Source organism: Eumetopias jubatus, unplaced genomic scaffold (assembly GCF_037043125.1).
Source record: "Eumetopias jubatus isolate StellerSeaLion01/CBP00866 unplaced genomic scaffold, mEumJub1_p1.0 scaffold_3, whole genome shotgun sequence".
NCBI lineage: Eukaryota > Metazoa > Chordata > Mammalia > Carnivora > Otariidae > Eumetopias > Eumetopias jubatus.
The window spans coordinates 194,460,739-194,521,686 of NW_028274809.1; the positions used below are offsets into that span (position 1 = coordinate 194,460,739).

At 44.0% G+C, this 60,948-nt stretch overlaps 1 protein-coding gene across 1 annotated transcript; it reads left to right on the forward strand.

Moving 5' to 3' along the window:
• Positions 1–6,997: 6,997 nt before the first annotated feature.
• Positions 6,998–46,531, forward strand: CFAP97D2 (CFAP97 domain containing 2). Its single transcript, XM_088021986.1, has 7 exons — positions 6,998–7,370; positions 7,851–8,032; positions 11,890–12,061; positions 23,418–23,498; positions 24,439–24,557; positions 46,255–46,317; positions 46,459–46,531. Exons 3-7 carry the CDS (start codon positions 11,972–11,974, stop codon positions 46,529–46,531), a joined length of 426 nt encoding a protein of 141 aa, XP_087878112.1. The 5' UTR covers positions 6,998–7,370; positions 7,851–8,032; positions 11,890–11,971.
• The last annotated feature ends 14,417 nt before the right edge of the window (positions 46,532–60,948 follow it).

The following is a 60,948-nucleotide window of genomic DNA, read 5'->3' on the forward strand; positions in this document are numbered from 1 at the left end:
CTGAAATCAAAAGTCGGACGCTTTACTGACTGAGCCACCCAGGCGCCAGCAAACCAAGATTTAGATACGGTGCCAACCTCTCCCTGGAAAGTGACCTTGAACCCACCCATCTGGAATTTCCACCCGTGAGGCTGCCTGAAGACCCCTACCATTCCCCAAAGGAAGGTGACCTTGCTCAAAACTATCCTTTCTTTTCTTTCTCTAATAACTTCTCTGTCCCATTTGTTTCTGCCTGTAACAGACTTCCATATCATATGGTCCCCCGGATTTCCTTTCCATCTGCTGGACAGTAGCTGCCCGATTCATGAGTCACTGAATAAAGCCAATTAGATCTTCAAATTCATTAAGTTGAATTTTGTTTTTTAACACTTCTAACTTTTATGTCCTTGAAACCAGTCATTTATGGTGATGTCGATAAAGGAAAGTGAATTCTCATCGTGGAAACACCTTGGGTGCGTCACCAACATATTACAAACACAAAGGTCAGGGGCGCCTGGGTGGCTCAGTCGTTAAGCGTCTGCCTTCAGCTCAGGTCATGATCCCAGGGTCCTGGGGTCGAGTCCCACATCGGGCTCCCTGCTCAGCGGGAAGCCTGCTTCTCCCTCTCCCACTCCCCCTGCTTGTGTTCCTGCTCTCGCTATCTCTCTCTCTGTCAAAAAAATAAATAAAATATTTAAAACAAAACAAAACAAAACAAAAAAACCACAAAGGTCAAAGCAGAGGGGAACATCCCTGGACCAAGAATCTGAACACCTGGGAGCCAGCTCTGTCTACACACCATCTGGGCCTTCCTTGTAAGGTTGGAATGGTTAGTATTATTACATACTGGATCTGGGCACCATCTTGACAACAACCACTTCTATTTTTAAAAAAGTAAGCAACCCAAGAGTGTTGCTGGCCCAAGGATAAGATGGCTACAGAACACTCTTCTCACTTAAAACTCAGGTTTGTCCTGGGAGAAGCTTAAGAGTCCCCGAAGTGACAACCGGCAGGTCCAAGGAGGGAGACTAGGGTCCCAGTTTTAATCAAATCATTTAAACCAATATAACTGGGTTTCTATGGGAGGGACTCAACATGATTTCAAGATTTTAATGACTCAGTGATTGTCCAGTCATCCAGGGCAAGCAGAACACTTTCATGTTAGGGAGTTCAAAGCAGTTTAAAAATTATTTGTGGCAACATGAACCTAAAGATCTTGCAAATAGTTCTTGATGACGGAGCAGAAGGCTGGCTGAGGAAAAAGCGCAAGCTGACACCCTGCAACCCCCCCTCCCCCGCCCCCCCCACACTCCTGGGTGGGACATGTGTGAGATTCTTCCAGGAAGCTCTCAACTGTCTTCATGGTAATGCCTTGCTAGAGGGAAAACAACCTTAACTTGACAATGGCAAGGCCTCCTGATATCCTGTGAGTCTTCTTTAACATACAAAAATCCTTTGGAAACCTTCCTTTTCCTTACCTCCCCCAACCCCATAGTATATAATCAGCCACCCCTCACAACCCCGGTGCAGTAGCTCTTTCTGCCCACAGGTCCCATCCCCTTGCTTTAATAAACCACCATTGTGCACCAAAGACGTCTCAAGAATTCTTTCTTGGCCGTCAGCTCCGGACCTCACTCTACTGAACCTCACCTATATTCCAAAACCACATCGGTTCTTGGTTTTTCTGGGGGTAAAATAACGTAAAGAAACCAGTCAACCAGGGGCGCCTGGGTGGCTCAGTCAGTGAAGTGTCTGCCTTTGGCTCAGGTCATGATCCCAGGGTCCTGGGATGGAGTCCCGCATCAGGCTCTGCTCAGCGGAGAGTCTGCTTCTCCCTCTGCCTGCCGCTCCCCCTGCTTGTGCTCTCTCTCTCTCTCCCTCTCTCTGACAAATAAATAAATAAAATCTTAAAAAGAAAAGAAACCAGTCAATTAGAAACCTGCAGGTTTTTCTATTGAAGAATATAGTCACCTCCATATTTTCCTGGGAGAACAAATACCAACAAGAAGTAAAGCAGTAAGTAAAGGAATTGCTTTATCTTACAGTCTAGATTCTCCAGGCTGGCCTCTGTCCACTGCAGATGGCTCAAGACTGAAGAGGAATTTATCAGATGATCCTGGTTTCTTGCGGGTCTAAACCAGTGCCCTGGTGGCCGCTTCCTCTGCTCTTCACATCTCGATCTTCATTACAAGTTGTTTCTCCTGGCTTCTGAGTCCATGCGATGGAAGACAGACCCCTTGACTCCCAAGGTTTTGTGGGTGTCTTGATGCCGGCACATGCTGAGACAGACTACTTGAACCTAAATACCAATTTAAGTTTCTAAAAGGATCATTTTATCGATCCACTCAACTGGGGCCCAGGCCAGCGGCAGGGTTGGGGGCATTGTATGGTAAGAACATGGCAGCCAGGGGGAGGTCTAGGGGGTCGTGGGAGCTGGGCAGACACCTCAGAAGGTGTCTGTAACACCCATTTGTAATAAGAATGTAATGGAAAGAGAGCAGAGATGATGAGATCTCTCCACAGATTTGGGGAAAGCATAAGAACAGAAGTTAAGAAACTGGGCTTGGACTAACACTCTAACCCTGTCCATGCTTACGGACTACTTTTCCCCTGTTTCCACATCATTCTGACCACCAACCACTCCCACTGGCTGAACCGCTCCCTCCACACTGGCAGAGGTGAACTCCAGTTGTCTGTGTTGGGGAAGGGGGTGGGGGACACTTGACTAAGCAGGTCCATGATCATCCTCGGGGGAGGGGTGGGTGTGCCGTCTGAACTCCACCCACCAGATTCTGATCCACATGGGTCCCCTCTCCTTCCTGTCCCCACTGCCCCTTGTCAGTTATTGTTCCAAGTGATGCTCATTTATGGTATAAAGAACAATTAAAGAAGGTGAAGAGGGCGCCTGGGTGCCTCAGCCGGTGAAGGGTCTGCTTTCAGCTCAGGTCATGATCCCAGGGTCATAGGGTTGAGTCCTGCATCCGGCTCCCTGATCAGCAGGTTGCCTGCTTCTCCCTCTGCCCCTCCCCCCTGCTCATGCTCTTGCTTGCTCTCTCTCTCTCTCTCAAATGAATAAATAAAAAATCTTAAAAAAAAAAAAAGAAGGTGAAGAGGTGGAGCCTAAGGAAGGGGTGAAGGGGGAGGGGAGCAGCCTATAGCTGTCATGTGCAAAAGGATGTCAGTTTCCTCAGCATGACTTAAACTGGCAGAATTCGAATCAAATGGTAAAGATCATGAAAAGGTAAATTTCAGGGCGCCTGGGTGGCTCAGTTGGTTAAGCGACTGCCTTCGGCTCAGGTCATGATCCTGGAGTCCCGGGATCGAGTCCCGCATCGGGCTCCCCGCTCAGCGGGGAGTCTGCTTCCCCCTCTGACCCTTTTCCCTCTCGTGCTCTCTGTCTCTCATTCTCTCTCTCTCTCAAATAAATTAAATCTTAAAAAAAAAGAAAGAAAAGGTAAATTTCAGATCATATCAGTTAGTTTCTCAATGAATTCAAGTTGCCCTAAGTTAAATATGCATCCACTGGAAATCCGGATGCCCCATCCCTGAGTTATTCATGTATGGAAATCTGTGAATCGAGGAGGGTCAGGACAGACAGCACCCAGTTCCTCCATTCTCCAATCCCAAGACTCGGGGGCATCTTTGTTTCAAAGTCTTCTCCTCTGGTCCTATTTGCCTCTCAAAGCAAGCCTCAGGGGCTGCATCCCTGTGTCTCACTGACAAGGGCACCAAAGTGCCGAGGTGAGCGACGGCATCAAGATGGCGACGGGGATTCGCCATGTTTCAGACTCCTGCCGCTTGCCGTACCAGGTGGACCAGAGCTCTTCATTTCCGCCGGGGTGCACTCCTCGGCACACACTTTGTTCCCGCACAGCCCTACTGACAGAAAGGGTGCTGAGTGCCAATAAGAAAATAATTTGTTGTTTGGGTCCTTGATTTGTCTTTCTTGTCAGTTTTGGTGAACTTGACCCAAATTTCCAAAAGTACCGTTTGTACGACTTGTTACCCTCTCCCTGGCTTCTGTGAGTTCCCAATCTTCCCATCTCCTAGGCCTCTCTTCTGTGCTGCGTCCATAAATGCTTCCTCAGTTTGTCACACACTACAACTCCCCATGAGGAAACCCATCTGCAGCTTGGTTTTGAGAGATTAGTAACTTCACTGCGCTTTAACTTTACTGGGCAGGTATGGGGAGGAGCTACACTCAAACCACATGCCTCCATCTTCCCTCAGCCAGCCCGTCCCTGTGCCCCCTTCAAATGTCCGGACTTCCCAAGAGTAGACCCGCTTCTCATTCTAGCTGCCTTTCCCATGGCTACAGGCCCACCTGCCCTCCCTGCCAGCCTGGAACCAACTTAGAGCACCTTCCCTTGCTTCACACAAAAGGGAATCAGCTGCTCTGATTCCATGAGGCTAACTTTCTAAGAAAAAACCTCCCCTGGGGCGCCTGGGTGGCTCAGTCGTTAAGCGTCTGCTTTCGGCTCAGGTCGTGGTCCCAGCGTCCTGGGATCGAGCCCCGCATCGGGCTCCCTGCTCAGCGGGAAGCCTGCTTCTCCCTCTCCCACTCCCCCTGCTTGTGTTCCCTCTCTCACTGTGTCTCTGTCAATAAATAAATAAAATCTTTAAAAAAAAAAAAGAAAAGAAAAGAAAAAAACCTCCTCCAAAGTAACCTAGTTATTTATCACACCTGAAGTTTCACTGATAGACCATCAGGGGCTCCCAGCTGGGGACATTTTTGGTTGTCACTCTGGGAGGGAGGGGTGACAATGACAGGACAGAGAACGGTTCGTTTAGCCCAAAATGTCAACAGTGCTGAGGTTAACAAACCCTGAATTAGCCCATTTTTCTAGTTGCTTTGCTTGAAATTCTTCCAGTTAGGCAACTGGCAATCTTATTAAAATGTGGGAAGGGGTGGAGAGTGATGGAGCTTTGGAATATAGGTGAGGGTGGGGTGGAGTCCGGAGCCGACCACCAGGAAGAATTCTTGAGACGTCTCTGGTGCAAAATGGTGGCTTTATTAAAGCATGGGAACAGGACCCGTGGGCAGAGAGAGCTGAGGTTGTGAGGGGTGACTGACTATATATTATAGGGTTGGGGGAGGTAAGGAAAAGGAAGGTTTCAAAAGGATTTTAATATGTTAAGGAAGACTCACAGGATACTGGAGGCCTTGCTAATTGTCAAGTTAAGGTTGTTTCTCCCTCTAGCAAGGCATTACCATGAAGATAGTTGGGAGCTTCCTGGAAGAATCTCACACATGTCCCACCCAAGGAAGCATAACTCCCAATGATGAGGGAGCAGAAGGCCAGCTGAGGACAGGCAGAAGCTGACACCCCACACCCCACCATGGGAGATACATGACATTCCTCAGGCACTCCTGGTTGCCCTAAAAGAAAAAAAAAAAATAGTTAATTTATAGAGATTATAATCCTGCAAGACTTGAGTCTCCCTCAGTTTACAAAAGTTTTACCAATCTACAAGAACAAAGCATTCCTATCAATAACCTAGCTTCCAGAAGGGAATGTAGATACCATTAAATGCCCTTATAACCTGCAGCGCATTGACAGATCCTTGAAGTGGGCAGAGTGTAATGTTCCTCCAGGAAGCTCCCAACTATCTTCATGTTAATGCCTTGCTAGAGGGAAAAACAACCTTAACTTGACAATGGCAAGGCCTCCGGTATCCTGTGAGTCTTTTTTAACATAAAAAATCCTTTGGAACCTCCCTTTTCCTTACCCCCCCCAACTCCCAAGTATATAAGCAGCCACCCTTCACAACCCCAGCGCTTTCTGCCCACGGGTCCTGTCCCCATGCTTAACCACCTATTTGCACCAAAGACGTCTCAGGAATTCCTTCTTGGTCGTTGGCTCCGGACCTCACCCCCTGAACCTCACCTATATTCCAAAACCCTATCACCAACAGATTGCTTTCCACCCAAAATACCTGGTGGAGGTCACCATTCTCCATGATGAGCTGTGCCCGAGGGAAGTTTCCACCGTCACCGAGAGATGAAGCCCCCGTTCTCAGCCTCCTTCTTCACCTGAACACACACGCCAGAGGGCAGCACCCCACATGGACCATGCCCCAGCAGAAGGTCAAGGCATCCCTTGCTGCGTGGGTGAGGGCTCCAGTCTCACAAGCCATCTTCCTTCGAAATCGGAGGAGAGGGTGAGCTTTGTTTTTCAGTTGCATTTTCTCCTTTCTCTTGAAAGGAAGGATCTGTTACCAAAAATACATGAACTGCTTCCTCGTTACTATGTTGGAGGAAATTGTTTAATTATTTTACTGTTGCATCTGCATTAAAATGGCAGCCAAGAGGGGTGCCTGGGTGGCTCAGTAGGTGGTTTGGACTCAGGTCAGGATCTCAGGGTCATGGGCTCAGCTCCTCGCTCAGCAGGGGTCTGTTTCAGGATTCTCTCTCTCCCTCTGTTCCTCCGCCCCACCCCCCCACTCTCTCTCTCTCTCAAATGAAGAAATACTTCTTAAATAAAATAAAATGGCAGCAAGGAACGGGGGAGAGAGCCTAGGGGCCTTTTTGCTCCACCCCAGGGCTCCGGAAGTGCTCGGGGCATCTGGAGGGTTTCTCCTGGGCTCAGAGCTTCGCACACCCTGTTTAGTTTGTGCCTCTGCAGAGCCCAGACTTCAGGGACGTGGGGACTGTGGCAACCATACCAGAGCCATCAGGCGCTCCCAGCAGCCTTCTGGCAGGCGGTGGAAAGCGGCTGTCTTCCAGGGGTTGGGCTGCCTGCTGACTCCTCTGTTCTGGCCAACACCCATTTCTCTGCACCCTCACCCCCAGGGAGTGACTCCCTGCAGATGACAGACTTGAGGACCCATAGCAAGTGACAAAAAATAGCTGCTAGGTAAACAATACATTGGGGTGGAGAGCATGGGCGGACAGGGTGCCCTTGCAAACACGAGAGTGTGTGCAGTGCAAGACCCACCCACCCCCAACGCCCGCCAAGCTCTGCGTCAGCCTGATCACGCAGGCCCTGTGCCCTCGCTGTCTCCGCACCGGGAGCTGAGAACTCCGCAGGACGGCCCCAAGGGGTCAGCTTTGCCTGGCTTTCTGAGCAAAAGCAGATTGAAAATTCAAACCAGCTCTGCACTCAGCCTGGTGTGGAAGAGGGAGGAAGGCGAAAGAAGGCTCCGGAAGACCCTTTCCAGGTGTTCTCGCCAGGGACACTCTGTGGCCCCGAACAGTTCCCAGTATTCAGTATTTTCTTGATCTCTGGCCCCTCACTGCAGACACCGTACGGTGAAACACCATGACGACAGCGTGGGGCTGGTGAAGCCACAGGCCCAGAGAGTGTGAGGACCCAGGAACACACCAAGCAGCGGCTTGTTCACCTCACAGGAGAAGCTGGCTCGGGAGGTGGGGACGGAGTTACCCTCACGTGAGTTCTCTAAGTTCAGTGGGTAAGAGTGGCACCAGGGAGGGGGTGGTGGGCTGAGAATGGTGTGGTCGAGGCCTGATGTGCACATCCAATCAATTTTTACAATATTAACCACAGAGGGGCGCCTGGGTGGCTCAGTCAGTTGAGCGTCTGCCTTCGGCTCGGGTCATGATCCCGGGGTCCTGGGATCGAGCCCCGCGTCGGGCTCCCTGCTCCGCGGGGAGTCTGCTTCCCCCTCTGACTCTCCCCCTGCTTGTGTGCTCTCTGTCAAATACATAAATAAATAAAAATTGTTTTCAAAAAAATTAACCACACAAATATAATAAAATCCATTTTTAAAAAGTTAAAAATCACTTCGTTCCCACCTATAACAAGTCAGCTTTTCCAAAAGTGCTCTAGGCTGTGTGAACATGCCTGACTGTTACATATTGTAAGAGGAGCTGTCTTGTTTCTGCTTTCTCGGGTTTATCATCTTTCCAGTCACGCACACTAACAGCCTGCCGTCTTGTGAGTACGTGTGTGGCCTCCGCCTCTGTGGACATGGAGGCTGCAGCTCTCCACCAGCAGTGACATTCGTCATTTCCTCTCTGGTCGGATTCCCTGAGAGCATCCCCGGAGCAGGATTAATAACCCTCAGTGAATCTTCTCAGGACTGACATTGCGTAAGTAAGGCCACAGTTGGCTCTAGGGTTACTGAATGGTGATCACAACACCCAACAAATGTGTCCAGTTCATCCTGAAAGCACCTCCTGAAGGTCACAGAGACATCCCTGTCCCGGCCCCTGCCTTAGCATTGCACTGCTTAATTTCCAAATATAGGGGATTCCTGGTTATCTTCTGTTGTTAATTCCTAGCTCCATCCTACTGCCAACATTATCTGTGTGAATGCTGCCCTTTGAAACTTGTGGAGACCTTTTTACAGCTCAGCATATGGTCCAATTTTGCAAATTTTGTAAATATTCCTCCTGTACTGAGAACTTTTGTGGTTTCTGTACCCTGTAGATATTTCCAATTTTTCTCTTCCCCCCCCCCCCTTAAAACATAGTCAGTGTAGCTTTCCTATGATCTGTGTCTCATGACTTCAGTGTCTGTTGTTTCTGGGAATCTGTTCTAAGGTTTCTGTTCATTCTAGTCATGGGCTATTCACTTTGCAAGACGCTCGTGCCCAGGAGACACTGGGAGAGTTTGAGGACTTTGGGAGCATCGAGGGCATCATTTTTTCTTGGCACCTTGGGTCAGCCCAAGACTACTAGCCAATTTCACTATTTGAGGGTGTTTTGGCTGCCTAAGCAATGTGAACTTGGGCTGCAGGAACTTTCCTGCATTTTGTTCCCTGTTGTGTAGTAACTTTGCAGCTACTTTGGGGAGAAGGTTTATTACTAAGACAATATCCAGGATTTTCTGTTTTTTCACCGGGAGGAAAATAGCCCAGGCCACCTTCCTGAAAGTAGGTATCCTGGTTCTTTGGTTAGGTTTCTCCAGTGACCCACACTCAACAGAGGGCTCTGGACACATTCATTTCTCTGTGAATCAATATTTGCCCTCCAAAAGCTGAATTAATCTGAAGTAATTTGAGATTGTTTTTAAAACTACTCTGTACCGTAGAATGAGAATGAGGCCTGTTGCTTTGTTTTGATCTCACTGCTCTGGTGGGAGGGCAGAGGAACATAACCAAAGCTTGAACTTCAGGTTATCGTCACAAGACACATACAAAGAATCATGAATATTAAGGATTTAATTAACATATCTTACTTGACAAATATATACAATGTAATAATCAATTGTACTAATAGCTTTCACATATTCAGGGAGTCACCATTACAAGGCATTTCTAATAAACACAATATTCAAGTCAATACTGATCCAATTACTGATTAAGGCTGGAGCTGAGCATACAGGTATTATCTGAATAATCGAATCAAAATAGGCTTTGCTGTTTACTTTGTGCAAAGTATAAGTAGAAACTGTGTAATATTAAGTATTCAAACCTAGGTCAACATAAAAAAATTCTCTACTTAAAAATTCACAAAATAGAAAGTGATGTCATGGACTGGATCTCAGAACAGAAAAAGAACATTAGTAGAAACTGACATTGACACTATTAATTAAACTCCAGACTTCCCAGTTTTCTACTTTTATGAGGAATTCTTTGTTGTGTATAAATCCTTGTCAATGTTTCAGATTATTTCCTCAGGATAGATTGCAAGGAGTTACTGGTTAACTGATTTTTCTGGTCTGATCTTGTTAAGAATATGTTAAGAAACCGGGATCCTGGGTGGCTCAGTTGGTTGAGTGTCCGACTCTTGATTTTGGCTCAGGTCATGATCTCAGGGATCGGCTCCATGCTCCGTGGGGAGTCTGCTTCAGGATTCTCTCTTTCCCTCTGTCCCTGCCCCCCACCCCCGCTCACCTGCGAAGCTCTCTCCCTCTGAAAGAAAAAGAAAGAAAGAAAGAAAAAGAAGAAGAATATGTTAGGAACCAAACTTAGTTTGAGACTGGATTGGCGTGTGTACCATGCAGCTGACAGCAATCTTTCTGGTTTAGCGTGGGGTATGTCTAGTTTTTCCAGATCCTCTGCTGTGGGACCCCACCATCAAGTCAGATTAGATAACAAATGTTAATTAGATAGCAAATGTTAGTCAGTTAAGAGTAAACATAAACGGGGGCACCTGGGTGGTTCAGTTGAAGCGTCTGCCTTCCACTCAGTTCATGATCCCAGGATCCTGGGATCGAGTCCCGCATCGCGGGCTTCCTGCTCAATGGGGAGTCTGCTCTCTCTCTCCCTCTGCCTGCCACTGCCCTGCTTATGCTCTCTCTGTCAAATAATTAAATAAAATCTTTTTTTAAAAAAAAGAGTAAGCATGAATGAGTGGGAAGAGCACCGGTAGAATCCCAACTTGAGATCACTTATTTATAAGGTGCGTCAATAACAATGTGTGTATCATAACTGCTATGAGTACCCACATTGCTAAAAAAAAAAAAAAAACCCAGAAAACAAACAAACAAAAAACCCAAAGAACCTTTAAATATCATTTATTCTGTCCAGCTTCTACTTTGCCTTCCATCCATGGTCTATCATAAGCATGAGCAGTTTGGACAGAACGATGCCTCCATTCCTTGGTTGATTGGCAGTGATGTTGAGCATTGCTAGGAATTTCTCAGTGCGTGTGGCAGACAGGCTTCAGGAAAAGAGAAAGACAAGAATCATATAGAACCAGCCCCACAGTCTGAACAAAAAAATCTCGGAGCATCAGTTGGAGACTCAATCATTATCATCAATACCATTATTTCATTAATGGCAGAGTTTCCCTGAGCATCTATTGAATATTGGGCTTGACCAATGATGGTAACTGGGTAAAGAAAATTATTTATTTATTATTATTATTTAATTTCTTTCTTTATATATTCAGAGGAATATGCCATGTAGATTTTATAGGCTAAGGAATCTTCATGAGGCCTCATGTCTTAGAGTACCAGCTGCATTTTTCAGGCAATAATTTTTACATCTATCTTCTACTGTATATGCATAATTTTCTAAAGTTATTACTTGTGAACTAAAATAAATTTGTTTTGAAAAACCCAACTTTTTAACTGTTAGTACATCAACAATTTTACCAGCCTGCAAAGTTTTCTGCCAAACTTAGAGCATTGGAACCAGCTAAGTGCAGCCTACCTCAGCCACCTAAAGCCAGACAGGAGAAAGTCATATTCTGATTTTATTCACATCTTATTTTTCCAAAGTCTGATTCAATTTAGGCTTAATTAATTCTCTTTCAGACTAATAGCCCCTGAATCATGCTCATATGTACAACACAATTCTTCATAAAATGCCCCTTTTCTGTTGTGTTCTGTTTACTGACACACAGCTCAACAATGAGCCACTAATCACTAATTCTGCACTACAACGTTTCTGTGGTGGGTATGATGATGTCATGACGACTAGCAATCTTAAATGACAATTATATTGCTATTCCTCTAATCACGTCATCTCTAAAATTATACCTATGATTTTGACGAAGATGAACAGCCCAATAGATACTCTAGCACCACTGTCCCTTGCCACAGAGAGAGGAACGGCTTAAAATGACTAAAATTTTCTGTACCTAATCCTCAAGCCAATTGAAAAAAAAAGACGAAGACCTGCCACCTAAGCTGCAAATATTTGGAGTTGCCCAAATGGTTATAAGTTATTCAAAGACAGGAGAGAAAGGGGATAAGGCCAGGAGGCAGCAGGGGGGAGGGAGGAGAATATGAGAAAGGAGAGAGAGAAAGGGGGTTGGGGAAGGAGGAAAAGCAAGAAAAGAAGGGAAGACTGGGAAGGGGGAGGTCATCTGGGGAAGAAACTCTGCCCTTTTCCATGAGTATGGGGGAGGTGGGCCGTGGGCCTCCAGAGGGCATCAGTAAGCTACTAAGATCTGCTGAGAAAATACCCTTTAGAGCAGAAAGGTCTTCCATTCTCCTACATTTTGATCTCTTCCCTGTCTTTTCTCCCTGGCTTGGCCGCCATGACAACTGTCAGCTGATCCAGCAAACACAACCCTCTGCAGATCTACCCTGGTGGCTCCCTTCCTGGAAGGGAGCAGCTGGTTTTGCTGTTTGAAATGCGGAGAGCCCCCAGGCCAACTCTTCCCTGTGGCAGCGAGTGCCTGCCAGGCACCTGGGAGAAAGCCTACCAGGACCACCGGAGAAAGGTAGGAAAGGGGAGGGTCAGCCCAGATGGCTCAGAGCGGGCGCCAGAGCAGCCCCTGTGGGCGCCAGGGCTTTCCCTGGAAACCAAAAGCTGATTTTATTTTCAGAGATGGAATGGTTGAAACTTCATTTCCTTAAAAGTTTGGTCATATATGTTGTCATACAATAAAAATGGACTGTGGTTTTCCAGTGCCACATTTTAGGACTCTGAATTACGGCACGTTTATAAAGTACCTAATTTTTCCTAAATGACTTGAAAGTATCTTAAGACACAGAAATCTGAGGGACCCTCTCCCCTATCAAAACAGCATATTCCGGTGGGATGTCCGTTAGGACATATGCTATTATTTCCATTATTTGATGCAAATGTGGATATCATTTGGAAAGGTCACCTTGTGCTTTTGAAATGGTCTGCCGTGGTGGTCTTATGCCCCTGAGATGTCAGGGTGCCACCCGACCGCACGATGCTCAGCTGGTGCTGTCTCTCCATGTCTGTGTTCCTTGAGGTTGAGAAATGCTCTAAGAAAGGAGTACTCTGGGAAGGGGGTGTTGCTCTGTGTTGCTCTGAAGGCATCTCCCCAGGGAGGGGACCCCAGGTTTCTGCAGGATACAAGATCCAGGTGAGCCTTTCTACTCCTCCCGGGATTCTGCATGCCTGGGTTGTGGTGATGCAGTGGCCTCAGGGAGGTCACACTTACTGCAAGGCTGCTCTGGTACCTGGGCCCTGCACCTGCTGTCCTCCTTGGGAGCCCGGCTGTCCCAGGGCTCACCCTCACTTCCTCAGACCTCTGGACTTCCTACAGTCTCCTCTGTGCCTTCTTTTAGGAAGCACACCCCCATTGCTCTCTAGTTCCTCATTCTGCTATCTCATGTCACCACATGATTGATGTAACATATTTATCTTGTCTGGTTTGTTTCCCCCATGGCGGGGAGGTGGTGGCCGCATCATGCTGCTAGGACATCCTCAGCACCTAGAGCACCTAGTGAGTCATGCTTAGCAAAGAGTTGATAGCAGTGAAAAATTGAAAGAGCGCTTATGGTAATAAGTTCAAAATCAACTGGTATTGCCTCTTTGAAGAATAGATAAGAATGTAAATGTCATGAGGGTTTTGTTGTTCATGTGTGTGTCCCAGGGACTAGAATTGTCTCTGGGAAGCGGTAGATGGTTGATAAACACCCTCAATGTAAGTGAATAACGAGGCTCTGTGCCTAAGAAACTCTGAGATAAGGAAGATTTGGAATAGTCATTGTATGAAGTGGGGAGCTGATGAAGAGGGAAGACTGGCATTTGGCGTGGGACCCAGGTGTGGTGGTGGAGCATGAAATTACTTTAGCTTGATGCACACCCCTCCGAGATGTCTCAGAAGCACATGGTTGCGGGGTCTAAGAGGGGAGTGCTGAAACACCCCAATACGGCATGGCCAGCAGCTGAGACATGGGCTGGGGGAACCCGTGACCCCAGTGTCAGGTGTTAAAGGGAGGGCCATATGTCTTCCCTGGGAGGGAATGATGTGAAGACAGGGAGCAAGTCTCAGATACAGTCAACTAAGAAAGCTGAATAGGAGAGAATTATGGGTGTGGGATGGGGCAACTGGAGCCAGAGGGGCCATTCCAGGCTGGATGCCAGCAATCTTAGCAGGGGTTTGGAGGAGGGGAGGGGAGGGGAGGGGAGGGGAGGGGAGAGGAGAGGAGAGGGGGGAGGGGAGGGGAGGGGAGAGGAGAGGAGAGGGGGGAGGGGAGGGGAGAGGAGAGGAGGGGAAATGAGGGGAGGGGAGAGGGGAGGAGAGAGGGGAGGGAGAGGAGGGGAGGGGAAGGGAGAAGAGAGGAGAGGAGGGGAAATGAGGGGAGGGTAGGGGCGAGGTCAGGACAGGAAGGTGCAGGGAGCTGGCGTCGCCGGCCGGCCGGTGGTGTAGAGTGCGCGTGCGCCCTGGGAAGACAAGCCTGCGGTCCGGGCGGCCGAGGGCCCCGTGAGCGAGGGGCTATGTGGGCCTGCCCCAGAAGGGAGAGGAGGGCATGGGGCCACACGGCCCTGCCTGGAGGCAGCTGCAAGAACCAACTCCAGTCTCACCAGCTGGCACTAAAACTTGGCTTAAAACAAATTCTTCTTCCATATTAAGGGTAAGGGGAGTTAACTCTTTAGAGTTACTTAGTTTCTTACTGTTTGGCTGAGAATCCTTGGGAACATTCCGAAGGGAGAAAAAGGATTTTCCGGAGCGTGCTGTGCCCAAAGCATCTCTAGAATGGAGCACCTTGTCCTCAGCCCGGCATCTTAACAGGGCAGTCTATCTCAGAGCCTAAACATCCACTGATGCTAAAAACAAAATTAAAATGACCTTAATAAAATAGACATTGTTACTGATAGTTCCCCAACATAATAAAATATAAATGTCTCAGTCCTAAGACAGTACTTAATTAATAGGGAAACACTAAAGGTATTCCCTATAAAGTTAGAAATAGGACAAGGGTGCCTACTATCTTGTATATACCCGTTTAAATTGTGTTGGAGGTATTAGCAAGCAGACAAGACAACCCCATTATGCATGAAAATGCAATGAAATAGGTATTGGGTTTTTTTTTTCTATTTGTAGATGAAATGGTTAAATATCTAAAGAACCCAGAAGAATCAATGCAAAAACAAATATAATTGGGAAAAATAATTGCAACTTATATCACAAAGGATTAATACCCTTATATATAAAGAACTTCTAAAGAGAAAAAGAAAAATGCAAACCACTCCACATAAAGATGGGCAAGATGAACAAAAGTTCACAGAAAAAGAATTGCAAATAGCTCTTAACCTATAAAAAGTTGGTCCACTTCACTTACAACAAAAAAATGCAAACTAAACTTGCACCATAATACCATTTCTCAACTAGCAGGTTGGCAAAAATCCCCCCAATTTTTGGCAGTGCTCTGGGGAAAGAGGCACTGCCCACAGTACTGGTGGGCATGGAGCAGGCACAGCCCCACGGGGGGACCTAGCAATTCCCAATGAAACTGCACATGCATTTAGCCTTTAACCCGCAGTACCCGTTCCAAAGGCACACTGGCAAAGATCTGAAAAGAAATTGCAAAAGATACTAATTGCAGCAGTATTTGTAACAGCAAAATTGGAGCTAACCCAAATATCCATCAAAAGCAAGCTGGGTGAATAAGTTAGGATGCTTTCGCACAATGACATACTGTGCAGGTACAAAAAGGAACAAGAAACCTCTCTATATGCCACTGCAGAATTATGTCTAGAGCGCGTTATGAAGTAGAAAAGGAATGTGAAGAAAAATGTGTAAATATGCTACATTTCTCTAAAAAAGAGGGGATGACAATATATCTATATACACATACATATCAACATTTGACACATACATATTGTGTATCCTTTATTTTCAGAAGTTAAAGGAGTGACGGTAAAATTAGATTTGTCAACAGGGAACAGGGTAAAGATGACAGGGTAGAGCCCAGACCTCTTAGAAGAAGCAGTTGTTTGAGAGATTTGACTCTGGAGCCAGATAAATATTTCACATGTTGTAAAACAAATTAAACTTAAGAAGCATTCCAAAATATTGAAAATATAGTGGACCTAAGTGTAGATGCAATTGCCTTCATAGCCATATCGAGAGGACCTACTTCAGTTGTGTTTATCTTTTCAGCTAATGTATTTCTTCTTTATTGTTGAAGTAGAGCTGACATACAATAGGCTGTATTAATCTCTGGTGTACAACATGTGGTTCGGTAATTCTGTACATTACTCAGGGCTCACTACGGTAAGTGTAGTCGCCGTCTGTCACCGTGCAAGGTTATTGCGGTATTACCGACTGCATTCCCTCTGCTGTCATTTTCATCTCCCGGACTTATTTTATACCTGGAAGTTTGTACCCCTTAATGCCCTTCACCTGTTTCACCCATCCCCCACCCCTCTCCCTTCTGGCAACCTCCAGTCTGTTCTCTGTATTTATGAGGCTGTTTTTTGTTTGTTTGTTCGTTTTGCTTTAAAAATTCCACATATAAGTGAAATTGTATGCTGTTCATCTTTCTCTGACGTATTTCACTTAGCATTGTACCCTCTAGGTCCATCCATGTTGTCACAAATGGCAGATCTTTCTTTTTTATGGCTGAATACTATTCCACTACGTGTATACACCATCTCTTCTTCATCCATTCATGTATCAGTGGACACTTGGGCTGCTTCTACATCCCTGCTATTGTAAATAATGCTGCAATAAACATAGGGGTGCATGTGTCTTTTCAAATTAGTGTCTTCATTAATTTTCTTTGGGTAAAAACCCTGGAGTGGAATTACTGGATCATATGGTATTTCTATTTTTATTTTTTTTTGAGGAAACTCTATACTGTTTTCCAGAATTACTGCACTAGTTTGCATTCCCACCAACAGTGCATGAGGGTTCCTTTTGCTCCACAACCTCACCAACACTTGTTATTTCTTGTCTGTTTGATTCTAGCCATTCTGGTATGAGGTGATATCTCACTGGTTTTGATTTGCATTTCCCTGATGATGAGGAATGTTGAGTCTCTTTTCATGTGTCTGTTGGCCATCTAGATGTCTTCTTCAGGAAAGTGTCTATTCAGATTCTCTGCCTGTTTTTTTTTTTAGATTGATTGATTGATTGATTGGACACAGAGAGAGAAACAGCAAAAGAGGGAACACAAGCAGGGGGAGCGGGAGCGGGAGAAGCAGGCTTCCCACAGAGGAGGGAGCCCGATGCGGGGCTCGATCCCAGGACCTGAGATCATGACTTGAACCGAAGGCAAATGCTTAACAACTGAGCCACCCAGGCGCCCCATCTCTGCCCATTTTTTAATCAGACTGTTCTTCAGTATTGAGTTATACAAGTTCTTTATACATTTTGGATATTAACCCTTAATGTATTTGCCATTTGCAGATATCCTCTCCCATTTGGTAGGTTGCCTTTTCTTTTTGTTGGTGGTTTCCTTCACTGTGCAGAAGCTTCTCATTTTGGTGTAGTCCCAATAGTTTATTTTTGCTTCTGTTTCCCTTGCCTGTGGAGACAGATCCATAAATATGCCGCTAAGACAGATGTCCACGAAATGTCAGTTTTATTCTTATGGACTATGTGTGTGTTTAGGGTGGGATAAAGCAAATGAGTAATCATGTCGATGTCATTGAGAACTGGGAATTTTAGCTCGGGAGGAGGGAAATGCAAAGGTAAGGCCCCTAAGCCTAGCTAAAGGGAATGGGGTTCTGAACCAAAGCTGGAAGGACCAGGTGAGCTCTGTCTATGGCAAAGGCCTTGAAAGAACAAACCGGTTGTAAACGAAACTCCTGGCTCCCAGACTGTGGTCTCTAAACACCATTTCCCGTTGGAAGAACCAGGCTCACTTGTAGAAATGGCAGATTCCAAGCTGAGATAGGATGTATACAGATAACCCCATGTCACCTTGTCACTCCAGAAAGCAAGGAAGCTGTCAAGGCTATTAGCACTGCTGGAAAAGCCAATCATCTCACAGGGCCACAGATGGGGTATGTTGAATATCAATGGTGGTGGACTGAAACACATCAAATAGATTTGAATCTTTGCTTTCCTGATGATGTTAAATAGGAACACCTTATTGGCCACCTTTGAAAGGGGCTAAGAACCAACTCCTAAAGAGAGCCCAGTACATACGCTGCCAAAATGAAGCTTGTCTTCATAGAATTATTCCAGCAAATAAACGTAGAATGAATGATGGACTTAGAATGTCTCAATTTTTCATAAAAACAGAGACAAGCAGACATGTGTACCTTGTGATAAAATATCACAGCACCACCTAAGGGATAGTCTTGCCAAGGAAAAAAATCAAACCTGAATTTCTAACTATCAGTTTACAGGTGGTGCCAGGCGTTCTGTCAGCAAAATCCAGACTGAGAACTTCCACAGGACAAATTATCTGGTTTCCTTATAACACATTGCAAGGGGGAAATGGAGGGAGAAACTATAATTAAAAGAGATGCAGGGGTTAGGGCGCCTGGGTGGCTCAGATGGTTACGCGTCTGCCTTTGGCTCGGGTCATGGTCCCAGGGTCCTGGGATCGAGCCCCAAGTCTGGCTCCTGGCTCAGCGGGGAGCCTGCTTCTCCCTCTCCCTCTGCCTCTCCCCTGCTCATGCTCTCCCTCTGTATCTCTCTGTCTCAAATGAATAAATAAAATCTTAAAAATAATAATAATAAAATTAAATTAAAATAAATTTAAACAAAAAGAGAGATGCAGGGGCGCCTGGTGGCTCAGTCGGTTAAGCAGCTGGCTCTTGATTTTGGCTCAGGTCGTGATCTCAGGGTCATGAGATCGAGCCCAGTGTCAGCAGGCTCCGTGCTCAGCCAGGAGTCTGCTTGAGATGCTCTCTTCCCTCTGCCCCTCCCCCTGCTCTCTCTCTCTCACTCTAAAATAAATAAATAAAGCTTTAAAAAAAAGAGAGAGATGCAAGAGATATATCAGGTAAGTGCAATTTATGGACCTTTTTACTTGGGTCCTAAGTCAAACAAGCAAAGGAGGAAGAGAAAGAGAGAGGGGAGGGAACAGTAGAAGAAACGTAGGCGGTGCCCAAATACTGAGTCAAAGAACTCTTGTACTTGGCTGTGATTATGGTATCACTAGGATGTACTTTTAAAAGGTTCCCTATATTGTGGAGACATATATTAAAATGTTTAAGGATGAAAAAGATTTGCTTGGTTTGCTTTGCTATTATCTCAGATGAGGGAGGGGCAGTGGGTGGGGGCAGAGTTGAAACCAGAGTGGCCACGAGTTGGTTTTGATGAAGCTGAGTGAGACTACATGGGGGTTCATTATACTATTTTTCTCATTTTTCTTTATGTTTAAAGTTTATACTATATTTTTTAGAAACCATGATTTTAAGTGAAAAGAGAAGCAGAGTGGTAATTACAGGTCAATACAATTTCCATAAATTTATAAAAAGGTAACAATAGAATATATGGGTTATAGGTGTCTTCCTAGTGGTAAAAATACAGAAACGGGGTGGGAAGGACACAGTGACTCCAGGGTGGGGGTGGCCTGGGTGGTGCGCGGGGTGGGCAGAGACAGGATGTTGGCACTTGTTTATTCTCCATGGGGGGGGTCTTCAGTATCTTTGCTCCTGTCTCAGTGCTGCCCACACTTCTGAAACGCGCCATGGGGGCACCAGTAGAAAGAGCAGGGAGGGAAGTCTGAGGAAGGGCGAGAGCCATCGGGACCCTCAGCTTCATGTGCACACTCGTCTGGCAAAAGCCTTCGGGAAGGGACCATGCGCACTCTCCTCTGCGGGCACTGGGCAGGTGAGGGTGGCTAGGGAAGCCCACCTGTGTCACCAGGGTTGCTAGGCTCCTGCCGGCGGCCGGGCTTGGCTGACTCCGCTGAGCCGTTAGGCCACCTGCTTTCTCGGGAGCCTACACAGTTGATTATGCTTCTCTCCAGTCTAGTTATCTCTCCATCCGACAATTCTTTAGTTACTTTTAGTTTTTATCAGTGATAAAAGTACATTTTTAAAAAATCAAATTGTACCAAAACACTTTGATGAAAAGCAGTGGCCTCTCCCTGCAGCAAAGCCCAGTTCCGAGGCAGCCACGCTCGGCCCGTTTGGCAGTTTCTCCTGGTCTTGACCTCCATTTCTCAGGATCCTATGCTCATTTACCATTTCTTCTCAACATAGATATAATCAGTGTTTATTAAATCAATAACCAGTTAGAGTGACTCTGCAAAACCATTTATTGTTGAGTCAAGTTGTAATTATATCTCCTTTCTCTTACAATTTCTTGTAAGAGTTAATATTACCTTGTTTTCGTATTGCTTGAGTTTTCTATATATTTGTAGCTATTTTTTTTCAAATATTCCATCAGTCATCAAATGCTGAGGAATAAATTCTCAATACTCAAAAACTTCAAATAATCTTTCAGCCCCCCACCGCCCCCCCCACACACACACCCCTTCTGCGGTCCTCCATCTTCCTGCTCCCATCTGGATGGCCCATGGTGCACTCTCTGGGCCCACAGAACTGATGTCTATGGGGCTCCCTTTGCTGGTCTCCTGTGTTGAAAAGAATTTTCCTGGATGCCATGGTTTTCTGAGTCTTGGTTTACACGTGATGAAGCACATCCCGTGGTGGCTTCCCAAGGACAGGTGCAGGGGAGGTTTTTGTTCCCTTGGGACTTTTTTCTTTTGTTTTGGGTTTTTTTTGGGTCTCTGTGCTAAAAATCCTTCTATTCTCCCATCACTCTTTTTTTAAAAGACTTTATTTATGTATTTGTCGGAGAGAAGGAGAGCACAAGCGGGGGAGCAGAGGCAGAGAGAGAAGCAGGCTCTCCACTGAGCAGGGAGCCCGATGCAGGACTCAACCCCAAAACCCTGGGATAATGACCTGAGCAGAAGGCAGACACTTAACCGACTGAGCCATGCAGGCATCTCCTACCATCACTCCTGATAGAAAGTTTGGTATAAGATTCTAGGATGGAAATAGCCTTCCCTCAGGATGTTAAAGGCATTGGTCCTCATCATAAGTTAGGGTTATATGAGATGCTGTAACAAATAGACCCTAAATGTATAAAGGCCCCAACACCCTCAAAGCGTAATCCCTGCTCCTGTTCCCATGTGTGGATGACTCTAGACCAGCGCCACTCACCTGTGGCTCCCCTGTCCATTAGGCTCTGTGACAATCTGGGTCCAGCCAGGGATGGGGGGGAGAGCACAGAAGGCACACCTGCTTCATAGAGACATTGGCCTAAAATTGGAACATCTGTGGTGCTGCATTGGCAAGAGCTCATCAGAGGGCCACACCTCAGTGCCAAGAGTCCTGGGAAATGGTGTCCTGTCTGGGCAGGAGTGACAGCTCGAGACTGTGGCAGGGTGAGCATGGCCAGCCCTCTGCTTCAGCCAACACCTTCTCTAAAGAACCCTGTGACCCCTCTGTGACCATGGGTATGGGCATGTGGGTGTTTCTTTCCGGAAACTTTTTGGAAAGCCCTCCTCTTTACTACTGATATTCTGACATTTTGTGATGACATGCTTCCATATGAGTCTCTTTGAGTTTATTCTGATGGATTCTTTCATTTTAGAGACTCTGAAAATTCTGTCCCCTTCCACTTTCTAGAAACCCTACTAGTTAGATGTCCCAGACCCAATATTGCGTCTCTAGTTTCCTTTTATTTTCTCTTCTGCTGCCCATCTCTCTATTTCTGGCTCACTTTTGGGATGTTTCTTGGTTTTATCCTCAGCCCCTTAATTCAATTTATTTCAGTTTTAGTTTTCAAGGACTATCATCAGTAATCATTCGTTTTTCCAGAACACCCTTCTTATTGTGTAGACAAAACATCTTCTTTTGTCTCTCCACGGTTGTTACTTAGAGTTCACTTGACATTTTCCTCTGATCCTTTCAACATCTCTGTCTCTTCAAGGTCCCCTATTTTGTTTTTTTATTTCTCATTTTCGTGTTGGGAACATCCCTCCAGTGTCTGGAAGACAAAGTACTGGGAATTGACTGGAAGCTCTGCATGCTCTGATTAATCCAGTTTTGTTGGACTCCCCATGTCCGGGCATGTGGTCTTTGGGGCAGTCTGGTCTCCATGGAAATCTGCCTAGAGAAACTGTGACTTTTTAGGCATGGAACCAGGAGGAGCCCTGACCCCTCCCCCCCCACTCCAGCCGCCCCCGCTGTGCCCACAGCCAGAGTCTCCTGTGCTCATATCTCCAGAGGCAGAGCAGACAACGGCAGGCATCCCTGCTTCTTGCAAAGACTCAACAAGGCCCCTGCTCTCAGCCTCACCAGATGCTCGTGGCTCCTGGCATCTCTCAGTGCTGAGCATCCCGGCGTTCTTTGAGGTGAACCCTGTCGTTCTCTATCCCCACCTCAGCTGCTCTCTCTGAGCCCCATATCAGTCACTCCCACTCTGTCTTCCTCCCCAGACTTTCCCCCGGGACGGAACATCTGTTGATGATTGTGCCTAAACCAGTCTGTACTATGATGGTTATAAAATGGCAATGTCCCCTTGTCCTAACTCCTACATTTATCAGCTATAAGTTCCTTTCCTCCGTATTTGATGTGTATGACAAACGAGAGGGAGCAGCTAGGGAAACAGTGTATTCAAAAAACCTTGGTCAAAAGTAAGTGCTATAATAAGGCAAATTAGTGTCATATTTTTAATAACCATAATTAGCCTCAAATTTTTACCTTCAGCCCAAACTAGTTGCTTCTAGAAAGCTGCATACAGTCACCCAACACAGGATTTACTGGCTACCCCCAAACTGCTCACCACCTCTCTTCCTGTCCTCCTGCCACCAGGCATCAAAACTGCAAGCCTCGGGCCGTTCTTCACCACTCCTTTCTCCCTCACCCCACCCCACAGACACGTGGCCCCTGGAGGCCTGACCCCTGCTCCTCCCACTCCCACCCTCACCAGAATACCACTGCTCACCACCCCAGAGCCCCGGCCAGCCCAACTCTGGTCTTGTCTTCTTCCAAACCCAGTGACAGAGGGTCTCCAGGCCACATATGTAGTTGCGTTATTCCCTTGTCTCTGTTCTTTAGTCTTCCCCTCATGTTAGGGACCACGCACCCATTCCTGAGTGTGCTGTTCAAGGTACTCGCCATCTAGCTCCTTTGCCCTGTCCTGGCTCCCTGCACAGGGGCTCTGCGGAAACCGCTGCATGGCTCACTGGGTTTGATCCCCAGAGTGCATGATGGTCACATCATTTTAGACAGACTCAGCTGGTGGGCTTTCCCAACACTGTCACTTGCAAATTATCAGCTAATAGGTCCCAGTAGCTAGTGGTCTACAAGCAAGTATCTAGAATATGGGGGAGGGGGTTCCTTTTTGTTGCAGATGGTAATACATACAGCCTTCATGCAAACGCATTTTAAAATACCACCACATTTTAAAATATAAATTTTCTTCCCTTGTTTGTACATTTTCTGATAGGAAACTGCAGAGATCATTTCGCAGTTAATCAATGTTTCAGGTGCTCACCCTGAACATATTGCTGGAGGCTCAGAAATTAGAGTGAGGTGGACAGTTTCATAATTCACTGTCTTAAAGGCCTCTGGCAGGCAACAGACTAGAAATGTCTGCTGGCACTTACATTTAATGAATTCTTATTCGGTACCCACTTAATTCTCTACTTGAAAACAACAATGCTAGCACATTTCCCAGGGCTGCCTGTTTCCCTCCAGGGGTTACTTGGATTCTGACTCAAGTCCTGAGCCTCATTCAGGACTATCTCTCCCAGGCCGCCTTGGAATCTTTGGTGCCACAAACAGTCATCGATACTTGTCCCCGGTGCCATAGCCCAGAAGCAAACAATCTGAGTTCAGGTTAATTACCTGCTAAAAGTGTGCCTGCGGTCACACTGCCTCTCTGCGCTCAGGTCCAGGATGCCCAGCCCCTCGTGGATGCCCGCGCCCCACGGAGCCTCAGCCACCTCCACCTGAAACTCAAGAAACTGAAGGTAATCTCTGTTCTACTTCTCCGTTGCTGGTGCAGCTAATGAGGAAACGTCAGCTCAGAAACTAGGGAAATGGAAAATGCAGGCTCAGTAAGGGATAAACAGTTCTTGTCATCAACGATGACATGCCGTGTCAGCAGCCAATTAACCTCATCTTGCCAGAATAGAGCTGGTGGGTGGTGGGTACACCGGGAGACTTCTCCAGTCTACCTGCTGTCTCCAGGAAGAGAGGCCAGGGCGGGCAGGAAAGCACGGTGGCATGTTACTCACTGCAGCTTTAAAGAAATCAATTAATACCCTTCCTTTAAACAAGACCACTTCTTAAAATAAATAAATAAATAAAAGTAAATAAAAAAATAATAAACAAGACCATTTCTTGACCACCACAGAATATTTATTTCTTGAAGTGTAAACCATCTAGTGAGAATAAGACTCTCATGGTTATGCTGATAGTAATACCCCCAAAGCTAAATGCTGTGTGCTCTCTCTGTGGCTGTTAGTAATGAGAGCTGAAGAGGGCAGAACTAATCATTGCCAAGCAAGCCAGCAGATCAATCAATTCTAAAACCTTAACCAAGAGGATTTTCATTTCCTCTGGGCTCCAATCTTCTCTTCTTCTCAACAGTATAAAATACCTCTCTTAAAACATGAAGTGATTTCCTCATTAGCATTACCGCCACAGAGTTTTGGAGAGTGACCTAATTTCACAAAGACTCATAGCATCCTCACTGTTACTTCCACTCTGAGCGTATGAAATTTGGCCCCATCCAAATGCATTCCAATTCACAGACAGACAAGGGAGCCTGCCCATGTCACACAGGTTGCTGAAGTGTGCTCAAGTCAAAGCAAATGTGGGGTTGAAGGGATCCTCTAAATAAATCTGCACAGTAATAGCACGGACGTAGCTGGGGCTTCCAGAGGCTCCTTGTGTGTCTGTCCACAGCTGGAAGAGGAGCGGCTCGCCACCATCGACAGGGACAACCGCCTGCTGCTGGAGAAATTGTCCTGCATCCTGAGGACCAGGGGCCAGACCGACAGCAGGAACAATTGCACACAGAAGAGGTACCAGGGCCCCTGCCCCCTACAGTCAGCACCAAACCTGGCAGGGCCCAGAGTGTTCCACTCCAGGCCTGCACAGGAGAGCTGCCCCAGAGCCCGAACATGGGGTTCCCATCCTCCCTGCAGAGAGCCCTGTGCCTTTTCCTCTGTGGTGCGTGCATCAGAGTATTACCTGGGGCTCAGGCTAATTCCATACCCACAGCAGAACAAGGGCACCAACAGCAGCTCTGGGGGTCCCTCTGTGCAGTCCCAAGCCTGCTACACCATCTTCCTGGTTAACCCTCATACTCATCCCATGAGGGAGGGGCCGTGGGGAAAGTGAGGCAGCAGGCAGTGAAGGAACCTGGCCAAGATGGCACCTAGGAGGTGGTAGGAAGCAGGTTCCTGCCCCAGGGCCTGTGCTCAGGCAGTGCTCCTGCATTTCCATGTGCCAAAGCAGCCAAGGTTGTTGTTTTTCTGCCGGCACAACCCTGTGCCCGGTGTCTGTCTGGAACCAGCATCGGTCGTGTAACTCTGCGTCCAGGGTGGGAGGGTGATTGCTCCTTCTTGTTACAGAAGAGCCCGGTGCTGGGACAGCTCTCCACCAGCAGCACGGTTTTTACCCAGCAGGGCTCTCTGACAGCAGGCCTCCACCGTCTTTAGAATCTGCCTACAAATAGTTAAAGACGCTTAGGACCCTAAGAGCCCCTCTTCTCTAAGGCAAACAACCCCTGCACCCTACGAATCCCCAGAATTTGCTCACTGGTCACATCGCAAAACTTTTAGCCTGTGTCCATCTCTGAGAAGCTCAGAGTGGTTTCCAGATTTTGCAGTAAATTAAAATTTAGCTGACCCTCAAGCACCAGGAAGTGTGTCACATAGGAGGGATGCAGGGGAGGAGGGGATCCTGCACCCTCCCTGGGCTGCCAGGTGGAAGCAATCCGTCTCGGGTTCTCCAGCAGTGGTTCCCCTGGGGCTTCACTCCGGGGAGCTTGGGGGGATGGGGAGTGGGCCTGGGTGTCAGAAATGCCTCCATGTCCAGCCCCTGCCATTAGAAACCTGGAGTTATGGGTCAACCTCCATTTTCCTGGGACAGTTTACATTAAATTTGGAATCACTTCCTGCTTCAAAGACAGATACTGAACTTGAGTATGAAAATCACTGTTGAGTGCTACTTACCTTAAAGCTGTAACGAAGTAGCCTAAAGTTAATACTTAATTTCCATGCAACTCAGTCCAGGACAGGATCCCACAGGGAGATTCTCCCACCTGCTGCCTGGATTCTCTTTGAAAAACGTAAGTCCCAACCAGCCTGGAGGTAAATCCACACCATCAAGTGGCTTCCCCCTCAGGACCTGCCTGATATGTCATACACAGGAAATGAGGGAAGAAGGAGGGAAAAGAGGAAGCAGAAGTGACCCCGGGGAGGTGCCAGCCAGTCAGAAGCACGGGAAGTGCCTGAGCTTGAACAAGGGAGCCAGACAGCAGGACTTCAGGAAGCATAAAAGGAACACAGGGGCCAAAGGGGGCCTGTGAAGCCACCCAGCTCCTCCCACACCAGGAAATTATCTCCACAGTCACATACCACCTCCTTGTCCTGCTTGGATTTTAAAGCAGTCAAAGACCCGCTTGTGCCCTTCCTACATATTTCTCTTTATTCAACTCCGGGCCGAGCACTGAGAGCTGAGTGTGGTCGCTTTGCATGTTCAAACTCAGGATGAATGCAGCTTCACTCCTGTGTTGAAGTAGAGAGCACCAAGCTAATTCACAAGGTAATGGTAGAAATGGTGTGTCTCTTTGTGATTAGTTTAATGGAGCCTCAGCAGGAACGAAAGTCAATGATTTTTATCAAGAATGCATCAGTTTGAGCCTGATGGCTGGCCATTTCATTTCTCTGTCCTTTATTTAATAAAAGATACTTGTCAGGTTAACACATGGTGTGGAAGGGAAGCAGCCCAGAACACTGCAAACTAGTTGGCTCAGTTAGTGTAGATGTACTAGCTACCTAACTACTCAACAGCAAAAGTCAACCCTTTTGTGTTGTGTATAGAAAAACTATATGACCAACAATCGGGTTTTCACTCTTCATTTTATTTTTTTTAAAGGTTTTATTTATTTATTTGAGAGAAAGAATGAGAGGGAGAGAGCACATGAGAGGGGGGAGGGTCAGAGGGAGAAGCAGACTCCCTGCCGAGCAGGGAACCTGGTGCAGGACTCGATCCCGGGACTCCAGGATCATGACCTGAGCCGAAGGCAGTTGCCTAACCAACTGAGCCACCCAGGCGCCCTTCATTTTATTTTTTAATGGCTTTATTGAGATTATCATTGGCATATGGTAAACTATATATTTACAGTGTTCCATTTGGTAAGTTTGACATGCTTTACACCTGTGAGAATATCTCCACTATCAAGATAATAACTACATCCATCCCTCCCCAAGGTCTCCTGTTCCCATCAATAATTACCCCACCCCTCCTCTTTCCCATCCTACATGCATCCACAATCTGCTTTTGGTCCCTATGGATAAGCTTGCATTTTCTGAGTTTTGTGTGAGTAGATCCATGCAGTGTCTGCATTCTCCTGCCTTTCGCCCCACATAATGTCATGGCTGAGTGAGTCAATAGACCATTCCTTTTGGTGGCTGAGTAGTGCTCGCTGTACAGAGCTATCATGGTTTGTTTATCCATTTACCTATTGGTGAACATTTGGACTATTTCTAGTCTTCGGCTATTACAAATAAAGCTGCTATGAGTATTCATGTTTTAAAAAAATTAAAAAACCAGTATCTCTGCCCAAGACTGAAAACGCAATGATAAATGAAGAATCTCAAATATGAGTCACACAGAGAAGGTCTTCCAAGCGTGACAGCATAAGGAGGTCCCTGGACCCACTCCCCAGCAAAACTGATAAAAGGTATTTTTAAAATAACCATTTAAAGTTTATGGAAATGGTCCTAAGGGCAGACACCATATAAAGAAACATTTATCCAAGAAAAGCTGCTAAAATGTGGCAAGAACAGATAGGTTCCCTAGTACCTGAACTGGGACCCACTCCTCCCCCCCCTTCCCAGCTCAGCAAGGCAGACTCTGTTCCAGATTCCCACAGCCAAGAACACAGGGCTCCCTCTCTCTCCTACTCCCAGCCGGAGAGCTTTCTTCCTGGAAAAGGCAGCACTTCGTCATTCATCATCCCATCCCCGGCCGCCCATTACTGAAACCAAGTCTCAGATGAGTATGGCGCAGAGGTGGGGGCTCCTTTCTGCCCAGCTCCCACTCGAGAATGGAGGCTCCATCTCAAGTGTGGTGCTGCTGAGAATACTGGGGCCTGATCCCCTTGGCCTTGTTCATTTAGTGTAGTGATTCGAAGCCATGAAGGTTTATGTGTCCTCCCCTACTACAATGGAAGAGCATGCGGTATCACACAGAGAGAAGCTTGGCATTGTCCCCACTCTGAGCTCCAGAGCTCTGAGATTCTGCCCGGGGGATACGCATACCATAAAACAAATGGCTGCTGATGTCCCCTCAAAGTAACTGACTTCATTTGCAGCAGAGTGTAGGCAAGTTCCAAACTTCATTGGACAGGAAATAAAAGACATCCACATTGGGGAGGAAAACATAAAGCTGTCTCTATTCACAGCTGATACGATCTTGCATACAGAAAATCCTAAGGAAACCACTAAAAAAAAGTATTAGAACTAATAGACAAGTTCAACAAGGCAGCAAGATACAAGATTAATATACAAAAGTCCATTATATTTTTATAAACTTGCAATTAACAATCTGAAAATGAAATTAAGAAAATTATTCCATTCACAAAAGCATCAAAAAGAACAAAATACTTGGGAATAATTTAATAAAGGAAGTGCAAAACTTATATTTTGAAAACTACAAAACATTGTTGAAAGTAATTAAAGAATATCTAAATAAATGGGAAAAAAAAATCCCATGTTCATAAATCAGAAGACTTCATATTGTTAAGATGGTAGTACTCCCCAAACTGATTTCAGATTCAGTGCAATCCCTACCAGAATCCCAGCCGACTTCTTTGTAGAAACTGACAAGCGGATATGAAAATTTTTTGGAACTGCAAGGGACATCAAATTGTCAAAACAATTCTAAAAAGAACAAAGTAGGACTCGTGTCCTGATTCCAAAACTTTCTGTAAAGCAATGGTGATCAAGGCAATGTGGTACCAACATAAGGGCAGGTATAGATCAGTGGAATAGAATTGAGAGTCCAGAAATAAACCCATGTGTCTATACCAATTTATTTTCAATAAAGGTGCCAGGACCATTCGATAGGGAAAGAATAGTCTTTTCAACAAATGATGCTTGAACAACTCTTTATTCATATGCAAAAGAATAAATTTGGACTCTTCACACCATATACAAGAATTAACTCAAAATGGATCAGACCAAAATATAAAAGCTGAGACTATAAAAATTCACATAAGAAAACATAGCGGTGAATCTTCTTGACCTCATATTTGGCTATAGTAGTAGATATGACACCAAAAACATGAACAAAAAAGAGAAAATAGTAACTTGGATAAGTTAGGCTTAGTCAAAATTAAAACTTTTTTTCTTTATTAAGAACTTTTGTGCTTCAAAGAACAGTATCAAGAAGGTGAAAAGGGATGTGAGGGCAATCTGGCTGTGACATCTGTCACCCCATTGATCGCCAGGGTTGATTCGGCTGATCTGGCTCGCTAGGCGGGTGTCCCCTTCCTCCCTCACCGCTCCATGTGCGTCCCTCCCGAAGCTGCGCGCTCGGTCGAAGAGGACGACCTTCCCCGATAGAGGAGAGGACCGTTCTTCGGTCAAGGGTATACGAGTAGCTGCGCTCCCCTGCTAGAACCTCCAAACAAGCTCTCAAGAAGGTGAAAAGACAGCCCACAGAATGGGAGAAACTATTTGTAAGTCATATATCTGATAAGGGACTTGCATGAAGAATATATGAAAAATTCTTACAGTCAAATAACGAAAAGAAAAATGACCCAATTAAAAGATAGGCAAAGGACCTGAATAAATATTTCTCCAAGGAAGATCTATAAAAAGCCAATAAGCACATGAAAAAAAATGCTCAACATCATTAGTCATCATGAAAAGGCAAGTCATAGCCACAATGTGATACCACATTATTCCCACAAGAATAAAAGGCAGATAATAACAAATGTTGGTGAGGATATGGAAAAATTGGAGCCCTCATCCACTGCTGGTGGGAATGTAAAATGGTGCAGCCACTGTGGAAAACAGTCTGACAGTTTTTCAAATATTTAAACATAGTGTTACCATATGATTCAGTAATTCTACTCCTGGATACATACACAAGAGAAATGAAAACATGTCCACAAGTAAAACTTGTATATGAATATTCACAGCAGTATTATTCATAATAGCCAAAAATGTAGAAACAATCCACATGTTCATCAACTGAAAAATGAATAAACAAAATTTGGTATACCCATAACATGGAATATTATTCAGCCATTAAAAGGAATGAGGTACTGGGGCACCTGGGTTGCTCAGTCGGTTAAGTGTCTGTCTTCAGCTCAGGTCATGATCCCAGGGTCCTGGGATCGAGCCCCACATTGGGCTCCCTGCTCCGCTGGGAGTCTGCTTCTCCCTCTCCCTCAGCCCCTCCCCTCCACTTGTGCTCTCTCTCTCTCAAATAAATAAAATCTTTTAAAAAATAAATAATAAAATAAAAGGAGTGAAGCACTGAAAATACTACAACATGGATGAACCTTGAAAACATTATGCTAAGAGAAAGAAGCCAGTCCCAAAGACCATATGTTATATGGTTCCACTTATATGAAATGTCCAGGATAGGTAATTTCACAGAAATAGAAAGTAGATTAGTGGTCGCTTAAGGTTGGGGGCATGGAGGGATAGTGAGTTGATAGTTAAAGGGTACAAGGTTTCTGGGGTTCCTGAGTGGCTCAGTTGGTTAAGCAACTGACTCAATTTCAGCTCAGGTCATGATCTCAGGGTCGTGGATTCAAGCCCCGTGTCAGGCTTTGCTCAGCGGGGAGTCTGCTTGAGATTCTTTCTCTCTCTCACCCTCTACCCCTACCCTGGGCTCTCTCTGTCTCTCTAAAAATAAATAAATAAATCTTTTTTTAAGAAAAGGGTACAAGGTTTCTTTTTGAGGGTGATGAAAACGTTCTCATTGACTGTGCTGGTTGTTGCACATATCCAAGATACTTATATGAGATCAAGAAGGAGTTTTCATCTTAAAAGAACAGGCCTTACAATGCTAAATAAAGGTCATTGCTAAGAAGATGGTAGAGTAGGAAGCACCAGGAATCTATCTCTCCACCTGGACAATTGCACAAGCAAAAGCTGTGTGAAGTAACTGCTTTGGAACTCTGGAGTCTATAGAAAGCTGTAACTCTCAGGAGAAAGGCTTGGATGTAAAGTTGTGGTTAATTTCAGTCAATATCAGCTCTTAGCAAAGTAGCAGCTACCTATTGCCCACCTGCAGACTCATAGGTACTTGTGTTCCTAGAGCAGTTTGTGAGAGCCAAAGTAGGCCACAAAGGACTCCTACCTCCAAATATCATGTCTCTGCTGTGATCACGGATTACTGCTTCTGATCACAAATGTGCAGATGAAGAGGTGTTGCACCTCCCCTCTTTGTTGCAAGACCATCCTCCTCCTGCTGAAGTGACTTCCAGGGAATTTAAAGGACCAGGGTCCTTTCTCTATCCACTCCTTCTCATTTCCACACTGCCCCCCCGCCTTTTTTTCCCTTTTGGGAGTCAGATATTAAAGAATGCCCAGAAAAAGGTTCAGAAAAGAAATAAGAAGACATTAAGTTTACACCTCAGGCTGATCCTCAGCACAGAGACAGCCTATGACAATAAACACACAAAAATAAATTAATTAATTAATTATAATTTTTAAAATCAGCTAGCCCTGAGGAAGGGAGAGAATCTTATTTCCAGAGCTACCACATTACTGATTCAAATGTCCAGTTTTCAACCAAGGCATGCAAAGAAACAGGAAAGTAATGCCCATTTAAAGGGGAAAAATCCATCAACAGAAACTGTCCCTGAAAATGACCTGATGTCAAATATACAAGACAAAAACTTTAAAACAGTGGTTTTAGATGCTCAAAGAACTGAAGGAAGATGTGGAGAAAGTCAAGAAAATTATGTGTGAACAAAATAGAAATATCAAAAGGAGATATAAAACCTAAAAAGAAACCAGAACAAACTCTGAAGCTGAAAAAGTACAAAACTGAAATGCAAAATTTACTGGAGGGATTCAAAGGAAGATTTAAGCAGGCAACAGAAAGAATCAGTGAACTTGAAGATAAGCAATGGAAATTATCCAGGCTGAGGAACAGAAATAAAAAAGAATGAAGAAAAGCAGGCAGAACCTAAAGGACCTGTGGGACAGCATTAGCTGGATCAACATATGTATTGTAGGAGTTCCAGAAGGAGAAGAGAGAGAGAAAGGGACAGAGAGAATATTTGAAGAAATAATGGCTAAGAACTTCCCGAATTCCATCCAAGATGTTCAATGAACTTCAAGTAAGATGAACTCAAGGAGACCCATGCCAAGACACATTATAATCATACTTTAGAAAGACAAGACAGAGAGAATCTTAAAAGCATCAAGAAAGAAGCAAATCATTACATACAAGGATCATCAATAAGAGAATTAGCCAATTTCTCATCAGAACATTCAGAGACCAGAAGGTGGTGGTCTGATATATTCTGAGAGCTAAAAGAAAAAAATGTCAATCAAGAATCCTGTATCCTGCCAATCTGTCCTTCAAAAGTGAGGTAGAAATCAAGACATTCCCAGATATATGAAGGCTGAGGGAGTTCATTACCACTAGATTTGACCCACAGGAAGTGCTCAAGGGAGTCCCTCAGGGTGAAATTACTAGTTGTGATACAGTAAATCAAAGCCATATGGAGAAGTAAAGATCTCAATAATGGTAAATACATGGGCAAATATCAAAGCTAGAATTATTGGAACTTTGGAATTCCAAATCTTATTTTATACATAATTTAAGAGATTAATTTACTTAAAAGATTTGTTATTTTATGTTTGGGGGCACATGATGTATGAAATATAATTTTATGACATCAATAACTAAAAAGAATGGGAACACAGCTGTAAAGGAACAGTTTTTATATGAAGTTAATCTGGTATAAATTCAATTTAGAGTGTTATAACTTTAGGATATTAAATGCAATCCTAGTGATAACCACAAGTAAAATAGCTATAGAATATATGCAAAAAGAAACAAAATAATTTAAATGTTTTACTACCAAAAAATCAACTAAGCACAAAAGAAGATAGTAATGTAGGAAAGGAATAACATAAAGCTATAAGGCATATGGAAAACAAATAGCAAAATACCAGAAGTTCCTCCTTATCAGTAATTACTTTAAATATAAATAGATAAACTCTCCAATCAGAAGACAGAGATTGGCATAATGCATAAAAAACACATGATCAAACTATATACTGTTTCCAAGAGACTCACTTCAGATCCAAATAGATTGAAAGTCAAAGGATGAAAAAAAATATCTCATGCAAATAGTAACCAAAAGAGAGCAGAAGTGGTTATTCTAAGGCCAAACAAAATATACTTTAGATACAAAAATTTTACAAGTGACAAGAAGGATATGATATATTTAAAAAGGTTTAATACATCAAGAAGATAAAAAATTATAAACATTTGTGCACCTAAGTACAGACCACTAAAATATATGAAGCAAAATCTGACAGAATTGATGGGGAAATAGACAGTTCTACAATAGTAATGGGAGACTTCAATATCCATTTACAGCAATGGACAGAACAAACAGACAGAAAAAAGAAACAGAGGACTTAACACAACAAACCAACTGGATCTTACAGACATACACAGAACACTCTACCCAACAACAACAGTATACACATTCTTCTCAAGTGTATATGTAGCCTTTTCCAGAATAGATCATATTTTAGGCCACAAAGTAAGTATCAGTAGATTTAAAGAGATAGATATCATACAAAGTACCCTCTCTGACCACTACAGGATGAAATTAGAAATCAGTACGAGAATGGAAAACTGTAAAATTCACAAAATTCTGGAAATTAAACAACACACTCTTAAACAACCAATAGATAAAAGAAGAAAATGTAAGGGAAATTACAAAATACTTAGAGACAAATGAAAATGAATGTACAACATACCAAAACTTATGGGATATGCAAGAAATTGGTGCTAAGGAGGGAGTTTATAGCTACAAACACATTTTTAAGAAAAGAAAGATCTCGGGGCGCCTGGGTGGCTCAGATGGTTAAGCATCTGCCTTCGGCTCAGGTCATGATCCCAGGGTCCTAGGGTCGAGCCCCACATCGGGCTCCTTGCTCAGTGGGAAGCCTGCTTCTCACTCTCCCACTCCCCTTGCTTGTGCTCTCTCGCTCTCTCTGGCAAATAAATAAATAAAATCTTTAAAAAATAAAAAAATAAAAAATAAATAAAATAAAAAAAGAAAGATCTCAAATCAATAACTTAATTTTACTACTTGAGGAACCAGGAAAAGAACAAACTGAATTCAAAGCCAGCAGAAGGAAGGAAATAATAAAGCATGCAGCAGAGAAAAATGAAATAAAGAGTAGAAAAAAAATAGACAATCAATGAAACTAAAAGTTGGTTTCCTCAAAAACACAAAAAATAATAAACCTTGAGGTAGATGCACTAAGGAAAAAAGAGAAAAGACTCAAATTACTAAAATAAGAAATGGTGGCACCTGGCTGGTTCAGTAGGTTAAGTGCCTGACATCGGCTCGGGTCATGATTTCAGGGTCCTGGGAAGGAGCCTATGCTGGGATCTGCACTCATCTTGGAGTCTGCTTGTCCCTCTGACCCTCCCCCGCTTGTGTGTATGTGTGTGTGCTCTCGCTCTCTCATTTTTTTTTTTTAAGATTTTATTTATTTATTTATTTGACAGAGAGAGACACAAGCTGGGGGAGTGGGAGAGGGAGAAGCAGGCTCCTGGCTGAGCCAGGAGCCCGGGGCGGGGCTCGATCCCAGGACCCTGGGATCATGACCCGAACCAAAGGCAGATTCTTAACGACTGAGCCACCCAGGTGCACCCCTCTCTCTCCCTTTCAAACAAATAAATAAAATCTTAAAAAAAAAAAGATTACAGAAGAATACTATGAAAAATTATATGCCAACCAACTGGATGCATAGATGAAATGGACAAATTTATAGAACCATAAAACCTACCAATACTAAGTCATGAAAACAGAAAATCTGAATAGACATAATCTGCTTACTAATAGTAAGCAGATTGAATCAATAATCAAAAATCCCCCAACAAAAAAGCCCTGGACCCAATGGCTTCACTGGTGAATTCTACCAAATATTTAAAGAAAAACTAATACCAATGCTTGTCAAACTTTTCCAAAAAACTGAAGAAGAGGAAACACTTCCTAACTCATTCTGAGGGCAGCATTCCTGATACCTAAGCCAGACAAAGACTCCACAAGAAGAGACTGCATACCAATATCCCTTATGAACATTGATGCAAATATCCTCAACAAAATGCCAGTAAACCAATTAGCAGCGCATTAAAAGGATCATACATCATGACCAAGTGAGATTTATTCCTAGAATACAAGCATGGTTCAACATATGAAAATCAAATGATATAATACACCACATTAACAGAATGAAGGGGAAAAAAGATACGATTATCTCAATTGATGCAGAAAGAGCATTTGACAAAATTCAACATTTTTCATGATAAAAACACTCAACAAACAAGGACTAGAAGGGAACATACCTCCACATAATAAAAGCAATGTATGAAAACCTGCAATGGACATCATGAGGGTGAAAGACTGAGCTTTTCCTCTAAGATCAGAACAATCTAGGAATTCAGCTGAATAGGGATCAAACCATTCTGGACACCTATGAACTCAACAGGAGATCAAAGAGAATAGCAACAACTCTCTGAACAGAAAAGTGACCACTTACTGGAAGGTAGGAGGTGAGGAGAAGTGAATCCAAGGCGATATTCGGGAGGATAGACGGCAGGGAAGGGGGCCTCCGTCGGCCGCTTCTGGCAAGTGATAGAGCAGCGGAGCATAAAATCGGAACTTGTAGAAGCTGGCTCCGCTGAGGGACGTCACTCCAGTGGCTAAGCGGGGGGTGGAACCCTCGTGGGACAGTGTGGTCTCAGGACCCTCGGGGTCACAGAAAGACCGGGGATGCCTGAGCGCAGCAGAGCTCCCAGGTATTGGAGCAGGGAAGCCGGCTGCAGAGACGGAGCCGAGGCGCAGGTTCTCAGCTCGGGGTTGCCATAAACAGTGATCTGAGGCCCAGTCGGGCCACTGCTCCTCCAGCAGGGACCCAACAAGCAGCGGATCCGGGGAGACTCCCCTTTCTCCCCCGGGAGGAGCGGCGCGGGAGCGCACCGCAGGGATCTGCTGGGTTTGGAGGCTCCACACGGGGTCAGGTGCCAGAGATAGCAACGCTCTGTCACAGGCCGGGTGAGCATGGAGTGCGGCCAGAGACCGGGGACACAGGAGTGACTGACTGCTTTTCTTTGGGGGTGCACAGAGGAGTGGGGCCCCAAGTTCTCGGCTCCTCCGGGCAGAGATTGGGAGGCTGCCATTTTCACTCTCGTCCTCCAAAGCTGTATGGAAAGCTTGCAGGGAACAAAAGCTCCCAGGAGCAAACCCGAGCAGATTGCTTAGGCCAGACCGGCAAGGGCAGGGCAATTCCGCCTCCGGCAAAGACATTTGGGAACCACGGCAACAGGCCCCTCCCCCAGAAGATCAGCACGAACAGCCAGCCAAGACCAAGTTTACCGATCAAGGAGAACGGGAGAACTCCAGCGCTAGGGGAATACTGCCCATAGAATTCATGGCTTTTTTACCATGATTCATTAGTTTTTCAAAGTTAATTTTTTTAACTGGTTTTTTTTTTTGAATTTTTCTTTTTCCCTTTTTCAACCAACATCTTATCAATCCCTTTTTGAAAAAAAGAACATTTTTATTTTTCATTTTTAGAGTCATATTCTATCCCTTCATGGTAGATACCCTTATTTTTGGCATATATATATATAAGTTGTTCTCTCTTTAAAATTTTGAGATACAGTTTCTTCTAACAGATCAAAATATACCCTAAATCACTAGTGTATGGCTTTGTTCTAGTCTCCTGCCTGATCACATTCTCTCCCTTTTTTTTAAATCTTCTTCTTTCTTTTTTCAAACAACTTCTTATCAATTCCTTTTATAAAATCTTTTATACTTTTCATCTTTACAGTCATCTTCCATCCCTTCATTGTATCAACCCTTATTTTGTACATATATAAGTCTTTCTTTCTTTAAAATTTTAGGAGGCACTTTCTTCTAACAGACCAAAATACACACAAAGTCTGGTGTGTGGCGCTGATCTATGCACTAGCTTGATCATATTTAATTATATTCTGGTTTTTTTTTTTTGTTTTGTTCTGTTTTTGTTTGTTTTTATGTTTTTCTTTTTTTCTTTCTTTTTTCTTCCCTTTCTTTTCCTCTGGTTTCAGGTCTTTTCTGATTTGTTTAGAGTATATTTGCTGGGGACGTTGTTAACCTGTTAGCATTTTGTTCTCTCATTCATCTATTCTCCTCTGGACAAAATGACAAGACGAAAAAAATCACCTCAGCAAAAAGAACAAGAGGGAGTACCGTCAGCCAGGGACCTACTCAATATGGACATTAGTACGATGTCAGACCTAGAGTTCAGAATCATGATTTTAAAGATACTAGCTGGGCTTGAAAAAAGCATGGAAGTTATTAAAGAAACCCTTCCTGGAGAAATAAAAGAACTAAAATCTAACCAGATCAAAATCAAAAAGGCTATTAATGAAGTGCGATAAAAAATGGGGGCACTAACTGCTAGGATAAATGAGGCAGAAGAGAGAATCAGTGATATAGAAGACCAAATGATGGAAAATAAAGAAGCTGAGAAAAAGAGAGATAAACAACTACTGGATCACGAGGGCAGAATTCGAAAGATAAGCGATACGATAAGACGAAACAACATTAGAATAATTGGGATCCCAGAAGAAGAAGAAAGAGAGAGGGGGGCAGAATTTATATTGGAGCAAATTATAGCAGAGAACTTCCCTAATGTGGGGAAGGAAACAGGCATCAAAATCCAGGAGGCACAGAGAACCCCTCTCAAAATCAATAAAAATGGGTCAACACCCCAACATCTAATAGTAAAACTTACGAGTCTCAGAGACAAAGAGAAAATCTCGAAAGCAGCTCCGGAGAAGAGATATGTAACCTACAATGCTAGAAACATTAGATTGGCAACAGACCTATCCACAGAGACCTGGCAGGCCAGAAAGGACTGGCATGATATCTTCAGAGCACTAAATGAGAAAAATATGCAGCCAAGAATACTATATCCAGCTAGGCGGTCATTGAAAATTGAAGGAGCAATAAAAATCTTCCAGGACAAACAAAAACTAAAGGAATTTGCAAACACGAAACCAGCCCTACAAGAAATATTGAAAGGGGTCCTCTAAGCAAAGAGAGAGCCTAAAAGCAGCATAGACCAGAAAGGAACACAGACAATATACAGTAACAGTCACCTTACAGGTAATACAATGGCACTAAATTCATATCTTTCAATAGTTACCCTGAATATAAATGGGCTAAATGCCCCAATCAAAAGACACAGGCTAACAGAATGGATTAAAAAACAAGACCCATCAATCTGCTGTCTGCAAGAGACTCATTTTAGACCCAAAGACACCCCCAGATTGAAAGTGAGGGGGTGGAAAACCATTTACCATGCTAATGGACACCAAAAGAAAGCTGGGGTGGCAATCCTTATATCAAACAAATTAGATTTTAAAACAAAGACTGTAATAAGAGATGAGGAAGGACACTGTATCCTACTTAAAGGGTCTATCCAACAAGAAGATCTAACAATTGTAAATATCTATGCCCCGAACATGGGAGCAGCCAATTATATAAGGCAATTAATAACAAAAGCAAAGAAACACATTGAAAACAATACAATAATAGTGGGGGACTTTAACACCCCCCTGACTGAAATGGGCAGATCATCTAAGCAAAAGATCAACAAGGAAATAAAGACTTTAAAGGACACACTGGACCAAATGGACTTTACAGACATATTCAGAACATTCCATCCCAAAGCAACGGAATACACATTCTTCTCTAGTGCCCATGGAACATTCTCCAGAATAGATCACATCCTAGGTCACAAATCAGGTCTCAGCCGGTACCAAAAGATTGGGATTATTCCTTGCATATTTTCAGACCACAGTGCTTTGAAACTACAACTCAATCACAAGAGGAAAGTCGGAAAGAACTCAAATACATGGAGGCTAAAGAGCATCCTACTAAAGAATGAATGGGTCAACCAGGAAATTAAAGAAGAATTTAAAAAAATTCATGGAAACCAATGAATATGAAAACACAACTGTTCAAAATCTTTGGGATACAGCAAAGGCAGTCCTGAGAGGAAAGTATATAGCAATACAAGCCTTTCTCAAGAAACAAGAAAGGTCTCAAATACACAACCTAACCCTACATGAAAGTTAGGTGTAGGGTTAGGTTGTGTATTTGAGTTAGAGAAAAAACAGCAAATAAAGCCTAAACCAAGCAGGAGAAGAGAAATAATAAAGATCAGAGCAGAAATCAATGAAATAGAAACCAAAAGAACAGTAGAACAGAACAATAAAACTAGGAGCTTGTTCTTTGAAAGAATTAACAAGATTGATAAACCCCTGGCCAGACTTATCAAAAAGAAAAGAGAAATGACCCAAATCAACACAATCATGAATGAAAGAGGAGAGATCACAACCAACACCAAAGACATACAAACAATTATAAGAACATATTATGAGCAACTCTATGCCAGCAAGTTAGATAACCTGGAAGAAATGGAGGCATTCCTAGAGATATATCAACTACCAAAACTGAACCAGGAAGAAATAGAAAACCTGAACAGACCTATAACCACTAAGGAAATTGAAGCAGTCATCAAAAATCTCCCAACAAACAAAAACCCAGGGCCAGATGGCTTCCCAGGGGAATTCTACCAAACATTTAAAGAAGAATTAATACCTATTCTCCTGAAACTGTTCCAAAAAATAGAAATGGAAGGAAAACTTCCAAACTCATTTTATGAGGCCACCATTACCTTGATCCCCAAACCAGACAAAGACCCCAACAAAAAGGAGAATTACAGACCAATATCCGTGATGAACATGGATGCAAAAATTCTCACCAAAATACTAGCCAATAGGATCCAACAGTATATTAAAAGGATTATTCACCATGACCAAGTGGGATTTATCCCTGGGCTGCAAGGCTGGTTCAACATCCGCAAATCAATCAACGTGATACAATATATTAACAAAAGAAAGAACAAGAATCATATGATCCTCTCAATAGATGCAGAAAAAGCATTTGACAAAGTACAGCATCCTTTCTTCATCAAAACTCTTCAGAGTATAGGGATAGAAGGTACATACCTCAATATTATAAAAGCCATCTATGAAAAACCTACAGCCAATATCATTCTCAATGGGGAAAAGCTGAGAGCTTTCCCCCTAAGGTCAGGAACGCGGCAGGGATGTCCACTATCACCACTGCTATTCAACATAGTATTAGAAGTCCTAGCCACAGCAATCAGACAACAAAAAGAAATCAAAGGCATCCAAATCGGCAAAGAGGAAGTCAAACTCTCACTCTGCAGATGATATGATACTTTATGTGGAAAACCCAAAAGACTCCACCCCAAAACTGCTAGAACTCATACAGAAATTCAGTCAAGTGGCAGGATATAAAATCAATGCACAGAAATCAGTGGCATTCCTATACACCAACAACAAGACAGAAGAGAGACAAATTAAGGAGTTGATCCCATTTACAATTGCGCCCAAAACCATAAGATACCTAGGAATAAATCTAACCAAAGAGGCAAAGGATCTGTACTCAGAAAACTATAAAATACTCATGAAAGAAATTGAGGAAGACACAAAGAAATGGAAAAACGTTCCATGCTCATGGATTGGAAGAACAAACATTGTGAAGATGTCAATGCTACCTAGAGCAATCCACATATTCAATGCAATTCCCATCAAAATACCATCCACTTTTTTCAAAGAAATGGAACAAATAATCCTAAAATTTGTATGGAACCAGAAAAGACCCCGAATAGCCAGAGGAATATTGAAAAAGAAAAGCAAAGCTGGCGGCATCACAGTTCCGGACTTCCAGCTCTATTACAAAGCTGTCGTCATCAAGACAGTATGGTACTGGCACAAAAACAGACACATAGATCAATGGAACAGAATAGAGAGCCCAGAAATGGACCCTCAACTCTATGGTCAACTAATCTTCGACAAAGCAGGAAAGAATGTCCAATGGAAAAGAGACAGTCTCTTCAACAAATGGTGTTGGGAAAATTGGACAGCCACATGCAGAAGAATGAAACTGGACCATTTCCTTACACCACACACAAAAATAGACTCCAAATGGTTGAAAGACCTAGATGTGAGACAGGAGTCCATCAAAATCCTAAAGGAGAACACAGGCAGCAACCTCTTCGACCTCGGCTGCAGCAACTTCTTCCTAGAAACATCGCCAAAGGCAAGGGAAGCCAGGGCAAAAATGAACTATTGGGATTTCATCAAGATAAAAAGCTTTTGCACAGCAAAAGAAACAGTCCACAAAACCAAAAGACAACCGACAGAATGGGAGAAAATATTTGCAAATGACATCTCAGATAAAGGGCTAGTATCCAAAATCTATAAAGAACTTATCAAACTCAACACCCAAAGAACAAATAATCCAATCAAGAAATGGGCAGAAGACATGAACAGACATTTTTCCAAAGAAGACATCCACATGGCCAACAGACACATGAAAAAGTGCTCAACATCGCTCGGCATCAGGGAAATCCAAATCAAAACCTCAATGAGATACCATCTCACACCAGTCAGAATGGCTAAAATTAACAAGTCAGGAAACGACAGATGTTGGCGGGGATGCGGAGAAAGGGAAACCCTCCTACACTGTTGGTGGGAATGCAAGTTGGTGCAACCACTCTGGAAAACAGTATGGAGGTTCCTCAAACAGTTGAAAATAGAGCTACCATACGATCCAGCAACTGCACTACTGTGTATTTACCACAAAGATACAAATGTAGGGATCCAAAGGGGTACGTGCACCCCGATGTTTATAGCAGCAATGTCCACAATAGCCAAACTGTGGAAAGAGCCAAGATGTCCATCGACAGATGAATGGATAAAGAAGAAGTGGTATATATACACAACGGAATATTATGCAGCCATCAAAAGGAATGAGATCTTACCATTTGCAACAACGTGGATGGAACTGGAGGGTGTTATGCTGAGTGAAATAAGTCAATCAGAGAAAGACATGCATCATATGACCTCACTGATATGAAGAATTCTTAATCTCAGGAAACAAACTGAGGGTTGCTGGAGTGGTGGGGGGGTGGGAGGGATGGGGTGGCTGGGTGATAGACATCGGGGAGGGTATGTGCTATGGTGAGTGCTGTGAATTGTGCAAGACTGTTGAATCACAGTTCTGTACCTCTGAAACAAATAATGCAATATATGTTAAGAAAAAAAAAAAGAAGAAGATAGCAGGAGGGGAAGAATGAAGGGGGGGAAATCGGAGGGGGAGACCAACCATGAGAGACGATGGACTCTGAAAAACAAACTGAGGTTTCTAGAGGGGAGGGGGGTGGGGGGATGGGTTAGCCTGGTGATGGGTATTAAAGAGGGCACGTTCTGCGTGGAGCACTGGGTGTTATGCACAAACAATGAATCATGGAACACTACATCCCAAACTGGTGATGTAATGTATGGTGATTTACATAACAATAAAAATTAAGAAAAAAAAGATCAGAACAATCTTGCTTTCAATACTTCTATTCAACATGGTATTGGGGGTTCTAGTCAGAACAATTAGTCAAGGAAAATAAGAGGCATCCAAATTGGAAAGGAAGAAGTAAAATGATCTTGGTCACAGATGATATGATCTTATATGTAGAAAATCTTTTATTTTAAGATTTTATTTATTTATTTATTAGAGAGCGAGAGAGAGAAAAACAGCATGAGAGTGGAGAGGGTCAGAGGGAGAAGCAGGCTCCCCGCTGAGCTGGATGCGGAACTCGATCCCAGGACTCTGGGATCATGACCTGAGCCAAAGGCAGTTGCTTAACCAACTGAGCCACCCAGGCGCCCCATTATATGTAGAAAATCTTAATGATTACACACACACACACACACACACACACACACACACACACAAACTGTTAGAACTGATAAATGAATTCAGCAAAGTAGCAGGACACACTGTCAATACAAAAAAAATTAATTGCATTTCTTTTTTTTATAAAGATTTTATTTATTTATTTGACAGAGAGAGACACAGGAAGAGAGGGAACACAAGCCGGGGGAGCGGGAGAGGGAGAGGCAGGCTTCCCGCGGAGCAGGGAGCCCGATGCGGGGCTCGATTATGACCCGAGCTGAAGGCAGATACCTAACGACTGAGCCACTCAGGTGCCCCTCAATTGCATTTCTATACATGAACATTGAACACTCTGGAAAGGAAACTACAAAAATAATTGCATTTGTAATAGTCTCGAAAGGAATAGGGTACTTAGGAATTAACTTAACCCAGAAGGTGAGAGACTTGTATAATAAAAACTGTAAAACATTGCTGAAAGAGATTAAAGAAGACACAAATAAATGGAAACACACACCATGTTCACAGATTGGAAGACCTAATATTGTTAAAATATCAATACTACTCAAAGCGATCTACAGATTCAGTATATGACTATCAAAACCCCAGTGACATTTTTGCAGAAATAGAAAAACCCATCCTAAAATTATATGGAATTTCAAGGGACCCCAAACAGCCAAAACAAAATCTTGAAAAAGAAGAACCAACCAGAGGACTCACACTCACTGATTTCATAACTTACTACAGAGTTACAGTAATCAAAACATCGTGGTACTGGCATAAAGACAGATACGGACTAATGTAACTCCCCCTGCTTGTGTTCCTGCTCTCACTATCTCTCCCTGTCAAATGAATAAAATCTTTTTTTTAAAGATTTTATTTATTTATTTATTTATTTATTTATTTATTTATTGACAGAGAGAGACACAGTGAGAGCAGGAACACAAGCAGGGGGAGTGGGAGAGGGAGAGGCAGGCCTCCCGTCGAGCAGGGAGCCCGATGCGGGGCTCAATCCCAGGACCCTGGGACCATGCCTGAGCCGAAGGCAGACGCTTAACAACTGAGCCACCCAGGCACCCCAATAAATAGAATCTTTAAAAAAAAAAAAAGAATTGTTCCTCACATATAATCTTATATCCTGAATTTTTTCACCTAACATTAAATGAAAAGAATGTTTACACCTCATTAAAATGTTTTCTTGAACATCACTTGATGTGTTCATCGCCTGCTCCCAGAGCGCAGCCCCACCATCGAGGTCCTCCGTCCCCTAGCAGCTGGCCTGTAGGTGAGTGCAGAGTCCTCCCTGCTGTAAACAGTGCTGAAATGCACTTGACGCACCAGTACTCATGCAGACCTTTTCGAGTGCGGCGCTTTTTGTGTCGGATGCAATTGCTGGGATTTTTCACTGTTTCTGACCTGCAAAAGTGTCCGTTTTGTTTGATCGAATCTAGTGCAAGGCCCTCGTGCGTGGCTTTCCGCAGTGTGTGCGGTGGAGTTCACTCCTCTCCAGTTGCAGTTCTTTCCACTGTCTCTCCTTTCTGATTGCTCTCTTCTACTCCTGTCTTGCCCTTGGGTCTCCCAAGCACCCATCAGTGCTGGGCCCCTCCGACCCCTACCCTCTCTCCACACCACTCCCTGGCTGCACGTTCCTTTACACATCCTGTCTTTAGCCCTGTTGCCCCCCGCCCACCATCAGCCTGATAGGTGATTCTTTTTTTTTAATTTAAATTCAATTAATTAACATATAATGTATTATCAGTTTCAGAGGTAGAGTTCAGTGATTCATCAGTCTTTTTTTTTTTTTTGCACATATGTGATTGAATTTATTATAAGAACGGTAAGAGAAAATGGGATTGTAGAAAGAAAGGAGACAGCTGGATAGGGATTTTCATAGACAGAGACACAGCGAGAGAGGGAACACAAGCAGGGGAACTGGGTAAGGGAGAAGCAGGCTTCCTGCGGAGCAGGGAGCCCGATGCGGGGCTCGATCCCAGGACCCCGGGATCATGACCTGAGCCGAAGGCAGACGCTTAACGACTGAGCCACCCAGGCACCCCTGATTCATCAGTCTTATATCGCACCCAGTGCTCATTGCATCACGGGCCCTCTTTCATGCCCATCCCTCAGTTACCCCCTCCCCCAGCCCCCTCCCCTCCAGCAACCCTCAGTCTGTTTCCTAGAGTTAAGAGTCTCTTACGGTTTGTCTCCCTCTCTGATTTTGTCTTGTTTTATTTTTTTCGTCTCTTCCCCTATGATCCTCTGTTTTGTTTCTTAAATTCCACATATCAGTGAGATCATATGATAATTGTCTTTCTCTGATTGACTTATTTCGCTTAGCATAATACCCTCTAGTTCCATCCATGTCATTGCAAATGGCAAGATCGCACTCTTTCTGATGGTTGAGTAATATTCCATTGTGTATATATACCACATCTTCTTTATCCATTCATCTGTTGATGGACATCTGGGCTCTTTCCACAGTTTCGCTATTGCGGACATTGCTGCTATGAACATTGGGGTGCAGGTGCCCCTTCGGATCACTCCATTTGTATCTTTGGGGTAAATACCCAGGAGTGCAATTGCTGGGTCATAGGGTAGCTCTATTTTCAACTTTCTGAGGACCCTCCATACTGTTTTCCAGAGTGGCTGCTCCAGTCTGCAGTCCCATCAGCAGTATAAGAGGGTTCCCCTTTCTCTACAACCTCAAGAACATCTGTTGTTTCCTGACTTGTTAATTTGAGCCATTCTGACAGGTGTGAGGTGTATCTCCTGGTGGTTTTGATCTGTATTTCTCTGAGGCTGAGTGATGGTGAGCATTTTTTCATGTGTCTGTTGGCCATTTGTATTTAACAGGTGATTCTACCTCAGTGTCCCACCTAGTAAGACCTTGTGCTCAAGATCCACTACCCATTCTCTGTGACTCTGGGCAAGTTTTAACTTCAGTAAGGCTAACACTAGTGCAGTACCTAGCTCTAAGGATGAAGTGAGATAACCATAATTCACAGACAGACTCTAAGATACACACACCCCTTAATTAATGGCTCTGAAGTGGGAATGCATCTTACAGAGCATGGCATGGCATAGCTTTGCTGAAGGCAATTTTTCCTTCTTGGCGGCATATACAACAATGGACCGCAAGCTGTTACCAATGAAACACAGTGCATATAAATGTTCTGATGATGGTGAGTCTAATGCTCGACTGCTCACCCTATTTTGACACTCTCCCCACATCCACCCAGCCACCTGTGCCCCACCCTCCACCCCTGGTCCTCTCTTACAGCCCGTGGGAGTCAGATGCTCTTGCTTCTTCCCCTTGACAGCTCCCTCCTGTCCCCATGCGCCCTGCCACCCTGCCTCCAGCCTTCACATCCCTCACCTGAATCCCTGCAATGGGTTCCCACAATTCCCCCTCCACTCCCATTCTCTCATCTCTTCTCGCCTTTCCTCTACAGTGGTCGCTTTGAAATGTGGAAACGTGCCTCACAGCCATTCTGTGGCTCCCCGTTGCCTTCCAGGTAAGCCGGAACTCCGAGAGCTGTACCTGGCCCTGCAGAGTCCAACCTCTGCAAACCTCCTAGATGCACCTGCCCCCGGGGATGTCCTTCCTCTGCTTGCTTGCCCCCTCACACCGCTATCATTTCAGGGTTCTGTCCCAGCATCCCTTGCTACCTCTTGCCACTGCCCTCAGGAAGCCTGAGCGTCCCCACCCCTGTGCCCCCAGTGCACTGACTACTGTGCTGCATTTTCTCCTCTGCACCTTCACTGTGTCTGCACGCCCTCTTCCCTGCCTGGGCTGTGAGGTTGCTGCTCACCTCTGAAGCCCAGCACCTCCCAAACAGGGCACCTAGAGCAGGACAGGCTACCAAATGTTTGTCAAAGAAGTGAACCTGAGTAAACACTCCTTCTCTGGGACCCCTTCCTGCCCTGTGGGCACTCAGGCTCATTCTCGCCAATGCAGAAGGAGGGTTCTCACAGGCTTTAACTCTGTCAGTATTTCAAGAACTATCTGCACTGTTTTTTGGAGTGTAAACAAGGGGAAAAGAGAACAGGAACTCCGCAGAGTGCAAAGAGAAAACAAAACCATTCTGGAAAGGACCAGAAGCCCCGAGCTATCGTCACACAGAGCCCAGAGGTAGCAGGAGATCTGGACGCTGGCGCAGCGTGTCCTGGGAGACTGCAGACATGCACAGTGACAAGGTGCCTGTGGTTGCTTGTTCGTTTTAAATACACAGCTATTTGAAATTTCCATTTGCTTCATCAGATTGATCACTCATTTGGACTTACTGATTCTTTGTTGTTTTAGGGCATTTTATTCTATTATCTGCAAGCATTTGCCAAATGGTCGTATCCTAAAAATAGATGACACAGAGCAATCACTCAACTGATGAATTCATCCATTTCCTCACACAAAAAATTATAAGGAGATGAAAATGAACTCAACTGATTGATTATAGGTTGAGGGAGAGAGATTTGGTGAAAAATAATAACTTAGCAGAATAGTATGCATAAAATATCACTAGGAAATCATGTGACAATCTTGAATTAGCTGTAACCACTGTGTCCAGAGAGGCGAAGAAAATTAATAATTTGAAAAATTTGCCAGATAACTTAAAATCTAAACTCTCTCTCTTCATCTTATTCTTGTTGCTGGCAAAACCATAATTTTGAATGAAGAAAAATAAGATTTTAATTTTGTCATTAATTATCCTGCTTATTAATGTCCCAATAAATCAAATTAAAGACTTGTAAAATCTTTGCTTATTCCCCACACCTGTGTATATAGCCACTGTGTTGTGGGACATTTCAGCAGATTGCTCTCCCTTGAAGTCTAGTTCATTGTAAGAAATTGCATAGGCACCAAAGTTTAAATAAACACCCTCAGCCCCAAACCCCTGCCCCTGAGCATGCCCCATGCCCCAGGCCCCACGGGCCCCCAGCCCAATCCCTTCCTTCAAGGGCCCTGTTCCTTTAAGTAGCTGCTGGCCCCACAGACATCTGCGTGGGCAATGGTAGGGATGTTGAGAAGCCCCAGCTTGCCTCCCTGCTTGCTTTAGACATTTCTTACAGAATCCTGAGGCACGGATGCCATAACTAACAATTTTCCAAAGATGCATAACTAATAATTACTAATTACTGAGGCATTCAGAAAATCAAATTTATTTTTCAATTTACATTGAAATCTCGAATATTTCATTTCAAATCTTTTTTTTTTAAGATTTTATTTATTTGAGAGAGAGAGAGTGAGAGAGAGGGAACACAAGCAGGAGGGAGGTGTAGAGGGTGAAGCAGACTCCCTGCCGAGCAGGGAGCCCCATGTGGGACTCCATCCCAGGACCCTGAGATCTTGACCTGAGCCAAAGGCAGACACTTAACTGTCTGAGCCACGCAAGCGCCCCTCAAATCTTTATTTTTAATTACAAGACTAATGTTTGTTTATTGTGAAAAATCAAACATCAAACAGCAAAGTGTACAAGTAAACGGTGGGGATTCTCTTGGACTGAACTCCTCAGAAGTAAACTCTGTTAACTTGCTATGGAGCATTGACTTTTATTCATTATGTATATATATTTGTTTCTTTAAACAAAAATGGGATCATACTCTATTCAGTTTTCTGTAAATTGCTCATTTTATTCTATTATGTATCATGGAAATAGTTTCATGTCAGTACATGAAGATCTTCTTCATTCCTTCTCAGCAGTTGCGAAGTAACTTTTGTACAGATATGCCCTCATTCATTATTTCTGTATTAGTTCTGTAACTTATGTGCCTAAAAGTAAAATCGTTCAATCAAAAGGTATGCACATTTAATTTTTCGATACTAACAAACAGACCTCCAAAATGGTCTAGCAACTTGCACCTACTTTGTAGTGGCTTCAAAGCACCTGTTTACATCTTGACAATGCCCAGGATTATACATATTTCAGAATCTCCTTCCATCCAGCTTCTTCTATGAATTAACTGTCTGTTCGTTTTAAACTGGGTGTGTCCCTTCTAATTGTTAATATATAGTGACTGTTTATATATTATCACTATTTGCTTCTTTCTATTATCAATGTCACAATTTTTTTTGCCACATTATTATCATTTCACCTAAGTTTATTTTACGGTAGCCAAATCAGCTGCTGTTTTCCTTTATGGGATCCGATTCTAGTGCCATACACAGAAAGGACTCTCTCAAGTTACGATTGGAAAAATATTCTCCTATATTTTCTCCTAATACAGTTTTCTTTCTTCACTTTAAATCCTTAATTAATTCAGAATTTAATAAATATGGAATTTTCGTATGTTGTATAAGTTAGAGATCAAAGTTCATTTTTTCCAAATTTATTGTAAGTTAAAAAAATCAGTTTGCAATATCAAAAATTTTCACACTGTTTCACACCAGCTACTGTGCGGAGGCTTCTTTCGTCTTCCCGCCGGTGAGCCGCGAATTTCCGCACCCTCACTGCAGGAGGGAGGGAGGGAGCACCCCCTCCCCGCGGCGGGAAGGCAGGTCTCAGCCCCGGTCTCTGCGTCCCGGGCCTTTTTCTCCCGCGCCTCGCGGCTCTCTGGCGCCGCTGCCTCTGCTGCCCTCCTGTGGTTGGTCTCTGCAGGCTCACTTGTCCGTTGACCTCGTTCTATGCCTAATTGTGCCGTTTTATTTCAGGTTTGGGTCCTCAAGCCGAGCGCTGTAATTTTGCTTTTTACCCTAGTCCCAGAAGCTTTTCCCCTCTGTTTTATCCATTTATGTTTATTGATGTAAGTATCCTGTTTGCTCTTGTTTCTGCTTTTTTCTCTGTTTTGTTTCCTTTCTTTTTCCTCCATTATATTGTTTTCTTTAACAAATGTCAAGAAAATGCTTGGAACCCATGTTTCAAATCCATCTTTCATTATTTACTTTGACTCTCTTGAAATTCCCCTTTTGCATAACAGGAAACAGATAAAGCCCAAGGGCAGAGGGAGATGTTGAGATAAAGTAAAACAAAGGGAGGGAAAACAGAAGCTCCTAGAAATAGGGTTTCCTGCAGCAGCAGCCCAGAGACTGCACTTCGTTTGAAGTATCAGCTTGATGCACCAGCTTAATGCAGTCGGGAAATGGTACCTTGGCGCAGAAGCACTTGGGGTTCCGACAAGACCAGACCCTAGGGATCCAGGCCTCCTGGTGAGGTGATCCCTGGTCTCCATGGAAAGACAAACACCGATAGCCTAAGGAAACAACTCATTGCCTCTGGATCCCAAGTCAGAAAGAACTGTGGTCTGAGTGTCCCAAATCAAAAGACAGCTCTGTCGCGAGCAGCTTGCACACCCGGTTTTAAGTTCCCAGAGCTTTCAGCCTCCACGTGTCTGTGTACAGGAGGAAGAGGGTGACAGGCACAGGGGCAGAGGGAAGGACACCAGCTATGGGACTCCTCAGTCAAAAGTCCCTTCCCTGCTCTTGGGTCTGTCGGCTTGAAGTAGAAGAACTTTAAGGGTATGCTTGTGCTTTTCCCTGACAAGCCCCTACCTCCTAGCCTTGGAAATATCAGGGCATTAGCACAGAGGTGGGGATGCCATAACAGGACACTTTTTGTGGGAGCTCTCTTCCCTTCAGAAAGAAAACCAAAATCAAGCTATTTGAAAACTCCAGGGTTAGGGAGAAAAGAGCTGTTTCAGAACTTCGGAAAAAGGTCCCAAAACCCACAATAGCCCTCCTTGACCAGCTATCTGAGGACCAGACACCCCTCCCTGATGTCTGTCAGCTGGGTCTGGGACTTGTGCTCATCTGGTACAGACAGGATATACCATAGTTTACTTTTAAAATTCCAGAAATATGCCTCTCATTGATTTGACAGAGAAAACCGCTCTTCTCCCCGAGAGAGAGCCTGGTTCCATCTCTTGGAGCAGCATCTCCTAAAGCAACACTTACTTTCTTAATTTGCTAGATGGCTGCACAGTTAGCTCTTCTGGAAGCCTCAGCCTTTTTTTTTTTTTTTCCTAGTTTAAATATTAGCTTGTAAAATATCTAAAATATTTTGAAGGAAGGATTTCAACTACTCTCCTCATTTATTCCTAACTCCAAAGAGAAATTACTTAGCTAACTTGGTACCTGTTTTTACCCAGAGAGGGTAACATTTCTATAAGGTCATCCCATAAAGCTCATTAGCCGAGAAACAGACTCTTAACTACAGACAACACACTGGTGGGCACCAGAGGGGAGGTGGGAGGTCTGGGGGGGGCAGGGGGGAATAAGGGTTGAGGATGAAAGAGGGCACTTGTCCTGATGAGCCCTGGGTGATGTATAGAACTGTTGAATCACTACGTTGTACACCTGAAACTAATATTACAGTGTATGTTAACTGGAATTAAAATAAAACTTTAAAAAACAATAAAATTCACTAGCCATCCTGAAATCTACAGGAACCCTCAGTTAACTGGAAGTATGTATTCCTCAAATTCAGTGCCCCAGCCCCAAATAACCACACACATGAGAAGGAAACACAATGAAACCCACGCCAGAGTCATAGGGAGCATCAGTCAAAAGTTGATACAAGTTGTGCAGGGCAAGGTGCTGGGAGCAGTGCGCGTGAGGCTGGCGCCAAGCTTGCTCACCGGTGAGCCTCCGTTTCTCACTTGCAAGGAGAGGATATGAACCACGTCCCATAAGCCAGGTCAGGGATAAACGAATAACAATTGTAAAAATGGTGCCTGACATTTACTTAGCAAGTACTGAAATATTATTTCTTTCTTTCCTTCCTTGCCATATGCATCTTCCACACAGAATAAAAACATTAACTAATAAAAAAAACAGCTAACTTGAAAAATTATCACACCCCCATGGTCACTGCTGCATTATTCACAGTAGCCAATAAATGGAAACAACCTAAGTGTCCACCACTTAGGAAAAAAATGTGGTACACACACACATTCACCCACATATCCACACACATGTACACACATACATAAACACACACACGCACACACATGCACACACATCCATATGCACACACCCATACACACACACATCCACACACACGTACACATATACATAAACACACATACACACATACACACATCCATACACACATCAACACATATATGCACACATATGCACCCATACACATACATCCAGACACACACATCCACACACACACACATCCATCCTCACACTCACACACATGTATACATGTATATAAATACACACACATACATAAACACATATACACACTCACACACATCCACACACACACACAATGGAACATACACACACAATGATGGAATATTACTCAGCCATAAAAAAGAATGAAATCTTACCATTTATGACAACATGGATGGACCTCAAGTCCATTGTGCTAAGTGAGATATAAGTGAGACAGAAAAACAAACACCATACAATCCTCCTTATATGTCAAATCTAAAAACAAAACAAAACAAGCTAAGAGATAACAGAGAACAGACTGGCAGTTGCCAGGGTGATGGGGGGGTGGATAGACAAAGGGGGTCAAAGGTGAAAAAAATAGTAAAGACAGAGCATTTAACATTTCTGCAAACCTAAATTCTGTTCATAGAAAATCATTCAAGGAAACATGTGATCATTTTTGGTTTGCAGTTAGAGCCAGAAGAGAATTCAATAGGTTCTTTTTAAAGGTTTTAACCATTTAAGATATTGGAAAAAACTTTAATGTGGCTTATTTCAAGCCATAGAAATCTGTTACTGTGTTCATTGAGGTGGTTTTCAACTTACACCTTGACTAGTATGTAAGTTTGGATAATATTTTGTGATCATCTTGGCCTTCCCTTGATGGGTTCTTTGCCTGATTATATCTTAACTATATTACAAAAATAAACAAAGCCATAAGAATTCCACTCTTAACATTTTAGATGATTTGTGCACTGTAGCCCCACATATGCAATGGAAGGTCAGGGTAACTGGACTATCTCAAGTGAGAGAGGTAGCCTTATTCTCCCCTTTCCAAGTCCAAATGGTACTATAACAGAGAAAGAAACACCATCCCACTTCTTTCCCTGAGTGACCTGTACAACGAGGTCTTGCTATCCAGACTGTATCCACAGATGGTTTCCAGCGCAGCCTTCACAGAAGGATAAGGGAAACAAATGAAAAAAACCCTGGCCGGTGGTGTCCTGAAGACCCTGCACCACCCAATACCAATAAGCTGGTGTGTGTGTGTGTTCGTGTGTGAGTGAGAATGTATGGGTGTGTGTGGATGTATGTGTGTATCTTCTGTGTATAGATGTGTGTGTCTATGTATGGATATGTGTGTGGCACAATGTGCAATTGTGGAAGCACTCATTTGGTGTATGAGTACCTTAATGCATTTTAGAAAGATATTCAACAACAAAATTAAAAGAATAAATGATTATCTGATTATTTAACTAGACATTTCTTTAAAGATGTGCAAATGACCAGTAAGCCCATGAAAAGATGCTCAATATTATTAGGGAAATGCAAGCCAAAACCACAATGGGACCTCACTTCACACCCACTAGTTGACCAGAATCAAAAGACAGAAAATAACAAGTGTTGGTGAGGGATATGGAGAAACTGGAACTCATCCTCTGCTGGTAGGAATGTAAATGGTAAATGGTGCAGCCAGTCTGGCTGTTCCTCAAGCAGTCGAGCATAAAGTTACCATATAACTGATGAATTCCACTGCTAGGTATATACCCAAAAGAACTGAAAACACATGCCCACACAAAACTTGTACAAGAATGTTCATAACAACATTATTTAAAATGGCCAGAAAGTAGAAACAACCCAAATGTCCATCAACTGATGAACAGGTAAGCAAGATGTGATCTAACCATCCAATGGAATATTATGCAAACATAAAAAGAATAAAGTTCTGATACATGCTTCTTTGTGGATAAACCTTGAAGACATTAGACTCTGTGAAAGAAGCCAGATACAAAAGGTCATATATTGTATGATTTCATTTATGTGAAATGTCCAGAACACAAAAACCCAGAGACATGCAAGATGGATTAGTGGTTGCCAGGGGCTGTGGGAGGGGGATTGAGGAGTGGGAGCTAAGGAGCACTGTTGGTTTTCTTTTGACAGGGAAGGGTGATAAAAGTCTTCTAAAATTGGATTTGGTGATGATTGCACAACTCTGAGTATACCAAAACCACTCAAGTATATACCTTAAAAGGGTAAATTGTATGGTATAACATTATGTCTCAATAAACCTGCTATGTTAAAAAAAATTATATGATTCTAAAGGAAATAGAATTGTCAGTAAATTGAAATAACCCATTTCCTTTGCATTCTGGTAAATTGATATTTTTCTGTCCTTGCCTAAGGAAAGTGTTATTTCCAATATGTAGTTTTAATCCAACAGGAACTGAAACTGAGATTCAGGAAGGCCACATCCGAGCCTGAACCCAAAAAGTGAAGGGGGAGAGAAGGACTCAAAACAGAAACTGGGAAAAGAAGACAAGTCTGAGAGGTGTGGTGAGGAAAATGGCAAGGTGGCCATGGGCTTCCTGAAGCCACAGCACCCCTGGTCCTCCGGGGTGCCGGCTCCTGAGGCCAGCCAGGTCCTCCCCACTGTTACCACACTGAGGACATCCGTGCATATGCATGAGACAGGACTCTAAAACTATGCCTGACCAGATGATGCAGCAAAACTATTTTTTGTGCCTCTTCAGATGATAACTGGAAAATAATTACACAGAGGAGTAATATTGGGAGCTGCAGAGTTTTGAGTTAGATTTTTTTTCTCTAGCCACTAATACTTTTTTGTTTAAGATTTTTTTTTAAAGATTTTATTTATTTATTTATTTGACAGAGAGAGACACAGAAAAGGAACACAAGCAGGGGAGTGGGAGAGGGAGAAGCAGGCTCCCCGCAGAGCAGAGAGCCCGATGTGGGGCTCAATCCCAGGACCCTGGGATCATGATCTGAGCTGAAGGCAGACGCTTAACGACTGAGCCACCCAGGCGCCCCAAGATTTTTTTTTATTTATATTTTGACAGAGAGAGAGACAGTGACAGAGGGAACACAAGCAGGGGGAGTGGGAGAGGGAGAAGCAGGCTTCCTGCGAGCAGGGAGCCCGATGCAGGGCTTGATCCCAGGACCCTGGGATCATGACCCGAGCCGAAGGCAGATGCTCAACCGACTGAGCCACCCAGGCGCCCCTCTAGCCACTAATACTTTATTACCATAGTTGTGCTGTTGGGTATTTGTTTATAATTCCCAGGTGGATTTGCATAATTTACCCTAAAAACCTGTGATTATAACTTTAACAAATATCCAAATAAATCAGATTAAAACTCCTCCACGTGGGGGCGCCTGGGTGGCTCAGTTGGTTAAGCGTCTGCCTTCGGCTCAGGTCATGATTCCAGGGTCTGGAATGGAGCCCCGCATCGGCCTCCCAGCTCAGCGGGGAGCCTGCTTCTCCCTCTCCCTCTGCAGCTCCCCCTGCTTGTGCTCTCTCTCTGTCTCAAATAAATAAATAAAATCTTAAAAAAAAAAAAAAAGCACTGCCAGATCACTCCACATTGTCAAGAAACAGCTCTCTATTGGGAAATAGCACAGGTCTTCCCATGACAGGATGATTTCCGCTCTTTCCCCTCTGAACTTTGCTCAGAGAGTCTTTAGTCGGCAAATGGGTCTTATTTCACACATACCTCTTAGGGAGCTTTGATTTTAAAGATAACTTGCAAAAATAAGGTACCAGGTGTGCTTTTAGTCCCACAACACACTGTGCATCAAATTAGTTTCAATGTGTAGGGCTTTGAAATGCTTTAAAATTACCATAACTATTGAATGGGGACAGTGACGGGTGGTGGAGGCTGGGGGAGGTGGAGGATGAGCAGGAGGAGAGATTGCGTTCCTCTGCGCAGCATGCTGCATGGGCTAGTATGGTCCAGGCGACCCTTGGGGGAGGCAGGAGGGGCCTTGTGCAGACTTGAAGAGGCATTCCCCTCAGGGAGACCAGGACCTGACTGCACTTGGGGGCCTCCTTCGCTCTTGATCCATGGGTCCCTCCTGTGTGTCACAATAGCTTCCAGAGACAGCTCCATAATGCAGTGGCCACTCTCTGGTTTCTCAAAGACAGTGAGACGTGGGACTGCCAAAAACTCCAAAGTCTATTTTGGGAGCAGAGTAAATTTTATATAACCCATAAGTATATTAAGGGGAACCACACGCAGTACTGACCCTCAAAACAGTGGCTGAAACAGAAAGAACCCTAGGAGCTATTAACCTGGGGCCTTCACTGATTCTCAGGCTCTATGACCTGGCCCTCATGACAACCTTCTGATGTCCCTAGCCTGACCAATCTCCAGTCCTGGGCCAGCCATGGACCAAAACCCTTAGAGCAAAACCAAGGATGCGTGGAGAAGTGAGGGTCACCAGTGGTGCTCCCCGGTACTGTGGCTCCAGCTCCTGAGCCCAGATGCCCAGACGGGCAGTAGGCTCAAACCACCGGGCACTTCCAAATTGTCCAAGGACCTGCCAGGGAAGATCTTCTCTCCCTCTGCAAGTGGGATGATGCTGATGCTCGTTTTCCCAAGCCTCAAACCCAGCTTCCATAGATGGTAATTCCCGGTTAGGTTTCTGTAAAGTCTTGGGGGCATGAGTTACCTTGATTCCCACTGACACAGATATGTGACATGTCCCCGAGTCACGTGCCCTAACTTTGACCAACTGAATAAAATAATCAATAAAGCAATAGTATTCCATGACGGAAATATGCTCAAATTACCATACCACATGCATTCCTCTGTTAGAGGCCTGGCGCAATGAAGAAGTCATCAATTTCCCTGTGCTCAAGTGAACACAGGGTCACAGAGGCAAGCAATCATCAATACTCTAAAGATTCCAAGATGATCATTTACTCTAAACTGTTTCCCCGGAACTCGCATCTGCCTTAAAAGCCCACACTTACAGTCACTAACGGATAAGACAACAGAAGTCACTGTTGTCCTGACACCCAGCTTTTAGCTGTGGCTTTGTGCTGATTGGCTCTGTGACCTTGAGCAGGTAAATTACCATTGCAGGTAACTTACAGGTATTTTCCATGAGAGCAGGTATCACAAGGCTGTACCTTGATTTTTTTTTTTTAAGATTTTATTTATTTATTTCAGAGAGACAGAGAGTGCAAAGCATGGTGGGGGGCGGGGAAGGGCAGAAGAAGCCGACTCCCTGCTGAGCAGAGAGTCTGATGGGGAGGTTTTGCTGCGGGTTGGGGGAGTCTTGACCCCAGGACCCCAGGATCCTGACCTGAGCCAAAGGCAAATGCTTAACCGACTGAGCCACACAGGCGCTCCTAGGCTATACATTTATGAACCAACATAAAACCTCAATTTAAGTTAACAAACATTTATCAGACATTATTTATCTATGTGGAGGTTAATTCAAAAGGCAGTTATTGGGGTGCCTGGGTGGTTCAGTCGGTTAAGCGTCTACCTTTGGCTTGGGTCATGATCCTGGGGTTGTGGGACCGAGCCCTGTGTCCAGGCTCCCTGCTCAGTGGGGACCCTGCTTCTCCCTCTCCCTCTGCCTGCTGCCCTCCCCGCCCCTGCTTCTGCTCTCTCTCCCTCTCTCTCTGTCAAATGATTATTTATTTGACAGAGAGAGACACAGTAAGAGAAGGAACACAAGCAGGGGGAGTGGGAGAGGGAGAAGCAGGCTTCCAGCTGAGCAGGGAGGCCCTCGATCCCAGGACCCTGGGATCATGACCCAAGCCGAAGGCAGACACTTAACAACTGAGCCACCCAGGTGCCCCTGATTAAATAAAATCTTTAAAAAAAAATTTTAGGGGCGCCTGGGTGGCTCAGTTGGTTGGGCGACTGCCTTTGGCTCAGGTCATGATCCTGGAGTCCCGGGATCGAGTCCCGCATCGGGCTCCCTGCTCGGCGAGGAGCCTGCTTCCTCCCTCCAACCCTCCCCCCTCTCATGTACTCTCTCTCTCTCTCTCATTCTCACTCTCTCAAAATAAATAAATAAATCTTTAAAAAATAAATAAATAAATTTTTAAAAATGTAATGCAATGTAATGTGATGCAATTTATATACTGATATTTTTATTATAATTATAATATGTTCAGTGTGATTCTAGCACTTTACATAAATTATCTCATTCAATCTTTACATGTATCAATCCTGTGAAGTGTGAGCTATTATCATCCCCATTTTACAAATGAAGAAATCAATGCACAGAGAGATTGAGAAACTTGCCCAAGATCTGAACCTCCCAGCCCCATGGCTATCCTCCGGCAAGGAGTGGGTAGATCACTGTTTATGGTGTTGGAACAAAGAGATGAGATGATCCTGGGAGGGGTGGTCCACGTACTTTGAGTTGGTTTCATGTAGGAAGGGTGGGTTTTCTCTGATCCACCCATATTTTCTTACTCTTGTAATAAAGGCATGCTTTTGGGTCGCTGACTTGGTTAGTGTGGAGGGCAGAATAACAGCCCCAAAGATACCGAATTCCTGACCTAGTGAATGTTACCCCAAATGGCACAAAGGACTTTGCAGAGGTGATTAAGTTAAGGTTGTTAAATAAGGCAAGTATGCCGGGTTATTTGGGGTGAGTGCACTGTAATCACAAGGGTCATCATAAGTGAGAGAGGCAAGAAGGTCAGAGTCAGAGAGAGATTGGAAGATCTGAAAAGCAAGCCATGCTTTTCCCTCTAGAATCAGGAAAAGCCAAGGAATTGGATTCTTCCCTAGATCCTCTAGACAGAAAGCAACCCTGCCAAACTGTGACACTGGTCTGGTGAGACTCATTTCAGATACTAATTGAAGATTAGGAACAAAATTAGAACTCTGCCAAATGTTTGAATGCCCAAGTGTGGTTTGATTAATGAGGAAATTCTGTTTATTTTCCTCTCCTCATGTTCTCCCACAGTATTTGCCTTTAAGGAACACACAAACTACAGGGTGATATGGAAAAATGAACAGCCAATTACAATCATGTTTCTATGAAGAAAATACAGTGTTACTAAAAAGTATATGAGGGACACATAAGCCCAACTTGGGGAGCTCAAAGATTTCCTAAATGAAATGGCCACTGTATTAATCTGTTTCCCAGAGAAACTGAAGCAATAGGAGAGAGGAGTGTGTGTGTGTGTGTGTGTGTGTGTGTGTGTGTGTGTGTGTGTGTGTGTGTGTGTACATATATGATTTATTATAAGGAATTGGCTCATGAAGTTATGGAGGCTGAGAAGTCTCAAGATCTGTAGCTGGCAAGCTGGAGACCTGGAAGGCCCAATGTTGTGAATTCCAGTCTGAGTCTGAGTCCCAAGGCAGAAGATCAATGATTGTCTCAGCTCAAGCAGTTAGGCAGAGAGCAAATTCTCTCTTCCTCTACCTTTTCGTTCTATTCAGGCCTTTAATGGATTAGATGAGGCCCACATTGGGAGAGGGCAATCTGCATTACTCAGTCTACAGATTCAAATATTAATTCTATCCAAAACACCTCACGAACAAACCCAGAATCATGTTTGATTAAAGATATGGGTATCCCATGTTCCAGTCTAATCGACACATGAAATTAACCATCACAGACACTCAGGTGTGAGCTGAAGCATTAGTTTGTGTAGCATCATATCCCAGAGCCTGGTCTGATGAACATAACATGAAACATTTTTCAGTTGTTAAAAAGAACAAAGCAGGTTCTGACAGGGAAAGATCTCTAATGTATAGCAGTGAACCAGGCAATTCTCAGAATAATTACATATTACATCATCCCTTTTTTGTAGAAAAGAAAAAGAGATATTTGTAAATATGTATATATACATTCAAAGCACAGAAAGGCGAGTATGAAGTGTTCAGCAATAATTGACAATGGTTGTTTCTGGGAAGAGGCGAAGGGAAGGGAAAGATACCAGGAGAAGAAATTTCAATGTGTTACCAGTGGATGTGTATGCATCGAAAAGGAGATGGCAGATCAGTCACAGAAGTGCTAAGAAAAGAATTTTTGAGTGGATAGGATTCTTTTGGGAACTTTTCTGTTCATTTCTCTGCATTTTCTTTCTTTCTTAGGCTTTTATATTTATAAAGGTTTTATCTACCTTTAAAAGGTAATATATGACATGATCTGAAATTCAAGGGGCACAAGAAGATACCCAGGGAAAGTCCTCTCTCAGAGCTCCTCTCAGAGCTTCCAGTGCTTATCCCAGAAGACATGGCACTGTGGCCAGTTTTCTGATTTGTCTTCCAAGGGATAGTTTAAGGATCTTCTAACCTATTCTTTTTTTTTTTTTTAAGATTTTTATTTATTTATTTGACAGAGAGAGACACAGCAAGGGAGGGAACACCAGCAGGGAGAGTGGGAGAGGGAGAAGCAGGCTTCCCGCGGAGCAGGGAGCCCGCCGCGGGGCTCGATATCAGGACCCTGGGATCATGACCTGAGCCGAAGGCAGACGCTTAACGACTGAGCCACCCAGGCGCCCCCTTCTGACTATTCTTTAGTTTCCTATTTTACCCAAATGGATGCATATGAGAAACACTTTCCTATACCTTGCTTTTCCCCCCTTAATATATGTTGGAGATTGTTCCATATCCATACACAGAACTGCCTTGTTCTTTTATTTTTAAATTTTGAAGTTTATTTATTTATTTTTAAAAAGGTTTTATTGGGCACCTGGGTGGCTCAGTTGGTTAAGCGACTGCCTTCGGCTCAGGTCATGATCCTGGAGTCCCGGGATCGAGTCCCGCACCGGGCTCCCTGCTCGGTGAGGAACCTGCTTCTCCCTCTGGCCCTCCCCCCTCTCATGTGCTCTCTCTCTCGCTCTCATTCTCACTCTCTCAAAATAAATAAATAAATCTTTAAAAAAAATAAAAAGATTTTATTTATTTAACTGACAGAGAGAGACACAGCGAGAGAGGGAACAGAAGCAGGGGGAGTGGGAGAGGGAGAAGCAGGTTTCCGGCGGAGCAGGGAGCCCGATGTGGGGCTTGAACCCAGGACCCTGGGACCATGACCTGAGCAAAAGGCAGACGCTTAATGACTAAGCCACCCAGGTGCCCCAAAGTTTATTTATTTATTTTTAAGTAACTTCTACACCCAACGTGGGGCTTGAACTCACGACTCTGAAATCAAGAGTTGCATGCTCTTCTGACTGAGCCAGTCAGGCACCCCTGCCTTGTTCTTTTAAATAGCTGCATGGTATTCCACTATGTGAGTACACTGTGACTTCTTGAATCGATTTCCTGTCAGG

Bases quoted from the DNA above. Each gene is read 5' to 3' on its own strand.
- CFAP97D2 (XM_088021986.1), top strand. From the start codon at position 11,972: ATGCGGAGAGCCCCCAGGCCAACTCTTCCCTGTGGCAGCGAGTGCCTG. The intron at 12,062-23,417 runs GTAGGAAAGGGG...CTCTGCGCTCAG, and splicing joins ACCAGGACCACCGGAGAAAG to GTCCAGGATGCCCAGCCCCT. The intron at 23,499-24,438 runs GTAATCTCTGTT...GTCTGTCCACAG, and splicing joins TGAAACTCAAGAAACTGAAG to CTGGAAGAGGAGCGGCTCGC.